The sequence below is a fragment of the Bufo gargarizans genome, chromosome 1 (genome assembly GCF_014858855.1).
Source record: "Bufo gargarizans isolate SCDJY-AF-19 chromosome 1, ASM1485885v1, whole genome shotgun sequence".
Classification (NCBI taxonomy): domain Eukaryota; kingdom Metazoa; phylum Chordata; class Amphibia; order Anura; family Bufonidae; genus Bufo; species Bufo gargarizans.
This window is the reverse complement of record NC_058080.1, coordinates 748357912-748430000: the sequence shown is the minus strand read 5'-3', so window position 1 is coordinate 748430000 and position 72089 is coordinate 748357912. Positions and strand designations below refer to the sequence as shown.

Genomic DNA, 72089 nt, shown 5'->3' with positions numbered 1-72089 from the left:
AGAAAAAAAGGCTTCAATTTGCTAGGGAGCATATAGATTGGACTCTGGAGCAATGGAAGAAGGTCATGTGGTCTGATAAGTCCAGATTTACCCTGTTCCAGAGTGATGGGCACATCAGGGTAAGAAGGGAGGCAGATGAAGTGATGCACCCATCATGCCTAGTGCAGTCTAGGTTCATCAACAGTATGTACTCCAAGAATTAGGTCAGCTGACTACCTGAACATACTGAATGACCAGGTTATTCTATGAATTGATTTTTTTCTTCCCTGATGGCACAGGCATATTCCAAGATGACAATGCCAGGATTCATCAGGCTCAAATTGTGAAAGAGTGGTTCAGTGAGCATGAGACATCATTTTCACATATGGATTGGCCACCACAGAGTCCAGACCTTAAACCCATTGAGATTCTTTGGGATGTGCTGGAGAAGGCTTTGCGCAGCAGTTAGATTCTACCATCATCAATTTATCAGCGAAATTGCAGAAGGCCTCTATGGTAAGGTGTGTCTTTTTGGTAATGACACAAAGATTTGTAACAGGGTTTATGTTCCTGGAGGGATACACCAAATGGAAAAGGACTTAGGAAAACTAGAGGAATTGTCAAAAATCTGGCAACTAAAATTTAATGTTGATAAGTGCAAGATAATGCACCTGGGATGTAAAAACCCAAGAGCAGAATATAAAATCAGTGATACAGTCCTAACCTCAGTATCTGAGGAAAGGGATTTAGGGATCATTATTCCAGAAGACTTAAAGGTAGGCAGACAATGTCATAGAGCAGCAGGAAATGCTAGCAGAATGCTGGGGTGTATAGGGAGAGGAATTACCAGTAGAAAGAGGGAGGTGCTCATGCCGCTCTACAGAGCACTAGTGAGACCTCATCTGGAGTATTGTGCTCAGTACTGGAGACCATATCTCCAGAAGGATATTGCTACTTTGGAGAGAGTTCAGAGAAGAGCTACTAAACTAGTACATGGATTGCAGGATAAAACTTACCAGGAAAGATTAAAGGACCTTAACATGTATAGCTTGGAAGAAAGACGAGACAGAGGGGATATGATAGAAACTGCTAAATACATAAAGGGAATCAACAAGGTAAAAGAGGAGAGCATATTTAAAGGAAGAAGAACTGCTACAAGAGGTTATAGTTTTAAATTAGAGGGGCAAAGGTTTAAAAGTAATATCAGGAAGTATTACTTTACTGAGAGAGCAGTGGATGCATGGAATAGCCTTCCTGCAGAAGTGGTATCTGCAAATACAGTGGAGGAGTTTAGGCATGTATGGGATAGGCATAAGGCCATCCTTCATATAAGATAGGGCGAGGGGCTATCCATAGTATTCAGTATATTGGGCAGACTAGATGGGCCAAATGGTTCTTATCTGCCGACACATTCTAAGTTTCTATATGATCTTGGTGAAAAATTGACGCAGCACTGGATGGAAATAAATCTTGTGACATTGCAGAAGCTTATGCGTGCCGTAATCAAAGCTAAAGGCGGTCCAACTAAATATTAGAGTGTGTGACCTTTTTTTTTTTTGGTGGCGGCTTTTTTTTGACAGGCAGTGTATATCTCATAAAGGAAACAGGTTCTTGGCAATAACCAAAGACAATTACCTTTCCCAACTGGTTCAGGACCCGACTAGAAGGACGGCCATACTGGACTTAGTATTAACCAATAGATCTGACAGAATAACAGACGTGCAGGTTGGGGGACACCTGGGAAATAGTGACCATAAAGTAATAACCTTCAAATTATCATTCAATAGAGCGTTTCTTCAGGGAGGAACAAAAATAGCAAACTTCAAAAAAGCTAAATTTAGCCAACTAAGAGAGGCCATAGGACTAACTAACTTGGACAAAGTCCTCAAAAATAAAAATACAGCCACAAAATGGGATCTTTTTAAAAGCATCCTAAAATCTAATTCTGAGAAGTACATATCTTATGGGAATAAAAGGTTAAGGAACAAGAAGAAACCAACGTGAATAAATAGAACTGTAAACAAGCAATAAATGACAACAAAAAAAGCATTTAAATCACTAAAATAGGAGGGTAGCGAGGAAGCACTGAAAAACTATAAGTAAAAAAATAAAATATGTAAAAAACAAATAAAAGCAGCCAAACTAGAGACCGAGAGATTAATTGCCAAAGAGAGCAAAACTAACCCTAAAATGTTCTTCAATTAGATAAATGGTAAAAAAGTATAAATCTGAAGGGGGGAGTTGCAGAGAGCGATGAGAAAGCAAAGCTATAAAATATTTTTTTCTCCACTGTATTCACTGAAGAAAATAAACTGTCAGATGACATGCAGAATGTAAAAGTAAATTCCCCATTAAAAGTGTCCTGTCTGACCCAGGAAGAAGTACAGCGACGTCTTAAAAAGATTAAAATAGACAAATCGCCAGGACCGGATGGCATACACCCCCGTATCCTAAGAGAATTAAGTAATGCCATGGCCAGATCCTTATTTCTGATATTCAAGGACTCTATACTGACAGGGAGTGTTCCACAGGATTGGCGCATAGCAAATGTGGTGCCAATATTCAAAAAAGGTACAAAAACAGCCGGGAAACTATAGGCCGGTAAGTTTAACATCCGTCGTTGGTAAACTGAATGTTTTCTAAGAGATGCTATCTTGGAGTATGTCAATGAAAATGAGAAAGTAACACCATGTCAGCATGGCTTCATGAGGAATCAGTCATGCCAAACTAATTTAATCAGTTCTTATGAGGAGGTAAGTTCTAGACTTAACAGCGGCGAATCAATGGATGTCGTATATCTGGACTTCTCCAAAACATTTGACACTGTACCACATAAAAGGTTAATATATGAAATGAGAATGCTCGGACTGGGGGAAATGTCTGTATGTGGGTAAGTAACTTGTGCATGGATAGAAAACCGAGGGTGGTTATTAACGGTACACACTCAGATTGGGTCACTGTCACTAGTGGGGTACCTCAGGGGTCAGTACTGGGCCCTATTCTCTTCAATATATTTGTTAATGATCTTGTAGAAGGCTTGCATAGTAAAATATCAATTTTTGCAGATTACACTAAAGTAATTGACACGGAAGAGGACAGTATACTGCTACAGAGGGATCTGGATAGACTGGAGGCTTGGGCAGATAAGTGGCAGATGAGGTTTAACACTGACAAATGTAAGGTTATGCACATGAAAGAAATAATGCAAGTCACCCGTACATACTAAATGGTAAAACACTGGATAACACTGACATGGAAAAGGATCTAGGAATTTTAATAAACAGCAAACTAAGCTGTAGAAACCAGTGTCAGGCAGGTGCTGCCAAGGCCAATAAGATAATGGGTTGCATCAAAAGGGGCATAGATGCCCGTGATGAGAACATAGTCCTACCACTTTACAAATCGCTAGTCAGACCACACATGGAAGACTGTGTACAGTTCTGGGCTCCTGTGAACAGGGCAGATATAGCAGAGCTGGAGAAGGTCCAGAGGAGGGCAACTAAAGTAATAACTGGAATGGGGAAACTACAGTACCCTGAAAGATTATCAAAATTAGGGTTATTCACTTTAGAAAAAAGACGACTGAGGGAAGATCTAATTACTATGTATAAATATATCAGGGGTCAGTACAGAGATCACTCCCATCATCTATTTACCCCTAGGACGGTGACTGTGACGAGGGGACATCCTCTGCGTCTGGAGGAAAGAAGGTTTGTACACAAACATAGAAGAGGATTCTTTACGGTAAGAGCAGTGAGACTATGGAGCTCTCTGCCTGAGGAGGTGGTGATGGTGAGTACAATAAAGGAATTCAAGAGGCGCCTGGATGTATTTCTGGAGTGTAATAATATTTATTATTATAGCGCCATACATTCCATAGCGCTCTACATATGATAAGCGGTGCACATACATAATACAGACAATTGCACTAATCATAAACAAGACGAGTTACAAACTGGTACAGAAGGAGAGAGGGCCCTGCCCGTGAGGGCTTACAATCTACATGGTATGGGAGAAGGACACAGTAGGTGCGGGTGAAGTTGGTCATGGCGGTATAGAGGCAGCAGGGTCACTGGTTGTAGGCTTGTCTGAAGAGGTGGGTTGTCAGGTTTCTTTTGAAGGATTCCACTGTAGGTGAGAGTCTGATATGTTGGGGGTAGCGAGTTCCAGAGAATGGGGGATGCGCGGGAGAAATCTTGGAGGCGATTGTGGGAAGAGGTGATGAGAGGAGAGAAGGAGGTCTTGTGAGGATCGGAGAGTCGTGTGGGGATGTATCGGGAAAGTAGCTCAGAGACTTTTCTGCCAGCACACAGTAGTAATGCCCACATTGAGCCCTTATCACAGTAGTTATAGCTAGATATGTGCCCAATTCAAAGGAAGTAAAAAAAAAAAAAAAAACAGTAAATATTCACCTGGTTCCTCTGATGATCACAGCTCAGCTGCTGGCGCTCCCCAGCAGGGAGGATGTACATCGTGCTGCTGTGTAGGAGGAGCAGAGGCTGATTCCCGGCCGGCACGCTGCCCCTACACACAGCAGCAGCGCCATGTGTGATAGTATCTGACAGCACCCTCAGCCATTCCAGGACCGCGGGACAGCCACTGAAATCCGGAACCATCCTGCCCGATCCGGGATGGTCGGGAGGTACACTGAAGGGGTGGGCTGTGATGTCCTCATTGAGAGAAGAAACTGAGGCCTTGATTTATCAGACCTTCACTCCAGAATTCTGGACTCAAAAGTAGGGTTTTTTGCGACTTTTTGCGTTTCTACAACACTCACTCCTGTTTTGTAATGTGGGTGTGGTCAGCTATGTTACTGAGCTTCACTCCAGCAGAACGGTGGACCAGGAAACTGGAGGAGCGTCTCCGGGCAGGAGAAGACGAGACGTCCGATGAACGTGGCCTGAGGTAAAGATAAATCCTCCCTTAGAGTTTCGTAAAGTAGTTCTGTGGATTGGTCATCAATGGTAAATATCACTTATATGCCATAAATACATGGAATAAAGCTTCTGTACTCACATTGTTATTTCTTTTGTACATGTCAGTATCACGTGTCCCAAAATACGTCATAAAAATACTGCAAAACCTCTCAGAATAATAGAAGCGGTCTGAGAACTGAAAGAGCGGGATCACTACTTCACACAGCACAGGAGCCCCGCCCCCTCAAGTCACATGACCATCACAACAAGTCCATCTACACATCTTATCCAATCCAGTACTGAGCCCCGCCCCCTGCACTGATCACATGACGGTGACATCACCCCCAGGTCCTTCTCTTCCTCTCCACTGCTGAGCTCCGCCCCCTGCACTGATCACATGACAGTGACGTCACCCCAGGTCCTTCAGCTCTGGCAGTGCAGCAGATACTGGGCAGGTCCTGGTCGGTAGTCAGGGCTCTTGTTCTCTCTGGTATCAGCCATTCCTCCAGCCTGCAGGTAAGATGAGCTGTGAGGAGACAGTGTGGTGGAGAGCTCAGACATGTCACCTCTGGAGATTCTCCTCCATTACACACAAGGAATCCTTCTCCACTCCTCAGCTTAGTATGATGGGGGGAGTAGTAGGGATAGTGGGGGTGTTATCATTTGGTGTTGGGGTGACAGAATCTGCTCCATGTGTTTGAGGATTTCACTGCCAGGAGCTTAGATACACACTGCACTGCCAGGAGCTTAGATACACACTGCACTGCCAGGAGCTTAGATACACACTGCGCTGTCAGGAGCTTAGATACACCCGGAGCTCAGGTTTTTCCCGTCAGTGCAGCTTTATGAGGGTCTGAGTTTTGCGGGATGAGTTGTACTTTTTCTCGGCCTCATTATCGGGGACATGGGACTCACTGATTAACCTTTATTCCCTTTTTTTTTGGAGATGTCCTGAAGAAAACCAGCAATACGACCCTCGTCCTGAATGACCACCAAGGATGGACAGGAAGGAGATCAGCAGAAAAATATTAGACCTCACCTTGGAGATCGTCTCCCTGCTGAGCGGAGAGGTAAACTTTTCTAGATTTCTCTCCTCTTTATTGTATTCTGTAACAAGTCAGACATCGGGAAGGAGAATCCATCATAGGAAGTGATAGGAAGAGTCCAGGGTCCTGTAGAACGGCCTCCAGACCTTCCAAGTGATGGAGACCCTGAAGATCAGCCCCCAGTATGGTGAGTGATGTATCATGTGACCAGTGACCAATAGTCATGTTGTAGGAGCCATGAGAAGGTAAGTAGGCACGTTGTACCAGGAGGAAAGGGCTGGAGGAGAGCACATGGCCCCTGAAGGGTTTATTCCCCAAGTGTCTCTCTCCATCCACAGGAGTACACAATAGTGAAGAAGACATCGGGGGACTGTGTGACTCCCATCATCCATCTCCAGGAGTCAGGAGGGCGGAGCAGGACCCCTCACCCCATCACAGAGCCTCACCCCCTGATACATGAGCAGAAGATCCTAGAACTTGCCCACAAGATGATGGAGCTGCTGACTGGAGAGGTGACACTGCTGGGAATGCTGGGAAATTCTCCAGTAACAGCACTGGAGGGGTCTGGGTGATGACGGTGTCATTGTGTTGTCAGGTTCCTATAAGGTGTCAGGATGTCACTGTCTATTTCTCCATGGAGGAGTGGGAGTATATAGAAGGACACAAGGATCTGTACAAGGAGGCCATGATGGAGGAGCACCAGCCTCTTATATCACAAGGTAAGAGCCGTCATGTGCAGTGTATACACGTGTGTGCAGTGACATGTAATGGAGGAGCACCAGCTGGCGAGGTTCATGCGGGGCCAACCCGCGGTTACTGATAGAGTTCAGACCTTTTATATTAAGGCCGGGTTCACACATGACCGATTAGCTGTGGATCAGCGTTGTTCAGTACCAGGAAAGTGGATGAGACTTCACAATTCTCACATACTGTGTAAAAAAAAAAACGCAGCGGAAACTGCCCTGTGGTCTGGTGTCAGGTTGTGCTGCAGATTTTACCCTTTTCTATGCAAAAAATGACACTACGTCTAATCCGCAGCTAATCGGTCACGTGTGAACTCGGCCTCAGTGAGATTACTCTTACCATATTTGAGAAATCGAATGAACTTAGCGGAGACTGGATGAGTCCGGCACCAGGAGGCAACCTGAATCCATGTATAGACTGGAGCATCCCAAAAACCTAGGCAGGGCTTTCAGGACGGTTTAATATTGATGACTTATGTTCAGGATAGGTCATCACTGTCTGCGAGGATCCGACACCCAGCACCCCCGACCATCAGCGATGTTTGAAGACAGCGCCGTCCATTGCATAGTGGCTGTGCTTGGTATTGCAGCTCAGCTCTATTCACTTCCATGGAACAGATCTGCGCCCAGGACCAATGAACGTGACGTCACAAGCTTAGGAAGAAGCCACAGGGCTTTCCAGAGTTCCACAGCCTCTTCAAACAGCTGATTGGTGGGGGTGGCGGTAGTTGGAACTCAACCAATCTTATCTGTCCCAAACTTGACCGAGATAATTATATAGGGAGAATACACAGCATTGGGACCACCAGGAATGGCAGATAATTCACCAGTTACACCATAAAAGGTGGAGAACATAATTCAGACCAAGTAATTGATGGTAGGTACAAGCAGATATCCCATAGAGATGAAGAGATATCGACGTGCCCCCCTCCTCCAACATGAGGTTCATCGGGGGCAGCTGTGATGACAACAGAGAGCATAGTATAGATAATGAAGTAATAGCAATATCTAGTCACTGTTCCCCGAGTAATCCTTGCTAACAAATAGCACATAGCAGTATAGAGACAGCAACCAGCTCACATGGTGGAGCATACAGCGCTGTATGCACGTGGATTTACAGCCTCAGACTTGAAAAAGAAATGTTGTTCTACTCCGAAACACATTGTCACGTATATGCAAATAAAAAGAATTGTCTCCAACCACTTGAGGTCGTGTTATTGCGCCAGGAGGTATCGAAAACAGTGGACCACCAATACCCCACACCCCTTTATTGTCATTCACTAGAGGTATGGGAGGCTGGAGATGACCAAGGTTTCTGCAGACTATAAGAAAATGGTGGGCAAAGGTAGGTCTCCCAATGGAGGAGGCAGAGCTTGAGGACCATCAGGAGTGATGTGCTGATAACCCACCTTGTTCCAGGCAGCAGTGACCAGCCTGTCTCTGGGTGCCTGTTGGCAGCTATAGGGCTGCTGCTCTAATAGTGAAGGATGGACGATCTGGCTGGAATCTGAAGACATCAGCGGTGAGGAGTCAGTGTCTTCCAGAGACAGCTGCTGTTGAGGAACATCCATGGGGTCTCTTTGAGGGGAAGCGTCAGTCGGAAGAGATGAGGGGGATTCTGGGGCCTAAGACTTGCTCTCTGAGGAGGCTGCGGGAGCAGATGTACCAGGAGGTAGATTCAAAACGAGTGCCATCTTGACAATGTGGTGGAGCTCTGAAGTAAAGAGCGCAGGAGACAGGTAGCACTTCACCAAATTCAGCTCAGTGGCAGTTATGTCTTAAGGAGGCTTCTGGTGCTTCTTGTTGCCCATCTCGGTTAGGCACAGTTGTACTTGTCCAACTAATGAATCTTCCTACAGAGGAAGATGGGGGTTTCGGTGATCTCGCAGATTCCTGTTCCTGTCCAGCAGGAAGGCGGTCTGTCATGGTCTCACAGAAAATATCCAGTAAATGTCTAAAGATATTTTTCTTTATTCCTCATAACAGCTTCTTAGGAGAAAGGAGACTTGGAGGGCGATACAGATGTAGAGCTTTCTCCACCACCTCAGTGCCTGGTGGAGAGGAGACTGGGGGTAGTTTTTTACTTCCTCCGTGTACTTTGTCTGACTGATTAAGGTCTTCACTGTGGGATCTCTTTCTAGAAATTTACCTTTATGAGCAGTAGTGTCATTGTGTCAGGAAGATGGCCTGACACCTTTCTGGTTGGTAGGGTGCTGCAGGACGCACCTAAAACACTCCAACTCCCTGCCCTGGGCCTGTGTAGAAGGAGCCATCAGCCCACTGCCTGCCATGTGCTCTCATACCCCAGAGGTTACTATCGGCCTGTGGTCTGCTAGATGCTGTGACCTAGAGACAGTTGGTGAGAAACACAGTATTATTTCCTCCTGATAACTAAACCTAGAAGTGAAGGAGCTGAGAGAAGTGTCTGATCTATAGACAGATCTACAGGAGGCCATGTATTCAGTCACTGTGTGCTTGTGTCTCCACAGATGGATCCAGGAGGAGAAATCCACCAGAGAGATGTCCCCGTCCTCTGTATTCCCAGGACTGTCCAGAGGAGAAGGTCCGAGAGAATCCTCAGGTAGATGGAGCTGAGCCCTATACACATCTACTGTATATAGGGGGGTCCTGCAGTCATAGAGGGGTCATAGATTGTGGGGGTCTCTTATGTGGATTTCCCACCTGTCTGCTGTATTGTACTGAATTGTTACAGATGAGAAATCAGGGGGAAGATCTGATTATTATTAAAGTGGAGGATGAAGAAGAGCGGATGATGGGCGATCCCCCGTGTAGGAGTGAGATGGAGGAGGACATTCCAGGAGAGGTCACCACAGGTATGGAATCATGAATGGAGAAAGTAACTTCAGATTCTGTCCTTGATGCCTTCAGGGCAGGAGGAGAATCTGATCATCAGCTGGAGATGTCCCCATCACATCATGAAGTGTTCCCCTTATCCAGCTGACGGTGATCTCTGATCAGATTCTTCTCTGATCCCGGATGTTCCTGCAGGACATGATGGTCAGTCACATCCACACACCCACTGGGGGTTATGCAGATGCACCTTTTGTGTCTGTGCTGTCATGATGAACTACATGTACGGCATTGTGCAGGAATTACATGCCGCCAGTGACCTACATGTACCTCATTTTGCATGTAAGGATAATTTTCTATGGACACCTTCAGGGCAATTTTTTTTCTTGATTTCATTTTACTCATTTTGAGCAAAACTATTTTTTTTCAGTTAGTCTTTATTAAAAATATTGAGCCGTTTTGTCACAAAGTATTAACTGTTTTACTAGCTGTGTGAATCATACTTTTTACTTTCACTTTGTGCCGGTCATCTAATAACCCTTATCTCTAAATTACTAAGAGGTCATAAACACATTGATTTAAGTAACATCAGTGAGACTAGAACTGAGCTATAATAAGTGTTCATTAGGTCACAGGTAAGGAGCCGTCAGCTGAGCTGCCTGACGGAACAGAGTGAAAATTCAAATCCTGCTACTAGAGAAACTCAAGGCTGCACAAAGACAATAGTTAAAAATTAGTAACTAAAACAAATTGAAAAAATGACTCTTGGGTCAAAATGACTACAATGCAACAATAAAAAAAAATTATCCACAAAGGTGTACATGGCCTTTAACCTCTTCCGGACACGGGGTCCTCATGTCCTGGTACTTAAGGACACAGGGCGTACCTGTCCCGTGACCCCCCCCCCCCCCCCCCGTGTCGGTGATGCTATTACAATAGAGGGGGGGGGGGGGGGCGCACACTGCCACCAATGCTATTATTACAAAAGAGGGAGGGAGGGGGGGCGGGGGCGCACACTGCCACCAATGCTATTATTACAATAGAGGGAGGGGGGGCGGGGGGGGCGCACACTGGCCACCAACGAGTTAACTACAGGGGAGGGAGGGAGGGAGGGGGGGGGGCCACTGGCCACCAATGAGTTAAAGACAGGGGGGGGGTCTGCCCCCTGCTGCCTGGCAGCACCTGCCAGGCAGCAGGGGGCAGTCATGTACACAGTTTTTTTGTATATTCTAACCTAGGGGGGGAGAGGGGAGGCCGCACACTGCCACCAATGTATTAAAACAATAGAGGGAGGAAGGGGGGGGGGGCGCACACTGCTACCAATGTTAATGCAATAGAGGGAGGGAGGGGGGGCCGCACACTGTGCCACCAATGCTATTATTACAATAGAGGGAGGGAGGAGGGGGGGGGGCGCACACTGTGCCACCAATGTTATCATTACAATAGAGGGAGGGAGGGGGGTCGCACTGGCCACCAATGAAATTTAAACTGGGGAGGGAGGGGGGTCTGCCCCCTGCTGCCTGGCAGCCCCGGATCTCTTATAGGGGGCTATGATAGCACAATTAACCCCTTCAGGTGCAGCACCTGAGGGGTTAATTGTACGGATCACGGCCCCCTGTAAGAGATCGGGTGCTGCCAGGCAGCAGGGGGCAGACATGTACACAGTTCGTTGTATATTCTAACTAGAAGCGTCCCCATCACCATGGGAACGCCTCTGTGTTAGAATATACTGTCGGATCTGAGTTTTCACGAATTGAAAACTCAGCTATGAAAAAGCTTTTATGCAGACGGATCTTCGGATCCGTCTGTATGAAAGTAACCTACGGCCACGGATCACGGACGCGGATGCCAATCTTGTGTGCATCCGTGTTCTTTCACGGACCCATTGACTTGAATGGGTCCGTGAACCGTTGTCCGTCAAAAAAATAGGACAGGTCATATTTTTTTGACGGACAGGATACACGGATCACGGCCTCGGCTGCAAAACGGTGCATTTTCTGATTTTTCCACGGACCCATTGAAAGTCAATGGGTCCGCGAAAAAAAACCCGGAAAACGGCACAACGGCCACGGATGCACACAACAGTCGTGTGCATGAGGCCTAAGGAGAAACTAAAACATGATTTTTTTTTGTTTCAAAAATGAAATCATTGTGTAAAACTTACATAAATGAAAAATTGTATACATATTAGGTATCGCCGCATCTGTAACAACCTGCTCTATAAAATTACCACATGATCTAACCTGTCAGATGAATGTTGTAAATAACAAAACAAAAAAAATCGTGCCAAAACAGCTATTTCTTGTTACCTTGCCTCACAAAAAGTGTAATCTAGAGCAACCAAAAATCATATGTACCCTAAACTAGTACCAACAAAACTTCCACCCTATCCCGTAGTTTATAAAATGGGGTCACTTTTTTGGAGTTTCTACTCTAGGGGGGCATCAGGGGGGCTTCAAATGGGACATGGTGTAAAAAAAAAAAAACAGTCCAGCAAAATCTGCCTTCCAAAAACCGTATGGCATTCCATTCCTTCTGCGCCCTACCATGTGCCCGTACAGCTGTTTACAACCACATATGGGGTGTTTCTGTAAACTACAGAATCAGGGCCATAAATATTGAGTTTGGTTTGGCTGTTAACCCTTGCTTTGTAACTGCAAAAAAAATATTAAAATGCAAAATCTGCCAAAAAAAGTGAAATTGTAAAAATTTTGAAATTGTATCTCTATTTTCCATTAATTCTTGTGGAACACCTAAAGAGTTAACGACGTTTGAAAAATCAGTTTTGAATACCTTGAGGGGTGTAGTTTCTAGAATGGGGTCATTTTTGGGCGGTTTCTATTATGTAAGCCTCGCAAAGTGACTTCAGACCTAAACTGGTCCTTAAAAAGTTTTTTTTTTTTAAATTTCTGAGAAATTTCAAGATTTACTTCTAAACTTCTAAGCCTTCTAACGTCCCCCAAAAATAAAATGTCATTCCCAAAATGATCCTAACATGAAGTAGACATATGGGGAATGTAAAGTAATAACTATTTTTGTAGGTATTACCATGTATAATAGAAGTAGAGAAATTGAAACTTGGAAATTTGCTAATTATTCTAAATTTTTGGCAAATTTGGTATTTTTTTTTATAAATAAAAATTAATTTTTTTGACTTAATTTTACCAGTGTCATGAAGTACAATATGTGACGAAAAAACAGTCTCAGAATGGCCTGGATAAGTCAAAGCGTTTTAAAGTTATCACCACTTAAAGTGACACTGGTCAGATTTGCAAAAAATGGTCTGGTCCTGAAGGTGAAATAAGGCTGTGTCCCTAAGGGGTTAAAAATAAATATATAACGGAGGATATAAAACTTCTACCTCACTTCAACTCCTGCCCTGTCGTGGACTGTAGCTCGCTGTAGTTCTGTACCTCTGGTCACTAAGGCCTCTTTCACACTTGCGTTGTCCGGATCCGGCGTGTACTCCACTTGCCGGAATTACACGCCGGATCCGGAAAAACGCAAGTGTACTGAAAGCATTTGAAGACGGATCCGTCTTCAAAATGCTTTCAGTGTTACTATGGCAGCCAGGACGCTATTAAAGTCCTGGTTGCCATAGTAGTAGCGGGGAGTGGTATACTTACCATCGGGGCGCTCCAGAGTGACGTCAGAGCGCCCCATGCGCATGGATGACGTGCCATGCGATCACGTCATCCATGCGCCTGGGGCGCCCTGACGTCACTCTGGAGCGCCCCGGGAGCCGCACGGACGGTAAGTATACTGCTCCCCCGCTCCCCGCTCCACTTTACCATGGCTGCCGGGACTTTAGCGTCCCGGCAGCCATGGTAACCACTCTAAAAAAGCTAGACGTCGGATCCGGCAATGCGCCAAAACGACGTTTAGCTTAAGGCCGGATCCGGATCAATGCCTTTTAATGGGCATTAATTCCGGATCCGGCCTTGCGGCAAGTCTTTAGTTTTTTTGGCCGGAGCAAAAAGCGCAGCATGCTGCGGTATTTTCTCGGGCCAAAAAACGTTCCGTTCCGGAACTGAAGACATCCTGATGCATCCTGAACGGATTTCTCTCCATTCAGAATGCATTAGGATAATCCTGATCAGGATTCTTCCGGCATAGAGCCCCGACGACGGAACTCTATGCCGGAAGAAAAGAACGCAGGCGTGAAAGAGCCCTAAGCTGTATGTATCCTGCTGGTATCTCACCGCAGCTCGTGACCTGTTGTCCTGTTCAAGGATGAAGACCTCTTCAACTGTGGCTCACTGCAGTGACGTACAACCCTCCTGCCCAAGTGTCTCACCAGACCCCTTCCAATGCAGGGTAAAACTTCCCAGGGTAACCGCACTTATATCTCCCCTCTAATAATGGCTGTAACAAGCTGCCTCCATCAGCAAACAACAGCTGTATGAAGCGCGGAACAGAGAGTATGTTCGTCCTCTCACATAGATCCTCCTCCCCATCAGCGCACACCTTTTTCATTCAGCTGGAAACATTTATTGCAGTTTCTGATTTATATTTTAAAGAAGTCTATAAACCTGAGATCTGGTGACGATCACGTTTTATTTCATTTTTGTGGTAAATCAGCAAAAAAACAAAACAGTTCTGGCATTTATTTATTTTTTTAAACTAGAAGTGAAGGAGCTCAGAGAAGAGTCTGATCTATAGACGGATCTACAGGAGGCCATGTATCCAGTCACTATGTGCTTGTGTCTCCACAGATGGATCCAGGAGGAGAAATCCACCAGAGAGATGTCCCCGTCCTCTGTATTCCCAGGACTGTCCAGAGGAGAAGGTCCCGGAGAATCCTCAGGTAGATGGAGCTGAGCCCTATACACATCTATATAGGGGGGTCCTGCAGTCATAGAGGGGTCATAGATTGTGGGGGTCTCTTATGTGGATCTGTTAGATTTACCACCTGTCTGCTGTATTGTACTGAATTGTTACAGATGACAAATCAGGGGGAAGATCTGACTGATATTAGAGTGGAGGATGAAGAAGAGAGGATGATGGGTGATCCCCCGTGTAAGAGTGAGGTGGAGGAGGACATTCCAGGAGATGTCACCACAGGTATGGAATCATGAATGGAGAAAGTGACCTCAGATTCTGTCCTTGGTGCCTTCAGGGCAGGAGGAGAATCTGATCTCCGGCTGCTGCGCTGCTCTGATTGGAGATGTCCTCATCGCATCATGAAGTGTTCCTCTTATCCAGCTGACGGCGATCTCTGATCAGATTCTTCTCTGATCCCGGCTTTTCCTGCAGGACATGACGATCAGTCACATCCAAACACACATTGGGGATTATGGGGGCACAGCTTTTGTGTCTGTGCTATCATGATGAACCACAGCTACACCATTGTACAGGAATTACATGCCGCCAGTTTTTCAATTGGTCTTTCATTTAAAAATATTTTTGACGTTTTGTCAGAAAGGGTTAACTGTTTGTCTAGCTGTGTGCATTATACTTTTCGCCACGCCTCCACAACCGCACCACCCGGAGGGTACCCCGCCTCCCCATGGACAGGAAACAACTAGGAGAGAAGCGCTTAAAAGCCTCCTCCCTCTTACCTTCTCCAGTTGTCTCCTGTCCCTTGGAAGACAGACGTGGATCAGCGCAGGGAAAAGAAGAAGCAGAAGCCTTCTTAATTGTTCGCCCCGGGAGGGCTTCTGTAGGAGGGGGATCACGGGGCTCCATGGTGGCCCTCCCTACCTCTTGGAATAAGTCAGGTGGATGCTGGCATCCCCGGGCTTCTAATGCTACCAGATTCGGCATCGGAAGCATGGGGCAGTAGATGGGGGGGGCATTCCCAGGGCCGGCGAACGCTCCGTTTGGCGTGGAGGAGCAGGCCGGCAGCGATGACATCAGACGCTGCACTTGACACGTGCACCTGGTGGCGGCCTCAGAGGAAAAAGGGAGAAGTCGGCGTTCCCAGCAGCATTCTATGCTGACGGATATCATGTCCCTGCAGCCGGAAAGTGATGCCCGCAAATCTGCTGACCCCTCTCGGCCTTCCAGCCCGGTAAGTCTCCTCTCTCTGGAGCCCTTTTTAATTTTTTTTATTTCTGACACAGGGTGTTCAGCTGGGGGTCTCTTTTTCTTGGTGTCGGTCTGCTATATATGGAAGTTCTTAAACTAAAAATGGCTAATTTTGCTCTATCCTAGGGCAAAGAGAGCTTAAAACCGGGTGGAGAACCGTCACAAAAGAGGAGATGCCCCTTATGTAAAAGAGTCCTTTTCCCCGGTTCCTCCCATAACGGCACTGACAAGAGGGTATCCGTGCCTCCTGGACAGGAAAGAACACTGGAGTTTCAGATTTAAAAGGCCTCCTCTCCTTACCTAAGCCGGTGTTGTTTCCTGTCCACAGACAGCTCGGACGCTCCTGCCAGTATGGTGAAGATTGCGCATGGCCCTGCTGTTTCCCCTGTATTGCAATTAGATGGCCACAAGAAAAGAGAAGGCGCTCATAGGTAACGGTGAACAAGATAATACCACTTACTCCTAACCAGGATGAGTAAAAGCTACTCACCTGGTTTGGTTGCACTGTGTACAGTGCAACTCTGGTGGAGGCAGGTTGAAAGTATTGAGGCTGTCTGGGTTGGTGCTGCCGGGTAGTGTCCAAATCGACCATGGGCGGGGGCCAAGCTGCCACTTTGGTACGTGTTAGGGTATATAAAAGGGGGCTAGTCTGTACTGGGTCCGTGCAGCAAGTGGATGGACACAAGGTGCAAATCACAACCCAATTTTGGATACAAATTTTTTTTTATTTATGGAAAGACACCGCGTTTCGGGTACACAGGATCCCTTTATCAAGTCTAAAAAAACACAAAGTTGATACAATAATATGAGTAATATGAATAATTAATAAGTTCTTAATGGTTGGAGGGGGATAGCTAAAGCTGTCTTCCAAGGTACAGGAAACAACTGGACGAGCCCCCTTTTATGTTTCCCCTGTATGGGAGGGCCGCTTCAGAGATCGGGGGCTCCGGGGATGTGGTGGCTCCCTTCCCCGATCTTCGGCATAAGCCCTTCAGTGGAAGACAACCCCGGGCTTCTTACCCCTTCTCCGGGGTTGTGGATCCGACATGACGGGCGTTCATACAGGCGGGGCCTTCTCCAGGGCAGGAGGAGGCCTGAGAGCGGAGATGATGTCAGGACGTAGCGTGCGTGCGCGTCGCTGCGTCCAGGGCACTCTGGGGGCTGGAATTTTTTAATATTCTGAGCGCTATGAGGAGGATAGTGTGTTCCCTGCATCCAGTATGTCGGCTCCTCAAGAGGATGCGGTCCGCAAGCCTGTAGATCCCGGTTTCAGCACCCTCAGCCCTGTAAGCCTCCTCTCCTGTATGCCTGTGTAGATAAGATTAGGGATGTGGAGCTCTCCTCTCTTTTACTCGTGCACTGAGGGGTGTCTGGTTGTGGAGGTTAAAATAGATATAAATTACTAGCCCCTTTTTTAGGGCAGAGAAACCTCCACTACCAGGACACAGAGCAGGAAGTCCTTTGTCTCAAAATTCTAAAAATCACTATGTGCAAAATGCACAGAGAAGATATTATCTGAAGAATCTCCCTTCTTTTCTAAACTCCACCATAATTTGAGAGGAAGTAAATGCGGCAGTGGAATCAAGGCTTACCTCCCTTATCTCCACAAGCTTTCACTTCTCAGAAATCCCAATTATACGAATTTGAGGATGAAGGGGAGATCCTTGATGACAGCTCTGTATCCTTGGAGAACTGCTACGGGAGACCGTTATTCCTTCCAGGAGAATCGCAGAGTCTTCTAAAAACAATCAATGCTACTATGGATATAGAATACCCTAAAGAAAGCCAGTTTGTACAGGATCAAATGTTCCAGGGTCTGGGGGAGAGAAGAAGACGAGTATTCCCAGTACATAATAGTATTAAGGATCTAATCTCTAGGGAAGGGAGAGATCCAGAAGAAAGAACCCCAGTTACAAGCTCTTTTAATAGGAAGTATCCTTTTGCGGATTCTGATGCGACTTTTTGGGATAAAACTCCCAGGATTGATGCACTGGTAGCCCGTATATCAAAGAAATCCTCCCTTCCGTTTGAGGATATGGGCTTACTACTTGACCCCATGGATAAAACATTTGAAAGCCTGCTTAAAAAAATCATGGGAAATCAATACTGCAATGCTTCGACCCAGTAAATCTTCCATCTGCACTAGGGCTGCAGCTAACGATTATTTGAATAATCGATTAGTTGCCGATTAATTTCTACGATTAATCGGGAAAAACGACAAAATTACAAAACAGAGAGGTTTATATGATCTTACTTGAAAAATTATGTTCAAAGGCCATATTAAAACAAATTGTGGACGACACTATTATGGGGGCTCTGTGGACGACACTATTATGGGGGCTCTGTGGACGACACTATTATGGGGGCTCTGTGGACGACACTATTATGGGGGCTCTGTGGACGACACTATTATGGGGGCTCTGTGGACGACACTATTATGGGGGCTCTGTGGACGACACTATTATGGGGGCTCTGTGGACGACACTATTATGGGGGGATCTGTGGACGACACTATTATGGGGGGATCTGTGGACGACACTATTATGGGGGGATCTGTGGACGACACTATTATGGGGGGATCTGTGGACGACACTATTATGGGGGGGATCTGTGGACGACACTATTATGGGGGGGATCTGTGGACGACACTATTATGGTGGGGATCTGTGGACGACACTATTATGGGTGAATCTGTGGACGACACTTATGGGGGATCTGTGGACGACAATTATGGGGGATCTGTGGACGACACTTATGGGGGATCTGTGGACGACACTTATGGGGGATCTGTGGACGACACTTATGGGGGATCTGTGGACGACACTTATGGGGGATCTGTGGACGACACTTATGGGGGATCTGTGGACGGCGCAGTTATGGAGAGGGGGATCTGTGTGTGGCGCTGTTATGGAGAGGGGGATATGTGCACTGTTATGGGCATAACAGTGCACAGATCCCTTTCCTCATAACTGTGCACAGATCCCCCTTCCCATAGCAGTGCCATAGACAGATCCCCCCTCCCCATAGCAGTGCCATAGACAGATCCCCCCTCCCCATAGCAGTGCCATAGACAGATCCTCCCCCCTCCCCATAGCAGTGCTATACACAGACCCCCCCTCCCCATAGCAGTGCCATAGACAGATCCTCCCCCCTCCCCATAACAGCCCCGGCCCCGATGCTTATAAGTCGGATTAATCACTGCATCTTTATTTTACCTTTTTACAATGACGCTCCTGTAACAGCCAGGCAGAGCGGACGGCGGCGCAACGTCGCTCACTCACGTGACGCACCTGCTCCGCCCACCTCATGAATGAAGGAGGCGGAGCAGGCGTGTCACGTGAGTGAGTGACGTTACGCCGCCGTCCGCTCTGCCTGGCTGTTACAGGAGCGTCATTGTAAAAAGGTAAAATAAAGATGCAGCGACCGCCCGCCCGCATAGCAACGAATCGGCGATTATTCGATAACTGGATTCGTCGACAACGAATCCAGTTATCGATTAATCGTTGCAGCCCTAATCTGCACGGCTAGATCTTTGTCGGTATGGCTAGGAAAATTAGAAGATCACCTGGCAGCTGGAACTCCTAGAGAGGAGATCTTAGCATCTATACCGAAGTTGAAACAGGCTACAAACTTTTTAGCCGACGCTTCAGCTGATTTAGTGAGGCTGTCCGCTACATCATCCGCCGCCGTCTCCAATGCTACAAGAAGAGCCAAAAGGATTCCCTACAGAGGATTTTTCCAGCAGAGGCAGTCCTTTCGAAACCAGAAAAACAGACAAAAAAAACGGTCCAGAAAAGGAAGAATTATTCAGGAAATTTGCAGTCCTCAAGAGGGAGAGGAAAAGGATTCCTTCTTAATCCTGACAAACCGACAAAATCTACTCAATGACGCCAAAAGCCCGGTTGGTGCAAGGTTAAAGACCTTTGCTCCACATTGGGAAAGAATAGGCACCTCCCCCTGGATTAAAAATCCCATCCAAGAAGGATTCAGCATAGAGTTCGATACCTGGCCAGTAGATTACTATGTGATCAACAAACCACTGCCTCAGAGAAATCTCTGGAGGCGGAAATATCCATTCTTCTCCAGAAACAAGTATTAATTCGGGTTCCAGACCACCAACAAAAAATGGGATTCTATTCTCCAATATTTCTAATCAAGAAACCAGAGGTTTCTTTCAGACTTATTGCAAATCTAAGGAAGTTGAACAGAAATAAAATTCAAGATGGAGACCATCAGGTCGACAGTAAACCTCCTTCCTCAGAATTGTTTTATGGTAACTATGGATCTACAAGATGCCTATTATCATGTGCTAATCCTCAAGAATCACCAGAAATATCTGAGATTTGCTGTCCATATAGGAACCAGCCTGTGTCATTTTCAATTTCAGGCCATTCCCTTTGGGCTATCCTCTGCTCCGAGGATTTTCTCAAAGATAATATCCGAAGTAACAGGTTACCTCATAATACCCTATCTGGACGACTTACTGATTGCAACCAAAACAGAAAACTAGCTGCTGTTTAATCTAGACCAAGTAAAGGAAGTCTTCCTTTCTTTAGGATGGATTGTAAATCACAAAAAATCTGATTTCGTCCCAAGTCAATGAAAGATCTTCCTAGGAGTTCTACTGGATTCATGTCTCCAGATGTCCTTCCTCCCAGAAGAGAAGCAGTTGACCATATGTCAGAAGATCTCTCAATTCTGCAAGTTAAAAGCTTCCAACATCAGAAACATCAGGACGGTTCTAGGGTACCTAGCATCCTCAATACCCGCAGTCAGATGGGCACAGAGCCATACAAGGGTTCTACAGTGCTTTCTTCTAGACTCCTGGGATGATACTCAAACCTCCTTAGAAAGGAAGGTAGGCCTTCCATGGAGAGTATTACCGTCCCTAGCTGTAACGCACCAAGTTGATTAGTTAGGATCTCAACTGCAGAGTCAATGGACATCAACTATTTACCACACTGCCTAAGTGCTGGCTGTGTGTTTTGCAGCTGCTCAATTTGAACCCCAGGCGGCTCTCTCAGTCTTAGGCGGAGAGGTTGGGGTTACCAAAATCATGTACCGCAATACACATAAACAGATTAATTAATGGGGAGGAAGATCTCCTCTTAGTTGCAAAGGTCAGGAGGTATCTTTATAGCAATTCCTCAGGAATATATATAACTGCAATATCAGCTCTCACCACCGGGTGGCAACAACTCTTCAGATTAGTATGTAACTGCAATATCAACTCTCACCACTGTGTGGCAGCAATTCTTCAGATTAGTATGTAACTGCAATATCGACTCTCACCACTGTGTGGCATCAATTCTTCAGATTAGTTTGTAACTGCAATATCAACTCTCACCACTGTGTGGCAGCAATTCTTCAGATTAGTATGTAACTTCCACATAACCAGCGGAGCCTGTTAGCAGGCATGTACTTGCGATTTAGGAGTCCTCCAAGAGGAAGGCAGCAGTGTGGAAGTCCGTAGCAGATGGTGGTGAATCCTCCAAGAGGAAGGCAGCAGTGTGGAAGTCCGTAGCAGATGGTGGTGAGTCCTCCCTGAGCTGCAGGGTTCCAGACCCGCATCAACGATTCTGTCCTCTTGTGCAAATGGAGCTGACAGGGTGCGCACTCCATTAGTGGAACACCCTGTATAGCCCCTGACTCCTATTTATTGGCCAGAGCGTGAGTGGGCGGCGCCTTTAGACAGCCCAGCGGCAGGTGTGTTCCATCACAGTACCCCCCCCCCCCTAAGGGGACCCCTCCGGGGTACCCCAATAGGGGAGGGTCGGTCGGGGAACCTCCGGTGGAACAACTTTTGGAGCCTGGGAGCATGAACGTCTTGCACATCTTCCCAAGAGTCATCCTGGAAGCCATACCCCTTCCATCTAACGAGGTACTGGATCCTCCCCCGTCTTCTCCTGGAATCGAGGAGCTGTTCGACTTCAAATTCCTCTTCACCTTGGACGTCTATCGGGGGCGAGGGGCGAGGATCCCGTGATGGGAACGGGCTAGGTCTAAACGGCTTCAACAGTGACACATGGAATGTGGGATGTACCTGTAGTCGAGGGGGAAGGGTGAGTCTCACCGTGTTGGGGTTGATAACCCTTTCAATCGGAAAGGAACCCAAGAATTGTTTTCCCAATTTCTTGGAAGGTACCCCCAACCGAAGGTTTCTCGTCGACAGCCATACCGAGTCCCCGACCTGGTAGGAAGGATTTCCTCTTCTGCGGCGGTCGTAGTAGGTCTTTTGTCTTTCCTTTGCCCGTTGGAGGTTGTCTTTCAGCGTCTTGAGGGTAGTTTGCAGAGTAGTTAGATAATCGTCTGTGGCTGGAACATTTGTGGGAAGACTGGTTTGAGGAAAAGACCTGGGATGGAATCCATAATTAGCAAAAAATGGACTATGTAAAGTGGAGGAATTCATGGAATTGTTATAGGCGAATTCGGCGAGGGGAAGTAGGCCTTCCCAGTCATCTTGGAGAAATGAGCAGTGACATCTGAGGAACTGTTCCAGGCACTGATTCACCCTTTTTGTCTGCCCGTTCGTTTGGGGGTGATAGGCGCTAGACATCCTGTGGTCAATTTGGAGTCTGGAACAGAGCGCTCTCCAGAATTTGGATATAAATTGCGAACCCCTGTCTGATGTGACCTGGCAAGGAACTCCATGTAACTTTATGATATTGGACAGGAAGGCCTCGGCTGTTTCCCTGGATGAGGGTAACTTTTTGAGGGCCACGAAGTGTGCCATCTTAGTCAGCATATCTACTACCACCATGATGGTGTTGTTTCCTCTGGAAAGGGGGAGTTCTACGATGAAGTCCATCGAAACCCATTCCCAGGGTCTGTTGGCGATGGGAAGACTCATTAGTAGACCATATGGTCGATTCCTGTCACTTTTGCATGAGGCACAGGTCTCGCAGGTGGAAATGTATACCTCAATCTTTTTGGACATTTTTGGCCACCAGAAGTTCCTGCGTATCAAGTTTATGGTTTTGGCTATGCCAGGGTGCCCCGCGAGGGGTAAGTCATGGCAGAGTTTGATCACCTGGGTGGTGAGGGAGGGTGGTATGTACAGTTGGTTATCCTTGTAGAGGAAACCTTGTTGGTTCTGTAGAAGACCTGGGGGTGTGTTGGCATGGTCCATATTCAAAGCATCCTTAAGCTGGGTTTCCAACCCGACAGTGGCGAGGACGAGTTTCTTAGGTGGTATGATCCATGTGGGGGCTGTGTCCGCAGCGCAAAATTCAGCTAGGCGTGATAGGGCGTCGGCCTTCCCATTTTTTGAGCCTGGTCGGTATGTAATTTGAAAATTGAATCTGTCAAAAAAGAAACTCCACCGTACTTGACGGCTTGACAGTGTTTTACTGGTTTTCAGATACTGTAAGTTACGGTGATCCGTGTATATTGTGATGGGGTGTGTTGAACCTTCAAGTAAATGCCTCCAGTTTTCCAGAGAACATTTTATGGCGAGAAGTTCCTTTTCCCCTATGGGGTAGTTAAGTTCGGCGTTATTTAGCGTCCGGGAGTAGAACCCGATATGATGTAACGGGGATGAGAAGGAGCTTCGCTGGGACAGGACCGCTCCTATGGCTGCCTGGGAAGCGTCTACTTCCAGCACGTAATGATGGTTCGGATTCGGAAGGGTCAGTATCGGTGCCGTAGTAAATCTGTTCTTTAGTAAATCAAACGCTGATTGTGCCTCGATGGACCAAACAAATTTAGTGTTGACACTAGTTAACCGGGTTAGCGGTTTAGTGGTAGCGGAGAAATCCTTGATAAATTTCCTATAGAAGTTTGAGAACCCCAGGAATCGCTGAAGGGCTTTCCTGGAGGTCGGGATCGGCCAGTTTTGAATGCAAGTGATCTTTGAGTGATCCATCTGGATACCCTGAGGAGAGATTATGTATCCGAGGAACGGAAGGGAAGTAGTCTCAAATATACATTTTTCCGGTTTGACGTATAAGCGATGAGCGCTTAATCGTGCAAGTACCCAACGGACATGTCTCCGGTGGTCGTATAAGGTGTCGGAGTACACTAGTATATCATCTAGATAGATGATTACGCATACGTCCAGTAGGTCCCTAAAAATGTAATTTATAAAGTTTTGGAATGTGGCAGGAGCGTTGCACAATCCGAAGGGCATCACAGTATACTCGAAGAGTCCGTACCGGGTGCGGAAAGCTGTCTTCCATTCGTCGCCCTTCCTGATCCTAATCAAGTTGTATGCACCTCTTAGGTCCAACTTGGTGTAGATTGTGGATGTTTGAAGTCTTTCTATGAGTTCGGATATTAGCGGCAGGGGGTACCGATTTTTGATTGTTACTTTGTTCAACGCTCTGTAATCGATGATGGGCCTTAGGCTTGAATCTTTGTTTCTTACGAAGAACATCCCTGCGGCTGCCGGGGAGGTTGAAGGCCGAATGAAACCCTTCCGTAAGTTTTCTTCCAGGTACTGTTTAAGGTGAACAAGTTCTGGTTGTGCCAAGGGGTAGATTCTTCCTGTGGGTATCTCACTGCCCGGCAACAAGTCAATGGGGCAATCGTACGATCTATGGGGCGGAAGGGATTCCGCCTTCTTTGCACAAAATACCTCCGCAAACTCTGCGTATTGGGTGGGGACCTGATTCACTCCCACATGCATGAGGGTCTTGAGAGGGAAGCAGGTCTCCACGCAGTAGGGCGAGGTAAACCCAACTCTCCCCTGTTCCCACAGGATGGCCGGCTGATGTAACCGCAGCCATGGCAACCCTAAAATCACGGGGAACAAAGGAGAGTGTATGATATCAAAGGATAAGAATTCTGTGTGGTTATTTTCGCATGTCACCAGGAGGGGTTGAGTCTGACTGTGGACAAGTCTAGAAGTGGTACCGTCAATGAAACTCACGGATATCGGAACGTTTTTTCTCGTGTGGGGAATTTTATTTTGCTCAGATGCATATCGATAAAATTCCCACAAGCTCCCGTGTCCACCATGGCTTCAACGATAATTCGGTTTTGGTCCCACTGTAAGGTGAGAGACGTGTAGATGTAAGCACCTGTGCTATTATTCCTATTGCCTAAGGTACAAGACGTCAACCTCTTACCTTCGTGTTTCTTTCGTATGAGGGGACATCCATCAACTGTATGGTCGGCAGACGCACAGTATAAACAGAGGTTGAGGTTACGTCTCCTGGCTTTCTCCCTCTCAGTCAGAGGACCCCGAATCGCCCCGATCTCCATCATCTCTGCTGCAGGACCCGGACTGGACTGTCTCGGGGTGGGTATGAACCCTGAGAGTCTCTCGGCCCTGCGTTCCCTCAAACGTCTGTCAATGGTGGTAGCCTTACGCATCAAGGCGTCAAGAGTATGTGGTAACTCTCCTCGGGCTAATTCGTCCTTCAGGGCCTCAGAGAGACCGAGACGAAACTGATTCCTAAGAGTGAGATCATTCCATTCAGTCTCTCGGGCCCAACGAGTGTATTCCACAATGAAGTCTTCTACGGGTCGTCTTCCTTGCTTTAGACTGCGGATGGCGGTCTCTGCGGTCAGCTGTTTGCTATGGTCCTCGTAGAGGAGGGCCATTGTTTCAAGGAACAGGGGAAAGGAATCCAGGACTGGGTCTTCTTTTTCTAAATATGTATTGGCCCATGCTCTGGGCTCCCCCCTGAGGTACGAGATCATTGTAAGTACTTTTGTTCTGTCTGTTGGATAGGTCCGGGGCTGTAATTCAAACATTAGTTTGCACGCATTTAGGAAATCACGGAACTGCTTCCGGTCTCCCGAGAATATTTCAGGTGGGCTGACCTTGGGTTCTGGTCCATCTCGGGGGTGACCCGTGCCGTGAGTGATGAGTTCCTGTAGGGTCTGATTTTCCAACTGGAGGGTTTGTACGGTCTCATTGAGGGTCCCCACTCTCTCTGTGAGGGCGACCAGGTGTCCAGCGAGCTCTGCTGGATCCATTACGGTTCCACTAATATGTAACGCACCAAGTTGATTAGTTAGGATCTCAACTGCAGAGTCAATGGACATCAACTATTTACCACACTGCCTAAGTGCTGGCTGTGTGTTTTGCGGCTGCTCAATTTGAACCCCAGGCGGCTCTCTCAGTCTTAGGCGGAGAGGTTGGGGTTACCAAAATCATGTACCGCAATACACATAAACAGATTAATTAATGGGGAGGAAGATCTCCTCTTAGTTGCAAAGGTCAGGAGGTATCTTTATAGCAATTCCTCAGGAATATATATAACTGCAATATCAGCTCTCACCACCGGGTGGCAACAACTCTTCAGATTAGTATGTAACTGCAATATCAACTCTCAACACTGTGTGGCAGCAATTCTTCAGATTAGTATGTAACTTCCACATAACCAGCGGAGCCTGTTAGCAGGCATGTACTTGCGATTTAGGAGTCCTCCAAGAGGAAGGCAGCAGTGTGGAAGTCCGTAGCAGATGGTGGTGAATCCTCCAAGAGGAAGGCAGCAGTGTGGAAGTCCGTAGCAGATGGTGGTGAGTCCTCCCTGAGCTGCAGGGTTCCAGACCCGCATCAACGATTCTGTCCTCTTGTGCAAATGGAGCTGACAGGGTGCGCACTCCATTAGTGGAACACCCTGTACAGCCCCTGACTCCTATTTATTGGCCAGAGCGTGAGTGGGCGGCGCCTTTAGACAGCCCAGCGGCAGGTGTGTTCCATCACACTAGCCTGGTGGAGAATAAGAAAAAATTTGCAGACTGGTGGAGTTAGGAAAATCTGTTAGTAGTCACTACAGATGCCAGCAGCAGAGGCTGTGGTGGTCATGCGGCAGACCTGATGGTTCAGGGAGTTTGAGCAGGCAGAAGATAAGAAAAAGAGATTGGGCCTTGAATCCCAAAGTATTTCAATTGATTACACCAAAGTGGGGCGTTTCGATCCTGGACTTATTTGCAAATCGAAGCAACAGGAAGGTACAAAAATTCTGTTCTCTGTCCCCACAGGACCAGCCAGAGTTTGTAGATGTCCTATCTCACCCTTGGCCAAAGGGGCTGCTATATGCGCCCCCCTCCCCTTCAGATTAATTCAGAGGACCCTAATGAAGATAGTGGAAGAACTGGCTCAGGTAATCATGATCGCTCCTTATTGGCCATGAAGAGCCTGGTTTTCCCCGCTTCTCAGCCTGCCGGGAGGGGAATACTGTACTGCCAGATTTTTTCCAGGGTCCGATCCATCACCCCAGAGTCTCTCAACTCGGATTGATGGCTTGCAGATTGAACACTTAGCTTTAAGGGGGAAGGGCCTCTTGGATCCAGTAATCTCTACTATTCTAAAGGGTAGGAAAGCCGTGACATCAAAGATTTATCTTAGGACCTGGAAACCCTTCCTTGCCTTTACAAAGAACAGGAACTGTCAGGAATCCCCACAAAATCTGCCCATTATTTTGGATTTCCTACAGTCAGGGTTGAACAAGGGTCTCAAACCCTCTAGCATCATAGTGCAGATATCGACCTTGAGTATTTTTCTGGATGCAAAATTGGCAGAACAACCTTTAGTCAAGCAATTTTTTAAAGGGGCTGTCAGAATCTCACCAACTGTACGCGCTACCATTCCAACATCGGACTTGAATTTAGTTCTTACAGTCTTAATGGAGTCACCATTCGAACCCATTGATAGCATCTCCATACAACTTTTATTACTCAAGACCGCCTTTCTTCTAGCCATAACAACTGCTAGAAGAGTGGGTGAAATCCAGGCATTCTCTTGTCGTCCACCGTATCTAAAAATTTTAGATGATCGCATAATTCTTAAGCATTGCCCAGCGTTCCTTCTATAAGAAGTTTAAAAATTCCATTGTAATCTGGAAGTTGTTCTGCCGTCCTTCTGTGATTCTCCGACCACGGACCAAGAGAGGAAGTTCCACAATCTGGATGTAAGACGGTGCCTGCTATGTTATCTGGAGAGAACAAATCAGTTCAGACAGTCAGACGACCCCATTATCCAGTTCCAGTGTCCAAATAAGAGTCTCGTAGCCAGGAAGCCTATGTTCGCTCGGTGGATAAGAGACGCTATATCTCTTTGTTATACCAACAGGAATCTTGTTCCCCCCAACAGGACTCAAGGTCCACTCGACTCGGGCAACGTCAGCCTCCTTGATATTTTAGCCTTGATCCCGATTCTTAAACACGCATCAAATTTTCTAGCAGGCGCTTCTGTGGATGTCGTGAAACAAATAAAACTTTGGTGAAGCCTGGAAAAACATTCATGCATCTCCTTGGGTGTTATCAGTGATCAGATTAGAATCAGGTCTCCAGTTAGAATTCTTAAAAATCCCTCCCAGGAGATATTGGGTAAACAGAAGATTGAAAGGAGAGGATCAGAGAGTAATCGATCTCCAGATCTCTCTACTCATCCAGAAAGGAACTATAGTTACAGTCCCGTTTCAGGAAAGAACAGAGGGATTCTATTTCCCAATATTTTTGGTGACAAAAACAAATGGTACCTTCAGGGCAATTATCAATCTAAAGACCCTCAACAAGTACATTGTATACAAAAGGTTTAAGATGGAAACTGTGAGGTCCACAATAAATTTAACAAAGAACTGTTTATGGCAACAATAGATTTAACCGACGCATACTATCATATATCCCCATCCACAAAAAATACCAGAAGTATTTAAGAATAGCAGTATGGTTTCAGGATTCCTTTCAGCATTTTCAGTTCCAGGTTCTACCATTTGGCCTGAGTTTAGCTCCAAGAGTCTTCACAAAAGTAATGGCAGAGATTTCGGGATTTCTTCAACAATAACAAATACTGTTACTACCATACTTGGACGACCTCCTAAAAGCAGCCCCAACAGAAGAAGCTCTATACGTTCATCTGCAGCTTGTAATAGACTCCTTATCAAACCTGGGCTGAATACTCAATGTTCAAAAATCAAACTTAATTCCTGCCCAGGAAAGCGTGTTTTTTGGAATTTTCCTAAATTCCCGCCTCATGTCGTCCTTCCTTCCAATGGAGAAGCAGGTCTCCCTGAATCGAGTGTGAAGGAATTTTGTGGGACAGAAAGGGTATCTTTCAGACACATCATGACCATCCTAGGCCTTATGACCAACTCTATTCCAGCAGTCAAGTGGGCTCAAGCTCATACAAGAATGTTACAAGCGTTCCTATTGAGAACATGGGACAGAAGACAATGATCCTTAAACAAAAAGGCGAGAGTCCCGTCTGTGTTAAAGCTATCTCTGAAGTGGTGGTGCAATCTCAGGAATCTGTCTAAAGGTGTTGTCACGGCCTCGCCGGTTGCCAGTGGCAACGTGTGGTGGTCTGCATGTGTGTGCTTTTTCTCCCCTTCTCCTGGTTCCTCCTCTGTCTGGTGCTGGAGGGGTTAACTACCTTGCTGGGTGTGGTCACTAGGTGCTTCTTATACCTGTGGCTTTAGGCCAGGAGTCAGTTGTACTCAAGCCTCTGTGTGTTTTTATGGGTTCCAGTTTGCCTTTGTGTGGTCTTCTGTTGTGCCGTCCAGCAGCTGCGGCAAGTAAAATACCATGCCTTCCTTGGTTCTTGGTTCAGTGGTTATCCCCGCCACTGGATACTTACCTGCCGTTCCACTTGGCTTCCTTTCCTTGCTGTTAGGCCTGCAGAGACTCCTGCTCTTCCGTGTCTTGGAAGAACAGGTCGTCTCTCCCCTGCTCCTATGTGAGGGATTATCAGGGCGACTCAGGGTCCTAGGTATCCTGGGTATGAGGAGTCCTACCATCCAGGTCTGCTCATAGGGTGAGGAGTTAGGGCTGTTTCACACGAGTGGATACCGTGCGTGGCATCCGCTCCGTGAAAGAGTGCCAAGACCCGATGCAGACTGCAGATTTCGTAGTAAAGAGGTCACAGAGAGGCACGGAGCATTATCAATCATGTTAATGCTCCGTGCCTCTGCAGTCTGCATCGGGTCTTGGCACTCTTTCATGGAGCGGATGCCACGCACGGCATCCGCTCGTGTGAAACAGCCCTTAGTGCGAGGATTAGGGAGGCTTTTGGAGGTGACCTGATCCTGGCCTATCTGCGTCCCCGCTAACCTAATATCGTAAGGTGGGGAATGGTGTCAGGCGCAGCAGATTATAATTACAACAGACGCCAGCAGATTGGGCTGGGGAGCGCATCTGAAAGATTCGGTAGCCCTTCAAACATGCGGGAGCTCTGTGCAGTTTTGGCTGGCCCTAAAGGCCTTGTCCCAGAAAATTTAAGCAAGACGTAACAATCTTGTCAAACAACACAACGGTCTCATATATCAACAAACGGGGGGACAAGAAGTCGTTCTCTGGTGACAATGTCGCAAAAGATATTCTTGTGGGCCGAACAAAACCTGAAATCTCTAACCGCAATTCACATAAATGGGAAAGAAAATCTACTGGCAGATTTTCTGAGCCGAGAGAGATTAAAAGGAGAATGGAGCCTGAATCAGTCAATCTTCAACACCATCTGTGTAAAATGGGGAGTCCCAGTGGTGGATCTTTTGCTTCCAGAAAGAACAAGAAGGTAAAGGATTTCTTCTCTCTCTCATTACGAGATCATCCACGTCAGGTAGACGCTCTAGCAAGACCATGGCCTCGAGGCCTATTGTATGCCTTCCTCCCCCCCCCTCTCTAATTCCCAGGGTGCTCATAAAGGCTATAGAGGAACAGGCCACGATTATTTTGATGCCACCCTTTTGACGGAAAAGAGCTTGGTTCCCCATCCTCAGGAACCTAGCAGGAGAGAATTTCTGGACCCTACCTTCCCGACCAGATCTTCTGTCCCAAGGTCCAGTATTTCACCTAACTGTGCCTCATCCTTGCTTAACGGCCTGGATGTTGAACAGGCCATCTTGAAGGAAAAAGGTCTGTCTGACGCTGTAATCACTACCCCGATGCACAGCAGGAAGCCAGTAACCTCAAAGATCTATCTAAGATCCTGGAAAACCTTTCTTACAGTAAAAGACATCTGGGATTCATCCATGCCTCCTGATGTCAACCCGGTGTCTTACAGTACCTGGAATCCATGAAGTCCTTCAGGAAGTCGGAACAGTTATTAATTCAATACTGGGGAGGAAACCAAGGAAAGTTCGCTAGCAAGACTTCCATTGCACGCTTGATCAAATCTTGCATCATCATGTGCTATAAGTTAAAGGATATTCCTCCTCCAGTGGTCTTGACAGCTCATTTCACTTGGGTGGTGTCCACCTCCTGGACGGAGGGGGCTTTCGGCTTCAGGCCTCTTTCACACGACCGTTTCTTTTCTTCTGTTTACAGGCCGTTTTTTGCGTTCCGTATACGGAACCATTCATTTCAATGGTTCTGCAAAAAAAAACGGAATGTACTCCGTTTCCGTTTTTCCATTCTGTTGAAAGATAGAACATGTCCTATTATTGCCCACAAATCGCGTTCCATGGCTCCATTCAAGTCAATGGGTCTGAAAAAAAAAAACGGAAAACATACGAAAATGCATCCGTATGTCTTCCGTAACCGTTCCATTTTTGCGGAACCATCTATTGAAAATGTTATGCCCAGCCCAATTTTTTTCTATGTAATTACTGTATACTGTATATGCCATACGGAAAAACAGAACTACAACGGAAACAAAAAAACAGAGCAACGGATCTGTGAAAAACGGCCCGCAAAATACAGAAAAAGCCATATGGTCATGTGAAAGAGGCCTCATTGGAAGAAATTTGTCGTGCAGCTACCTGGTCCCTCGACCTTTTTCAGACACTACAGACTTGATGTATTTTCTAACAGAGATTTCTGTTGAGTTTGATGTTTTGACTATATATATATCCAGTTGTTTCTTTTGGTTTGGTCAATCATTTCTGACATTGATATAGTAAATATCTTAATAAATTTTGTTCTGACATCTATATTTGAGTTCTAGGTTATTAACTGGAGAAGGTAATAATGATGAGGCTTTTAGGCGCTCTAAATTACTAAAAGGTCATAAACTTATTTAAGCCCACATTCCTATCAGTAAGATGAAAACTGAGCTATAATGAGCGTTTATAAGGTCAGAGATAAGGATAATTCAGATCCTGTTACTAGAGAAACTCAAGGCTGCACAAAGACAGTGGTTCAACATTTTTAATGAAAACAAATTGAAAAAATGATTAACTCAAAATGACTACAATGCAAAAATATAAAATTTCCCACAAAGGTGTACATGGCCTTTAATAATAAATATATAGTAGAGGATATACAACTTCAACCTCACTTCAACTCCAACCCGGTCATTGACTGTAGCTCGCTGTAGTTCTGTACCTCTGCTCACTAAGCTGTATGTATCCTGCTGGTATCTCACCGCAGCTCGTGACCTGTTGTCCTGTTCAAGGATGAAGACCTCTTCAACTGTGGCTCACTGCAGTGACGTACAACCCTCCTGCCCAAGTGTCTCACCAGACCCCTTCCAATGCAGGGTAAAACTTCCTTGGGTAACCGCATGTATATCTCCCCACTAAAAAAGGCCGTAACAGGCTGCCTCCATCAGCAAACAACAGCTGTAGGAAGCGCGGAACAGAGAGTATGTTCGTCCTCTCACAGATCCTCCTCCCCATCAGCGCACACCTTTTTCAATCAGCTGGAAACATTTATTGCAGTTTCTGATTGATATTGTAAAGAAGTCTATAAACCTGAGATTGGGTGACTATCAAATTTTATTTCATTTTCGTGGCAAATCAGCAAAAAAACAAAACAAATTCTGGCTTTTTTTTTTTTTTTTACTAGAAGTGAAGAAGCTGAGACGAGTCTGATCTACAGACAGATCTACAGGAGGCCATGTATTCAGTCACTGTGTGCTTGTGTCTCCACAGATGGATCCAGGAGGAGAAATCCACCAGAGAGATGTCCCCGTCCTCTGTATTCCCAGGACTGTCCAGAGGAGAAGGTCCCAGAGAATCCTCAGGTAGATGGAGCTGAGCCCTATACACATCTATATAGGGGGGTCCTGCAGTCATAGAGGGGTCATAGATTGTTGGGGTCTCTTATGTGGATCTGTTAGATTTCCCACCTGTCTGCTGTATTGTACTGAATTGTTACAGATGACAAATCGGGGGGAAGATCTGACTGATATTAAAGTGGAGGATAAAGACGAGAAGATGATGTTCGATTCCCCGTGTGGGAGTGAGGAGGAGGAGGACATTCCAGGAGATGTCACCACAGGTATGGAATCGTGAATGGAGAAGGTGACCTCAGATTCTGTCCTTGGTGCCCTCAGGGCAGGAGGAGAATCTGATGATTTGTAGATGTCCCCATCCCATCATGAAGTGTTCCCCTTATCCAGATGACAGTGATCTCTGATCAGATTCTTCTCTGATCCCGGCTGTTCCTGCAGGACATGACGGTCAGTCACATCCACACACCCACTGGGGATTATAAGGGCACAGCTTTTGTATCTGTGCTACTATACAGACGTGGACAAAATTGTTGGTACCCTTTGGTCAATGAAAGAAAAAGTCACAATGGTCACAGAAATAACTTTAATCTGACAAAAGTAATAATAAATTAAAATTCTATAAATGTTAACCAATGAAAGTCAGACATTGTTTTTCAACCATGCTTCAACAGAATTATGTAAAAAAATAAACTCATGAAACAGGCATGGACAAAAATGATGGTACCCCTAGAAAACACAGAACATAATGTGACCAAAGGGACATGTTAATTCAAGGTGTGTCCACTAATTAGCATCACAGGTGTCTACAACCTTGTAATCAGCCATTGGGCCTATATATATGGCTCCAGGTAATCACTGTGTTGTTTGGTGATATGGTGTGTACCACACTCGACATGGACCAGAGGAAGCAAAGGAAAGAGCTGTCTCAAGAGATCAGAAAGAAAATTATAGACAAGCATGTTAAAGGTAAAGGCTATAAGACCATCTCCAAGCAACTAGATGTTCCTGTGAGTACAGTTGCACATATTATTCATAAGTTTAAGATCCATGGGACTGTAGCCAACCTCCCTGGACGTGGCCGCAGGAGGAAAATTGATGACAAATCTAAGAGACGGATAATCCGAATGGTAACAAAAGAGCCTAGAAAGACTTCTAAAGAGATTCAAGGTGAACTTCATGCTCAAGGAACATCAGTGTCAGATCGCACCATCCGTCGTTGTTTGAGCCAAAGTGGACTACATGGGAGACGACCAAGGAGGACACCATTGTTGAAAACGAATCATAAAAAAGCAAGACTGGAATATGCCAAACTACATGTTGACAAGCCACAAAGCTTCTGGGAGAATGTCCTGTGGACAGATGAGACAAAAATCGAAGTTTTTGCCAAGGCACATCAGCTGTATGTTCACAGACGAAAAAATGAAGCATATCAAGAAAAGAACACTGTCCCTACTGTGAAACATGGAGGAGGCTCTGTTATGTTCTGGGGCTGCTTTGCTGCGTCTGGCACAGGGTGTCTTGAATCTGTGCAGGGTACAATGAAATCTCAAGACTATCAAGGAATTCTAGAGAGAAATGTACTAGCCAGTGTCAGAAAGCTTGGTCTCAGTCGCAGGTCATGGGTCTTGCAACAGGACAATGACCCAAAACACACCGCTAAAAACACCCAAGAATGGCTAAGAGGAAAAAATTGGACTATTCTAAAGTGGCCTTCTATGAGCCCTGACCTCAATCCTATTGAGCATCTTTGGAAGGAGCTGAAACATGCAGTCTGGAAAAGGCACCCTTCAAACCGGACACAACTGGAGCAGTTTGCTCATGAGGAGTGGGCCAAAATACCTGCTGAGAGGTGCAGATGTCTCATTGACAGTTACAGGAAGCGTTTGATTGCAGTGATTGCCTCAAAAGGTTGCGCAACAAAATATTAAGTTAGGGGTACCATCATTTTTGTCCATGCCTGTTTCATGAGTTTATTTTTTTACATAATTCTGTTGAAGCATGGTTGAAAAACAATGTCTGACTTTCATTGGTTAACATTTATAGAATTTTAATTTATTATTACTTTTGTCAGATTAAAGTTATTTCTGTGACCATTGTGACTTTTTCTTTCATTGACCAAAGGGTACCAACAATTTTGTCCACGTCTGTATGTACGCCATTGTGCAGTAATTACATGCCGCCAGTGACCTATATGTACCTCATTGTGCAGGAAAGGGTTAAGAACATGTAAGGATAATTTGCTATGTACACTTTTGGGGGCAATTTTTTTTTTCTTGATTGCATTTTATTAATTTTGAATAATAAATATTTTTTTCAATTGGCCTTTATTAAAAATATTGAGCCATTCTATCACAAAGGGTTAACTGTGTAGTTGTGTGCATCATACTTTCACTTTGTGCCGGTCATCTAATAACCCTTACCTCTAAATTACTCTTTTTTTATTAATCAGTTATATCTCCCCTCTAATAATGGCCGTAACAGGCTGCCTCCATCAGCAAACAGTTGTAGGAATCGCGGAACAGAGAGTATGTTCGTCCGCTCACATAGATCCTCCTCCCCATCAGCGCACACCTTTTTCATTCAGCTGGAAACATTTTATTACAGATTCTGATTTTATATCCGAAAGATCCGAGATTTGATGACTATCGCGTTTTATTTCATTTTTGTGACAAATCGGCAAAAACACCAAATTTTATTTCATTTTTTACGGTGAATGATGTGAGAACTGTGTAGTGCGGGTCATTACAGACACGGCAATAATAAATATGTGGAGGAGATTTTGTTTTAGCAATTTTTTTCCACTGAAAAGCTCTTTTTTTTTAACCCACCGAAAGAGAAGACGTCATCGGCGCAGGCGCACTGAGGGAGTGCTGAGGAGGCGAGCCTCCTCATCTCAGAGCGCCTGCGCCGAATGAACAGAGGCGCGCGATTTTTGAAATGCTGACAGGGCCGGCCGGAGGAGGAGATCGCGGCTGGCCCTGTCAATCAACACGACGAGGGGGCGGTTTTTTGCGGCGGCTACCAGCAAGTAGACGCCCTACTTGCTGGTAGAGACCTGATTTACATATTATAAAAGTTCGTTTTTATAAGAAACTGCTGAAGGAAAGTAAGTAACACCATTATATTTTCATATATCGCAGTATAAGGAATTTAACTAGCCCCAAAAAAAAAAATATGACTTTAGTGGGGTGACAGAAGCCCTTTAAGGACTTTGCAAATCTGACCAGTGTCACTTTAAGTGCAGATAACTTTAAAACGCTTTGACTTATCCAGGCCATTCTGAGATAGTTTTTTCGTCACATATTGTACTTCATGACACTGGTAAAATGAAGTCAAGAAAATTAATTTTTATTTATAAAAAAAATACCAAATTTACCCAAAATTTTTTGAAAATTGAAAATTTCCAAGTTTCAATTTCTCTACTTCTATAATACATAGTAATACCTCCAAAAATAGTTATTAATTTACATTCCCCATATGTCTACTTCATGTTTGGATCATTTTGGGAATGATATTTTATTTTTTGGGGATGTTACAAGGCTTAGAAGTTTAGAAGCAAATCTTGAAATTTTTCAGAAATTTTCAAAAACCCAATTTTTAGGGACAAGTTCAGGTCTGAAATCACTTTGCGGGACTTACATAATAGAAACCACCCCAAAATGACCCTATTCTATAAACTACAACCCTTAAGGTATTCAAAACTAATTTTACAAACTTTGTTAACCCTTTAGATGTTCCACAAGAATCAATGGAAAATAGAGATACAATTTCAAAATTTCAAATTTCCATTTTAATAATTTTTTTCCAGTTACAAAGCAAGGGTTAACAGCTAAATCAAACTCAATATTTATGGCCCTGATTCTGTAGTTTACAGAAACACCCCATATGTGGTCGTAAACCGCTGTACGGGCACACGGCAGGGCGCAGAAGGAAAGGCATGCCATACGGTTTTTGGAAGGCAGGTTTTGCTGGACTGTTTTTTTTTTACACCATGTCCCATTTGAAGCCCCCCTGATGCACCCCTAGAGTAGAAACTCCATAAAAGTGACCCCATCTAAGAAACAACGGGATAGGGTGGCAGTATTGTTGGTACTAGTTTAGGGTACACCGTTTTTATTTTTTGTTATTTACAACATTCGTCTGACAGGTTAGATCATGTGGTATTTTTATAGACCAGGTTGTCTCGGACGCGGCGATACCTAATATGTATACTTTTTTTTTTTTTTTTATGTAAGTTTTACACAATGATTTCATTTTTGAAGCAAAAAAGAATCATGTTTTAGTGTTTCCATAGTCTGACAGTCATAATTTTTTCAGTTTTTGGGCGATTACCTTGGGTAGGGTATGATTTTTGCGGGATGAGATGACTGTTTTTTTGGCACTATTTTGAGGTGCGTGTGACTTTTTGATCGCTTGCTATTACACTTTTTGTGATGTAAGGTGACAATTTTTTATTTAGAACAGTTTTTATTTATTATTTTTTACGGTGTTCATCTGAGGGGTTAGGTCATGTGATATTTTTATAGAGCTGGTCGATACGGACGCGGCGATACCTAATATGTATACTTTTTATTTATTTATGTAAGTTTTACACAATAACAGCTTTTTTAAAACAAAAAAAATAGTTTTAGTGTCTCCATATTCTGAGCCATAGTTTTTTTATGTTTTGGGCGATTGTCTCAGGTAGGGGCTCATTTTTTGTGGGATGAAGTGACTGTTAGATTGGTACTATTTTGGTGGGCAAACGCCTTTTTGATCGCTTGCTGTTGTACTTTTTGTGATGTAAGGTGACAAAACAAAAATGGTTTATTTAGCACAGGTTTTTTTTTCTTAGTTTTTTACGGTGTTCATCTGAGGGGTTAGGTCATGTGATATGTTTATAGAGCCGGTCGATACGGACACGGCGATACCTAATATGTATCCTTTTTTCCCCCCTATTTTTTACAATTTTTTTTTTTTTACTTTATTTGGGGAAAATGACGTTTTTATTTTTACTTTAAACTTTAAATTTTTTGGGGGGGAAACTTTATTTTTTCAACTTTTCTTTTACTTTATTTTTTGTCCCATTTTGGGACTTCAACTTTTGGGGGTCTAATCCCTTTTACAATGCATTCCAATACTTCTGTATTGGAATGCATTGGCTGTATGAGTAATACACCGTGTATTACTCGTACAGCTTCCGGCCTGTGAGATCCAGGGGGCTGGATCTCACAGGCTCGTCACCGGAAGGCAGCGCTGATGCCTAAGGAAGGCATCGCGCTGCCTTCCATGCCATCTGGTCCCCCCTAGCCGCATGGGGACCCGATGGCACCGCCGATCGCCGCCGCAAACCTCAGGTAAAGCCGCAAACCGCAGGTCTGAATTGCGATCGCCGATGCAGGGGGGGTCACATGACACCCCCGGCGTTGTGACAGGATGCCCGCTGAATGATTTCAGCGGACATCCTGTTCCGATTAACCCCCGCCGTGCCGCAATGTAGTTTTAAAGTTAGGACGTACCGGTACGTCATGGGTCCTTAACTCGGCAAACATGGCGTACCGGTACGACCTAAGTCATTAAGGGGTTATTAGAAAAAATAATTATATTTTTTTAAATTGGAGATTTTGTTATTTGCTAACTTTTTTTAAACCATTTACTAGACACACAAGAGGACTTTCAGACGATCTTTTGATTCTTTCTACAATACTGTATATTGCATAGTTTATGCAGTGTGATGTATTATACTGTTATACTGCCAGTCACCGCATGCTGCGCCAGAGAGACGCAGCCTGCTAGGTGTACACTGCAGGCATGTCCGGGGCATCCATTAGGCTCCAGGCTGCCATGCTAATAGATCAGCATACCGCAATCTCAGGGTGTTGCTGAGAGACAGAGGAAGCTCCCTGCCTCTAAACCACTTTGCTGTGCTTGTTATTGACTGCAGCATCTAAGGGGTTAAGTGGCCCAGATCACTGCTTCTGCTGGTTCGGGCCATTAGAGCAGTAGTCCCCACTCTCGGCTGTCAAACCAGTGCAATGCATAGACTAGGCCGCCATAAGAAGCTTAGTATAAGGCCCCTTAGAGACCACTGTAAAGCGGTGTATTGGTGGTCACTAAGGTGTTAAAGCGATCCCCAGCTGATGTTAACAGATTGCAGGGGTGGTTGCCAGACATGGTCGGGCTTTACAGATTTTTGAATTTTTTATCAAGTTTTGGTTTTCTGTGTGTAGTAAAAATCATGACTGGATGTAAGTCTGAATCCTGAGGAAGTTCTAGAACGCTTTATGAGGCTTGAATCGCATGTGCAGTTTTTTTATTTTTTGTCAAAGCCAGGAATGGATTCAGAACAAATTAATTTTACCTCTTCCTGCTAGAACCACATCCAGCCTAATAGGAATGTTATATGTTTGTCTTTTCTATAGTTTTGGAAAAAATAGAAAAATGCTATTTTTTTAAATCTTAACAGAAAATCCCAATAAGAATTCTGATGAAAACTTCATGTTATCACTAATTGATAAAGCAGAAAATGAAGATATAATTCAGCGCTCTTCTGGAGGAAACCTAATTACCCTTAATGGACTTCTAGGACATTACAGTACAGATCTGTCATACAATCCCTTGACTCATGAAAAACCTTCTCCTGTCCAATCACAGATTGTTACCACAAGTACAGGTCAGAAAGAGGTTGAAAGTTTTCAGCGTTGTAAAGAATTCACAAAAACAATCCTTCTTTCTACACGCAGAGGAATTCCCAGAGGAGGAGAGCAGAAATCATTCCCCTGTTTAGAATGTGGAAAGTGCTTCAAATATAAATCCCATCTTGTTAGACATGAGAGACTTCACACAGGAGAGAAGCCGTATTCATGTTCAGAATGTGGGAAGGGCTTTAAAATGAAATCATATCTTGCTATACATGAGAGACTTCACACAGGAGAGAAGCCATATGCATGTTCAGAATGTGAGAAATGTTTTACAGAAAAATCAACTCTCGTTATACATGAGAGGTTTCACACAGGGGAGAGGCCATATTCCTGTCCAGAATGTGGAAAGTGCTTTATAAATAAATCAAATCTTGTTAGACATGAGAGAACTCACACAGGAGAGAAGCCATATTCATGTTCAGAATGTGGGAGACGGTTTACAGAGAAGTCAACTCTTGTTGTACATGAGAGAATTCACACGGGAGAGAGGCCATATGTGTGTTCACAATGTGGGAGACGTTTTACACAAAGATCAGATCTTGTTAAACATGAGAGATGTCACTGAGAAGAGAAGCTGTATTCTTATCCAGAAGGTGAGAAATGTTTTACACAAATCAGATAATGTTACACATGGGTGAATCCATACAGACGGGAAGTTGTATTGATGTTCAGAATGTGGGAAATGTTTTACAAAGAAATCACATCTTGTTACACAGAAGAGAAGCTGTATTCACGTTCAGAATGTAGAAAGTGCTTTTCAAATAAATCAAATCATTATACATTTAGGGGTCATTATTTCAGAAGACTTAAAGGTAGGCAGACAATGTCATAGAGCAGAAGGAGATGCTAGCAGAACGCTTGGGTGTATAGGGAGAGGCATTACCAGTAGAAAGAGGGAGGTGCTCATGCTGCTCTACAGAGCACTAGTGAGACCTCATCTGGAGTATTGTGCTCAGTACTGGAGACCATATCTCCAGAAGGATATTGATACTTTGGAGAGAGTTCAGAGAAGAGCTACTAAACTGGTACATGGATTGCAGGATAAAACTTACCAGGAAAGATTAAAGGACCTTAACATGTATAGCTTGGAAGAAAGACGAGACAGAGGGGATATGATAGAAACTGCTAAATACATAAAGGGAATCAACAAGGTAAAAGAGGAGAGAATATTTAAAAGAAGAAGAACTGCTACAAGAGGACACAGTTTTAAATTAGAGGGGCAAAGGTTTAATAGTAATGTCAGGAAGTATTACTTTACTGAGAGAGTAGTGGATGCATGGAATAGCCTTCCTGCAGAAGTGGTAGCTGCAAATACAGTGGAGGAGGTTAAGCATGCATGGGATAGGCATAAGGCCATCCTTCATATAAGATAGGGCCAGGGGCTATCCATAGTACTTAGTATATTGGGCAGACTAGATGGGCCAAATGGTTCTTATCTGCCGACACATTCTATGTTTCTATGAGAGATGTCACAAAGGAGAGGAAACATTTTAACAAATCAGGTTATTTATGGATCTTAAACAGCTAAAAAGTTTTTTATTTTTGTTTTTGATCTCCCAAATGACCAAATTGAGGTCACCGGTGACCAGGATCCATGGAGGAAACGTAGTGTGGATATAGGGAAGAGAAGAAGAGCCTTGTTTACTTCCATAGCAGTGAAGATGAACTGTCCCCATGAACCTTGCTCCTTATCACTGTATTCACACCTCCACCCACACTGCGGGAGAGTCCAGAGTGACATGGGGAGAAGTAACGACGCTCCATTGAATAGTTTTATAACATAAGTGGACATATTAATATTTCATTTTTATTCTGTTTTCAAAGATAAAATAAAATCTTCTATTTGCTCCACGACAGCGTCACCATTGTCACTGACAGACATTGTCTTTTTGGCTCATATATTTTCTCCTAGCGCTGTGACCTTCATTGCTCCTACAGAGTAATCCTCCTGTGTGGAGACAGTGATATTAGTGGCATGATGACTACATCACTGATTTATCTGAACAAGTGATCTTCATTTGGTAGGAACCCCATATGTACATTCCTGAGGTTTAATGGTAAACCTACTTAGATACTGGAGCTGAGGGATATATCGGGGGTGTGAAGTTTCTGAAGGAGGGAGGGCGTTTAAAATGTTGCTGTGTGGCCCAGTCAGGTGTAATTATGTCCCTGCTCCATACACTGGACAATTCTTGAACACTTAATTTGATGGGAGCATCATCAGACCGTGTTATACCATGTTTAGATCTCAACTTTTGGGGACACAAGCTTATTCATTAAATTAGATTCGACATTGGTATATATTTGATGAGGGCAGGAAAAAAAGTAAAGTCCCTTTCAATAGGATGCCGTATGCACCAGGCATCATATAAATGATGGTCAGACATCAAAGAAAAAAAGGCGGTAGGTTCAGCGTAAAATGGTTTTGAGGTGGAGTCCGTAGAAGGCCACATAGTAGTATTAAATTACTGTAAGGTTCTAAACATTCCCTACAAACTCTAGCATTTAAGAGAGCAAAGAAAAGGAATCTGAGGTTTATTTGCAGCGTAAAGTGATAACAAAGTAGAAGAAACATTGTTAATAGAGATGAGCGAATCGACTTCACAAAAAAAATTGTTCTAATACTGTACAGAGATCCTTCTCTGCATAGTATTAGAATGTATGGGCTCCAATGAGCCGAAGTTATATCTTTCTGAAGTTGCGCGAGACTTCGTATAATAACTTTGGTAATTAATCATTACAGTAAAAAAACTTGGAACCGAACTCTGGTTCAGTTCCGAAGAAATAACTTTGGCTGATCGGAGCCCATGCTTTCTAATACTGTACGGGGGACAAATTTTTTAGCGATGCGACTTCAGATATGCCATCCAAATTTGATTCGCTCATCTCTAATTGTTAATCAGACACAATAAAATAATATACCTACCACCATCATCTGTTTGGTTAAGGAGAGCGCTACAGTATTTCATATGGCAATAGCCACACCACATTTCTTTGTGAATGCGGGGGTGGAAAATATGTAGGGGTCTTTTGTTTTTCAACCTAGGGAGATCAGTTTCAAGTAATTGTGCCTCCTATATACATAAAATATCAGCATTTAGTGATTTTGCCACACCGCTGAGGGCGTGAATGGGGAATTCAGACACTTAACATTAATGGATACAACTTTAAATACCATAACAGAAAGATAGTAAAGGATAGTATACCAAACTAATTAGTGCATGCATGTCCGATAACAGTAAGCATGGGTAGTGCTGATAAAAAGGGCACAGTAGGCAATAAAACAATTATAAATGAGAAAAAAATAAATCCCATGGAAGGGGTAATGTGGACAGGTGATACAGTCCAAAAATGTGGAGAAAGCAGATAAAACTGCCTGTATTCTGGGGACATTCAATAGCTAACAGACTAATCAGAAGACTTGGCAGAATCAAGAGTACACAACTCAATAAAGTGAGTAATAAACATCATCATAATGAAGGGAACCAAAGTTCAACACCTAGTGTGACGAATACCACAACTCGTGCCCAGTTGACGTCGCCTACATCGAGCTCACGAGACACGGTATGGTCACGGGTTACCAAAAGCTTGACGTTACGCCCTCCAGAGGAGCAGATAAGGTCAGCTTCGTACAGTTTACACATACACCTCCTGTCCACGCGGGCACAGAGAGGCAACAAGCTGAAAAGAGCCTTTTCACTGCCACAGTAAATACAGCGCTGTCTCAGCCCGGGTATCTGCCACCAGCTTCTCGTTTGATATAAGCCCAGTCCGCTAACGGGATTATATAGGTTGAGAAACCAACCTGTGGTAGCTTATAACTAAGCCGAAACACGGACGTGGGGATTCGTGATCAAGATACAAGATTAAATTATATATTTAATCGCCTTGAGGGCACACTAGATATAACACAATATACACAGAAAATATAGTGGTCTAAGGTTACAAATACAGAGGCTATACAGTACAGACCAAAAGTTTGGACACACCTTCTCATTCAAAGAGTTTTCTTTATTTTCATGACTATGAAAATTGTAGATTCACACTGAAGGCATTAAAACTATGAATTAACACATGTGGAATTATATACATAACAAAAAAGTGTGAAACAACTGAAAATATGTCATATTCTAGGTTCTTCAAAGTAGCCACCTTTTGCTTTGATTACTGCTTTGCACACTCTTGGCATTCTCTTGATGAGCTTCAAGAGGTAGTCACCTGAAATGGTCTTCCAACAGTCTTTAAGGAGTTCCCAGAGATGCTTAGCACTTGTTGGCCCTTTTGCCTTCACTCTGCGGTCCAGCTCACCCCAAACCATCTCGATTGGGTTCAGGTCCGGTGACTGTGGAGGCCAGGTCATCTGGCGCAGCACCCCATCACTCTCCTTCATGGTCAAATAGCCCTTACACAGCCTGGAGGTGTGTTTGGGGTCATTGTCCTGTTGAAAAATAAATGATGGTCCAACTAAACGCAAACCGGATGGAATAGTATGCCGCTGCAAGATGCTGTGGTAGCCATGCTGGTTCAGTATGCCTTCAATTTTGAATAAATCCCCAACAGTGTCACCAGCAAAGCACCATCACACCTCCTCCTCCATGCTTCACGGTGGGAACCAGGCATGTAGAGTCCATCCGTTCACCTTTTCTGCGTCGCACAAAGACACGGTGGTTGGAACCAAAGATCTCAAATTTGGACTCATTAGACCAAAGCACAGATTTCCACTGGTCTAATGTATATTCCTTGTGTTCTTTAGCCCAAACAAGTCTCTTCTTCTTGTTGCCTGTCCTTAGCAGTGGTTTCCTAGCAGATATTCCACTATGAAGGCCTGATTCACACAGTCTCCTCTTAACAGTTGTTCTAGAGATGTGTCTGCTGCTAGAACTCTGTGTGGCATTGACCTGGTCTCTAATCTGAGCTGCTGTTAACCTGCGATTTCTGAGGCTGGTGACTCGGATGAACTTATCCTCCGCAGCAGAGGTGACTCTTGGTCTTCCTTTCCTGGGGCGGTCCGCATGTGAGCCAGTTTCTTTGTAGCGCTTGATGGTTTTTGTGACTGCACTTGGGGACATTTTCAAAGTTTTCCCAATTTTTTGGACTGACTGACCTTCATTTCTTAAAGTAATGATGGCCACTCGTTTTTCTTTACTTAGCTGCTTTTTTCTTGCCATAATACTAAGTCTATTCAGTAGGACTATCAGCTGTGTATCCACCTGACTTCACAACGCAACTGATGGTCCCAACCCCATTTATAAGGCAAGAAATCCCTTATTAAACCTGACAGGGCACACCTGTGAAGTGAAAACCATTTCAGGTGACTACCTCTTGAAGCTCATCAAGAGAATGCCAAGAGTGTGCAAAGCAGTAATCAAAGCAAAAGGTGGCTACTTTGAAGAACCTGGAATATGACATATTTTCAGTTGTTTCCGACTTTTTTGTTATGTATATAATTCCACATGTGTTAATTCATAGTTTTGATGCCTTCAGTGTGAATCTACAATTTTCATAGTCATGAAAATAAAGAAAACTCTTTGAATGAGAAGGTGTTAAGCAGAGCGAAAGTCAGTTACCGGGTAAGATGAAAGTTCCTTTGCTGTATTCAAATTGAGGGCAGCGATGTCAACTGGTTTCCAGGTCTCTCCAAACACATTTGCACGATGTGACCTCCTTTCAGAAAAAGACGCCGCCCGCTGCCTTGCATGGGCTTATGACCTGTAGCAGGCCGCTCCCCTCCCACGCCTATGGGTAGAGTCCGCCCCTCCTACTCTGTTGCTGGCAGCAAATGACCCATATAACCCTATAGGGCTCATTGCCCCAGACCAGAATGTAGCAGGAAGATGGTTCCAGGCCCAATTGATCCGCATGGGTTCCGGCTACAACTAGAGTCCAAGCATGGTACCGTTATTTGGTTTCTGCGGGGAGATGTGTATATCTCCCTTCCCTGGCATCCCACCCTAAAACAAAAAAACATGGGCATGTTCATTGTGGCCACCGGGACACAAATATGTATCTGGTTTGCTCCTGCGATAATTCCTTATGAAATGTAAATGCCACCATGTCTGGGAGGTATCATTGATCCTGGCAAGGGATGATACCTCCTGCTGGGGATTTTCCTGCAGGATCCGTGCCGTCTGAATGGAGGTGTGAAATGTAATCAAATGTGGCCTGCTAGGAGTTTCCTGCTATCTGGCTGCGGCCGGCTTTGAAGCAGGGCCCCCCTGTGGAGCTTGATTTTCTCTGCCATCTTTCAGCAAATAATTGCTGACAGTAAATATTACTTCATATTCCTGACACCTAGTATCCCGAGGGAGAGAACTTTTTTGCTGTCCTCTGCAGCGATGAGATGTCACTCCTAGTAAAAGACGTTTAGCTTCATTATTGGTAAAGATTATCATGCAATATTTTTGTGTTGGTATTTAACTGCCTGTGTCGGGCCAAGCTGGCTGCTTATAAATCGGAAAAACAAATGTCCAGCAAGGTTCTGTCAAAATCGTTTTCTTTGATATATAAAAAAGTGGATGTGAGTAATAACATCTCCAGGTACAGTATTCAATAGGGTTTTAGCCTTGGGTTGCCTGTGCGCTGTCAATCAGTAGGTCAGTTGCCGTGACCTGAGGTAATAAACAAGCAAAAACATCTGTCAGAAAGTCTCTCAGATCATCAGGTTTGACCATCTCTGTGATGCCTCTGACGTGCAGGTTATTTTCTGTAGGACGGACCTCCGCGTCTGCAGTTTTTGCTTTCCGAGCAGCTATTTCATCTTTTACAGAGTTTTCAAAATCCACAATTTCATTGTGACCAGAAGTAATTTCAGCCATTTTACTCTCTGTATGAGAGGTTCTGTTCCCTAACGAGGCAGTGTCTTACTGTAGTTGATTAATTGTAGATAGTAAGTCCCTTTGCAAGGTAACTTTTAAATCATTTAGCAAAGCACACATGGATTCAGAGATAGGAATATTCCCGTGATCTCCTGTCATGCAGAAGACAGGGAGGTAGTTGTATGTACCAGAGGCAGCGGCACAGACACTCATTTGGCGCTATGATGGGAGCTCTTCCCAGCTGTAGTAACATGATGTTCTGCAAGATTGGTAGAAGCAGCTGCAGAGGAGATCAGTGCTGGGATTGTTGAGGGAGATGCAAGACGAGTTTGTAGCACACTCATCACTGCTGGGGACGTGGAGCCGATGAGTGCCAGAAGATCTTTGTGCTCCGATGCATGGAGGGGGCATATAGATGGGCAAAATGCAAATATAGTGGAGTATATATCTCTGTTCCCTAGTGACATGCAGGACCACAGAACACAAACACTTGGAGATTATAAATGCTGTTCAGTACTACTAATTACCCCTTTCTTGCTCGTATTATTGGGGGACACAGGACCGTGGGGTATAGCTGCTACTGCCACTAGGAGGCGACACTAGGCTGAAAAGTGTTAGCTCCTCCTCTGCCGGCTATACCCCCTCCAGCCAGGAGAGAGCATATCAGTTTTTAGCTTAGTGTCGTAGGAGGCAGACCTCCCTGCTTGCAGGGCGGCTTCCTTTTGTTATTTTTTCTTTTTTGTTTTGTCTTTTTCACTTTTTAGATAGGGGAAACAGGGGTGAGTAATCGGGATTGGGTGAGTATTCACCTGCACCCCCCCTCAGCCCCCTCATTCGGGACGCGTACTTCTACACTTTAGGTCACTTTAGTTCCTGACTAGGGCCACAGGGATGCCATTTCTTGGGGATGCCACACTTTTACAGTCTCTGGATTCTTCCCGGGCCACAGGGTGAGCACCCGCGGCCGGTATGCGCAAATGGGCGCCTCCCGCACACCGCTCCGGGTCCCTCCGTTCTCCGGCCGACAGGAAGTGCCTCCCGTTTGGCCGCGCGCCGCAAATTTAGGCCCCGGCTTCAGAGGAGTGTAGGCCGCAACTGAGTGCCTCCCACAGTGACACAAGGGGGGGAGCTAGGATACCTGCCATGGCTCATAAGACTCAACAGGATCGCGGCTACCCACGCAGACTCAGCTTCACCCTGCAGCCTTATTCTTCAGGAAGCACAGGTCCTGGTGTTCTCTGCATGCTGGTAGGACAGTTACCTTCCCTCTCCAGCCTTGAGACCAGTAGTGTCCAGCCATGTCAAAACCCACAAGTGACCCCCGCATGCCAACAGCCGCCACTTATTATGCATGTGTTAAATGCAAAATTAAGTTCCCTCTCGGCCAACTGGACTCTGTATGCTCCGCATGCTGTGCGCCCACACAGGTTCTGCCCCCCAGCCTACGCAGCCGCAGGAACGCCATGACCATGTGGAACTGGACTGGGCCTGTGCCTTATCTCGGGCAGTGGAGGACCTCTCTAAAATGTCCTAATCCACCCTCTCTCTCATGGGTTGTTTGTTTGATAAATCTCCACCTGCGCAGTCCGTGCCCTCTTCAGGAGAGCGCCTTAGGGGCAGACCTTCGCACAAACGGCCCAGAGCAGGATGTTATTTCTCCTCTGATCCCCTAGCATCTCCTCCCCCATGGGTCATGCTCGGACGCACCCTCCCTCCCAGGGGAAGTTCTGTCCGATGGGGAGATTGGTGACTCGGATATGGATCCGGAACAATCTTCCAAGGTTGCTTCCATTCTGGACAGCTTAGTTTCTGATGTCCGTGACACCTTCCAGGTGCATGATGACTCCCCTTCCATGAGTCACCAGGGAGTGTCTTTTCTCCATTCCAGGCAAACTCCTAAAGCCTTCCCCTTGCATGACAACTTTTCGGTTGTCATTGCCAAGGCGTGGGACCATCCAGATCGTCGCTTTACCACGTCAAGCGGCTTGATCTGCTTTATCCGGTAGCGCACCTCGCCATACACACCACCATTCCGGTGGCCGATGGCTCAGCCCTTCAGGATCCCGTGGATTGCCGTATGAAGTTTTGGGCAAAGTCCATTTTCGCGGCAAGTGGCTTAGCGCTTTGGCCCATTTTTGCTTGCGCTTAGGTGGCTAAGGCAGTCTCGGAGTGGGCACTTCGGTTAAACCAAGACTTGGTGGCAGACCTCCCGCTAACTGAGCTCCAGTCCTTGGCTCTGCAGATCTCACAGGCGGGGAAGTACCTCTGTGAGGCTTACTTAGACGTGGGTGCACTTGTTGCCCGCTCATCTGCTCTCGCGGTAACCTTGAGGCGCGAACTCTGGCTTAAGGTTTGGGCAGCAGACTCTTCGTCAAAGTGTTCCCTTACCAGCCTTCCTTTTGCCGACTCCTGATTATTCGGGGCCCGGCTAAATGAAATGATCTCCGAGGCTACGGTCGGTAAAAGTACCCACCTCCCACAGGGCAAATCCAGACGCACGTTTCGCGCTAAGCAGACAACTGCCCGGGCCCAGTCCTTTCACTGCTTCTCTGGCGTGCGTCTGGGAGCAGGACCCTCCCAGAGCCTCCACGCAGGACCAGCGGAAGAAGCCATTCTTCAGGCCTCAACCAGCCTGGCGCCCGCGGGCACAGCCTGCCCGTCCCTCGACCGGCAAGCAATCCTCTGCATAAAGACGCGCCCCCCACCCTCTCGGGTGGGGGGTCGTCTACTCCTTTTTCAGAAAGTGGGGCAGGCCCACATCTCAGACGTGTGGGCGCTCAAAATAGTAACCTCTGGTTACAAGATCGAGTTTGTGTCCCATCCTCCACACGTTTCTTTCCCTCACGTATCCAGGTCGGGCTATCACCTTTTTTTCAGGCAATTCAAACTCTCCTCGCGCGGGAGGGTGATCTCCCCGTTCCTTTGACGGAACAATTCACGGGTTTTTATTGAAACCTGTTTGTCGTCCCCAAGAAAGAAGGATCAGTTCACCCGATGCTGGACCTTAAGTTGCTGAATCCGTTCCTCCGGGTTCAACACTTCAGAATGGAATCCTTTCGCTCCGTGATTGCTTCACTGGACCCAGGCGAATTCCTCTCTTCAATAGACATTCGGGACGCGTACTTACACGTCCCTATTGCCCCGGTGCATCAACACTTTCTCTGCTATGCAGTGGGGCTACCAGTTCGTAGCCCTTCCCTTTGGCTTGGTGACGGAACCGCGAGTCTTCACGAAAGTACTCGCTCCTCTCCTGGCAGTTCTTTGTACCAGGGGCATCACCTTGATTCCTTATCTGGACGATATCTTGGTCAAAGCAGCGACCTTCGATCAGAACGAGGACAGTCTGCGTATCATTTTGGATACCCTGGCGCGGTTCGGTTGGCTGGTGAACTTCCAGAAGTCTTCCTTACGCCCCGCCAGATGGATCACTTTTCTAGGCACGATCTCCGACACGGTCGCAGCGTTGGTGCGCCTCCCTCTGGACAAGCGGCTAGCCCTTCGTCGGTCAGTCCGCCTTCTCCTACGGCGCAGGTACCCTTCAATTCGATTTTGCATAAAGGTTTTATGTGCAATGGTCACTTCCTTCGAGGTGGTTCCGTTTGCACAATTTCACACTTGCTCACTTCAGCTGACAATTTTGTCGTCGTGGGACAAGTCGCCGGATTCCCTGGACCGTCACATCGACCTGCCTCCAGGGGTGCGTTCGGCACTCAGGTGGTGGCTTTCGACCCCAACCTTGGAGTCGAGGAAATCCTTTCTCCCGGTCTCATGGACGGTCGTCACCACCGACGCCAGTCTTCAGGGTTGGGGTGGAGCCAGACAGTCCAAGGTGTATGGTCTCAGTCGGAGTCCAAACTGCCCATCAACATTATGAAACTCCGGGCCATTCATCTGTCCCTTCTACATTGGGCCCCTCTCCTGAAGGGCCAGCCGATCTGGGTACAGTCAGACAATGCCACGACAGTGGCTTACATCAATCACCAAGGAAGAACCCGCAGTCAAGCGGTAATAGCGGAGTCGGCCAAAATCCTGTGGTGGGCAGAGACCCATGTTCCAGCTCTTTCGGCGGTCTACATTCCGGGAGTGGAGAATTGGACGGCAGATTTTCTGTCGGACAACGGTGGACCTGGGGGAGTGGTCTCTGCACCCGGAGGTGTTCTAAGAAATCTGTCTCCGGTGGCGTCAACCGGAGGTGGACCCGGCTCAACCACAAACTTCCCGCCTTCTCTCGAACAAGAGATCCCAGGGCATGCCCCGTAGACGCGCTGGTGGCACCATGGGATGGGTTCTCCCTGGTGTATGTGTTCCCGCCTCTTCCTCTCCTGCCTCGAGTCTTACGCAGAATCAGGATGGAGGGCATCCAGATGATCCTTATCGCTCCGGATTGGCCCCGTCACGTGTGGTACACAGAAATCGTCCGTCTTCTAGGAGACACGCCGTGGCCCCTTCCGCTCTGACACGATCTTCTCTCTCAGGCTCCTGTCTTCCACCAGTGTTTAGAGTCGCTACGCTTGACACGTGGCTGTTGAAACCGCTCTTCTGAAGCAGTGAGATTTCCGAGACAGGGTCATCCACACCATAAAGCCAGGAAACCAGCGTCATGCAGGATTTATTACAGAACTTGGAGGTCTTTTTTGCATTTCTGTGTGGAACATAACCTCCCCCCGCTACGTTTCTCCTTTCCCACCATCCTTTCATTTCTGCAATCGGGTCTGGATTTGGGTCTTGCCCTTAGTTCCTTGAAGGGGCAGATGTCAACGCTGTAAAAAAAATTCCAGCGTCCTCTGGCATTACAGGCTCCAGTTAAGACCTTCCTACAAGGGGTGGATCACACTGTACCTCCTTATCATCCCCCCCCCTTGCCTTCTTAAGTCTTGAACCTAGTTTCTGGGTTCCCTCCAATCGGCTCCATTATAGCCTTCAAACACAGTTCCCCTCCGTATTCTCTCCTATAAGGTTGCATTCCTGGTGGCTATCACTTCCATCAGGCGCGTTTTGGAGTTGGCAGCTCTTTCCTGTAAGGAACCTTTCCTTATTCTGCACCAAGATAAGGCGGTGCTCCGACCTATACCTTCTTTTCAGCCGAAGGTAGTCTCTGCCTTCCATGTCACCGAAGGCATTGTTCTTCTTTCTTTCTGCCCTTCTCCTTCACATCCTAGGGAGCGGGCTCTCCATCAGCTGGATGAGGTTAGGGCTCTCAGGATTTACTTAACCGTCTTGAGCACTTTCCACCATACAGACTCTCTGTTCGTTATTCCAGAAGGTCCTCGCAAAGGTTTTGGCGGCCTCCAAGGTGACAATTGCCAGGTGGATTCGTTTGGCAATTGCTGAGGCATGGTGCCGCCTATCACAGCCCACTCGACCAGGGCAGTGGGCGAGTCTTGGGCTTGCTTCTACTAGGCTTCAGCTTCACAGATGTGCAAGGCAGCGACTTGGTTGTCCTTGCACACGTTCACCAAGTTTTACAGGTGCATACTTTTGCATCAGCGGATGCAGTTTTCCATGGGGGTGTGTTCTTCCCGCCCCGTGGACTGTTTGGGAACGTCCTTATGGTCCTGTGTCCCCAATGATATGAGCGAGAAAACAAGATTTTTGTGGACTCACCCGTAAAATCTATTTCTCGCTTAGTTCATTGGGGGACACATCTCCCACCCATTGTTTTCCATTATTGCCGCAGGTGCTAGCGGTTTGTTTGTTGGTGGGGTCCTCAGTCTGGTTTGGCCCTTCCGGCATTAGTTATGTTCTGGTTTATTTCATGTATGTTTTTTTTTCTCCTACTCCTTGGGCACAAAGTGATATGCTCTCTCCTGGCTGGAGGGGGTATAGCTGGCAGAGGAGGAGGAGCTAACACTTTTCAGCCTAGTGTTAGCTCCTAGTGGCAGCAGCAGCTATACCCCACAGTCCTGTGTCCCCCAATGAACTAAGCGAGAAAGAGATAAAAAATCTTGTTTTCTCTGATCTCTGAATATTTCATATACCAAAGTGCAAACAACAGAAAAGCCAGAATAAATCATGCAAATCCTTCCCAGTAAAGAACTACTACTCACCTCAGATTTTCAGAGCACAGATCTATAGTCTTCATTATACAAGAGCTTCTCACACTCTATTAAGACACACACAACATGTAAAGCAGATGTAACAGTAAGAATTACATAGTTACTACAACAACAAAAAAGGTATAAGTCCATCAAGTTCAACCAAGGGATAGGTGGGGACATGAACCCCAGAAGGAAGTGAGAGTCAGATTTCTACACATTTTTATAAGCATTAATGTCATTTACTTTTAAAAAACCATCTAAACCCTTTTTAAAACTGTCCACTGTTCCTGCTGTGAACACGTCCTGAGGAAGTCTATTCCACAGATTCACAGTTCTTACAGTAAAGAAGCTTTTCTTGTCTTTTAAGGGTATTTTACATGGAAGTTTTTCACCGTATTTTTTGTATGGCCCATTTATATTTTTGTATAGGTTGATCATTAGACGTCTCTGCTCAAAACTAAATAAATTAATTATTTTAATCTTTCCTGATAATGAGGACCCTCCATGCCCCTTATCAGTTTAGTTGCTCTCCTTTGTACTTTTTCCGACTCCAGGACATCCTTTCTATGGGCTGGTGCCCAGAACTGAACTGCATATTCCAGATGAGGCCACACCAACTCTTTTTAGAGTGGTAATATTACATCCCTGCCCCTGCGACTCCATGCCTCGTTTAATCTACACTGACGAGCAAAAGGGTAAAAATGTTTTGAACTTTCGACTTACAATCTGTTCTCGCATTCCCTAATAGCTCAGTGTGTTATTAGGTTGATGAAGAAGAAGATTTCCCAAGAAAAGAAAAAAAGCATCATCCAGCTCATCGATATCCGTATCTTGGGCAAGAAAATTGCCAAACTGCATCATGTGAGCACCATGACAGTTGGAAGAATACAAAATGAAGTTCGTCCATGTATTCCAAAGCAAAGAGGTGGACATCCAGGCAAAATATCGACATCAACAAGTTCGCTCATCACAAGATCTATCAGTTCTGATGTGACAAACGGCAGTGGAGGAGGCTCGTATGCTTCATAATAGTGAGATAACAGACATCCATGCAAGCATTGTGCGATGATCATTACACAATCTGTCTGGAATGGTGGCCCCCAAAAAAGGTGAAGAAGCCTCAACTTTACTATCGTCAAAAAAAGCGTTGGCTCGAGTTTGTACAAAACTATGGACAGTAGATGATTTGAAACGGGTGATTTGAAGCAATGAGTGGAAAGTTGAGAGACTGGGCTCTGATAGGTGCAAATGGATCTGGAAGAAACATGATAAAAGGGGCTAATGGATCAAGAAATTTAAGGATCTGTCAGGTTTGGTGGAGGAAGCCTGACGATATGGGGTTGTTTCACAGCCAAAGGCATTGGACACTTGACCAGGATCGATGGTGGTTGCTATGCTAAGCTATATGTGAGTATCCTACAACCCTAACCCTAAGTTCTTTGGGTATGAAAAGGACGACCTGAATCATATGTCAAGTTTGGCGAAGAAATGGTTCAACGACAATAAAGTAGAGGTGCTGGATTAGCCCCCACAGTCCCCAGACCTCAACCCAATCCAACACTTGTGGGTAGAGTTGAAGAAAAAGCATTGTATTCGTACCCAAGTGAGTCGACCAGTATGCACCAACATTGGGAACATGTAGAAGAGACCTGGGAGAAGATTTTGGTCAAGACATGTTTGAATCTGATTGAGAGCATGCCCCAAAGGATTCAGGCTGTGCTGAAAGCCAAAGTTGGATTTACAAAATACTAGCAAATTATAAACATTAAAATGTAAAATTTTAGGTGCAAACAGTAACAATGAAGTTACATGAGAAGAATCTGCAGAACTAATCATATGCTAAATAGTTGCAAGTTCAATTTATGTATAGCTAAGATGATTGTCTATAAAATTATAGTAGTCTCGCGTTCGAATCTGTAGTGGATGGTCAGATATGGAGCCTGAAAGTCAAAAGTTCAAAACATTGTTACCCTTTTGCTCATCCGTGTACATCCACAGCATCCCCTCTGTCCAGACTTCTACTCACCTCCTCATAAAAATAAATCAGGATAGTCTGACAACTTCTGTCCTTAGTTAACCCTAGCTAGTTATCATGATATTAACAGTCACATACTCCTGTATATAGTTCCTTCATGCTCTGATGCTCTCCTATTTTTTACACTGCTTTCTGCCTAGCAGTGTTTTCGGCGACATCACCGGCACTAATGAGCGGGCTTTAGCGTTGCCCTGGCCATTTTATAGGCTAAAGCCCGCCCATTAGTGACATCACTGGGCTCACTGCTAGGCAGAAGCCTCCAAATAGCTTACCCATGGAGAGCCCAGTACGTCACCGGATCTCCTGAAAAAGCCTTTGCACAGGGCAAAGGAGAGCATCGGAGCATGAAATGCACCGATGCTCATATCAGAGAGCCTGGGTGAAAACAGGGATATGTCCGGGATCAGCTCTGAATCCGGACAACCCCTTTAAGCTTACTGGTCTATAATTACCTGTGGAGGACCTAGAGCCCTTTTTGAATATGGGCACCACATTTGCTTTGTGCCAGTCACTTGGCATTGTACCAGTACCTAGAGAATCTCAAAAAATTATGAACAGGGGCACTGAACTGAGTTCTTTGAGAATTCTTGGGTGTAATCCATCTGGACCTGGAGCCTTGTTCACATTGATCTTGTTTAACTTAGCTTGGACCATATGTACAGTTATCCAGTTGAGTATATTACTGAATGTACTAACAGCCTGGCACCACCGATATCAGCTCCTTTCTCTTCTCTTGTATATACTGAGCTAAAATAAACATTCAGTAATTCTGCCTTCCCTTATGTTCAGTGACCCCCCCCCCCTCCTTTTTTCCATGTTTCAGGAGAGCTACCTGCTCTAGCCTTGTTTTTTTTAGCATTTATGTATCTAAGGATTTTTGTGTGCAGGGTAGGTCAGAACATACTGTGCATAACCAATCAGTGCCTGCCACGTCATGACTCTTCCCTGCAAAGCCTGACGATTCTGAGGGCAAAGACAAACCGTAAAAATATCACCAGCCTGGCGGCAATCAGCCCCGCCCTGTAAGAACATGATGACAACAGGTGAAATCGCTGTGGCAGCCCAAGTTTCTGTGCGCTCCTGACCTCCATGTAATTGGCAAGACTACAATGTGTATATATATTTAAAATATAATGATAATGGTAATAAACATAGATAAATATATTATATGTATCTCAAACTGCCCCATATATTGTGAGGCCTTGATATGGCATCAACTTGCAAATAAAGTGCGGAGGTGCCATGATAAACTAATTAAAAGTGCTATAATAACCGTACCACATTATATAATAAATACATAATCTTAGTGTAATAAAAGCATGATTCTGTGAAATTAATCCATTAAATTCATTATCCATAAACTACAATTTAAAAATGACAATTCATATGAAGTTTTCTCAATGCCAAATCAATCTAGCGGATATGAAAATCCATAAATACAAACACAAGGTGCCATGGTGCTAAATGCATCATAATCCCACTACTCATACCCCAAAAAAGGGGTATGAGGGGTTGGCTCTTCCTTTGTCTATGAGAACTGTTTGTTATTTTTAATTAAAATAATTTACTAAAATCATGTTTTTAATGGGGAAAGTAAAAAAGCTCATGGTATTTTAGTATTTTTGTCTGGCTATTTTATGTTTATTGTACTATATCCTTTCATTCACACTGTACTGTAAAAAGGGTTAATGTACAGCCAGATAATACTGAGAGACTTTGGGACTTTCTACCTATGCAAAATTTTGGAGGGGACAAGACAGGCACACTGACCTTTTGACTGTTTGGTTTAGCTCTGTAGTTACGGTCTAAAGACTTGTTTGTGTCTGGAAAAACTGCTTAGTCATTCCCATAGACTTGCATCAAAACTCTATACCAGTTATTGAAAGACAGAAATTGCAACAGTGTTTCTGTTTGGGTTGTGTTTCTCCACTCCATTCCTCCCACTAGAATGTACTAGCTCAGCTAGAAACTATATATAAGGAGAGCAGTCAGAGCTCCTAGTATTTTGCAGTTAGGGACCAGTGCTTGGAGGGGGAGACTCCTGCCAGTGTGCCTGAGTGACCAGAATAAGATGCTGAGATGGGGATGCTGATCCACAGACCGAGGCCAGGGAGCCAGCCGGAAAATTGCGCAACAATCTCTAAGCCACCAACCTTTGGCCAGGGTACCAGCCTTCTGAGAGAGATAGAGGGACAGCTAGCTCAGGTCTTTCTTCAGCATAGAACCTTCTTTTACCAGGGAGGAGACTGGAGAAGCCAGCTCAGGTATGTATACTCGTACATGCGCTACGTACATACACACTGTACTTCATAAACACACATGCACTACATATATACACACAACAGACAGGTACACACATGCAGCCCACATGGGAAAGCTGATAGGAGAATGGGAGTTGTAGTGGTTTAAGGTGGCTGTCCTCGCTCCAGCGCTCCCTGGGGCCATGCAGTGAATGGAGGGGCATAACTCTTCTTACCCTTGTGGTACATTCTGGTTCTGTGGCTCCTGGTTCTTCCAGGTGGTAGTGGAGGTGCCTTTGGCGTAAGTGGTTTTCGGGGTGCAAGGCAGATGGCAGTGCAATGCAGGGATAAGGCCAGTTGTAGTGAAACAACTCCACTCGATAAAGAAGAGAAGCAACTGCAGCTTGGATTTGTGATCACCACCCCTAATGGGGCGTGATACTCTTTTGAGTCCCTGGACAGTAAAAGCTGCAGTGCTTTCTTTATGAACTATCGCAACAACTCCACTGTACTTTACTGACGCAGTTTAGTAGACAGTTCACACAGGCACGGAACAAAGTTAGCACAGTCTTTATAGTTGACATATGCAGGTTCACAAGGCTGTATATGGGGTGCAGTGGGCAAAGTAGGGTTCCCTCTGAGTCTCTTTCCTATAATCTGCACAATCTTCCCCAAATTGACCAAGGGATAAAACTTTCTCTTACTATATTGGTTTCACCAAAGCATCCTCAGGGGAGTACAGTGATCCAACAGATGGCCAGTCTATTCTTTAAGAATGATGGTGAACTTAAAGCTTATCGCCTTAACCAACATGCAGGGAAGTCTACAGCCACAAATTTAGTATTACTTTCTCTGATAGGTTTTCTGCACTTTCCATGGTATGGCCGCTATACTTTCTATAGAATCTAGTAACTCTTTACCTCAGGGGCTGGCACATATGCTGTCACTTCGCTGCTTTTATTTCAATGAGGGCAAGAGGTTTCCTTGTTCAGCTCGGCTCCTTGCTACTCACACACACTTCCTCTAGCCAAGACTGACGCTTTCTTGAAGAGGAAGGGGTGGTACCAGCCAACACCTAGTGACAGTAACTAGGAACCTTCAGCTCTCATCATATACAGCCTTTGGGACACAATGTACAAATTATTATCTATGTTTAAATTACAGTGACATTAACCCCTTGCAGTGGAACACTGCACACATATACACTCCATACAAACACACAACAGAAAGGTGCACACATACACTCCATACATACACACAACAGACAGATATACACACACTGTGCTACATAGATACAATAGACAGGTACACACACACTACATACATACACACAACAGGTAGGTACACATGCACATACACTACATACATCCAAACAACAGGCATGCATACCCCTGACAGTCCCAGAATTCAGTGGCTGTCCGGTGATCTCGGAATGTCTGATGTATGTCCTGCTCTCAGATGTCTCAGTTGACTGTAATAGTGAATCAGTCATCTGCTCCCCGCTTCACCATTCCTCACATCTGCCGGCGCTCCACACTGCTGGGCTGTATAGGAGAAGCGGTGCAGACCTGGGAATCAGCCTCTGCTCCTCCTACACAGCAAGCATGATGTGGGACCGTATCCTGCTGCTGCTGGGAAGCGCAGGGTGATCTGTGATGATCATTGGAGGAACTAAGTGAGTATTATGGGTAGGTCCACATCAAGTTTTTGCCATCTGTTTTGAGGAGACCTTATTGACAGTAGGAGAAAAACTTACAGTGAGCGTCCTAAAAGAAAACCCAATTTAGAAATAAAAGTGGGAACAAAAAAAGTGTGATTTGAATTTTGAAATGAATTGCGGCCACAGATCTCACACAGCAGACCTACAGAGGGTGATGCCTACCATCAGATACAGAGGAGTTCAGCCTGGCCCAAAAAGGTTTTGGGCATGAAAACTAGAATCAAATTGGGCAAACAGACACTTTTCATTGATTTGAATAAATAAATGCTGTTCTTAAGGGGTTAATAAGGGGTTAAATGAATTTGTACTCCAAGAGTAGGGTTGAGCGAACCCGAACTGTAAAGTACGGGTTCGTACTGAACTTTAGGATTTTTGGACCCCGAACCCGAACATTTTAGTAAAAGTTCGGGTTCTGTGTTCGGCGCTTTCTTGGCGCTTTTTGAAAGGCTGCAGAGCAGCCAATCAACAAGCGTTTAACTGTCTGACCTTAGAAGCCATCACAGCCATGCCTACTAATGGCATGGCTGTGATTGGCCAGTGCAGCATTTGACCCAGTCTCTATATAAGCTGGAGTCACGTAGCGCTGCACGTCACTCTGCTGTTACTAGTGTAGGGAGAGGCTGCTGCTGGTGATTTCAGGGAGAGAATAGGAGAGAATCTTTGTTTAGAACTTGAATCTAACTCAGCGATCTACATACATTTAGTTGTGTGGGTGCAGGGCACAATCTTTTTACCCTGCCCTGAGCCCAGTGACCGAAAAAAAATACTTTTATCCGTCTGTTAGTTAGGTGGGCGGCGGCGGCCATTTTATGCAAGCTCAGTGCACCAGCACTGCATCTGAGCTTTTGTGACATTGAAATCCAAGCTTGAAAAACTGCACTAATAATCTGGTTTTAAAAAATCACCCTTTTTTAACAATACCCTACATCTGGTGCATTTGTAGAATTAGTCAGTGTGCAATTTAAGCTAGAAATACAGCCATAATTTTCTGGGTTTTTAAAAACACACTTTTTTGCCAAAATACACAATTTTACAGCCCTTGCATCATCAGCATGTGTGAAATTCAAGGGTTATATACAGATTTCATATTCTTTTACTAAAAAAACACACTTTTTTGGCAATATACAACATCTGGATTAGTCAGTGTGCAATTTAAGCTAGAAATAAAGCCATACTTTTCTGGGTTTTTAAAAACACCCTTTTTTGGCAAAATCCACTATTTTACAGATCTGCATGTGTGAAATTCAAGTTTAACATATACAGCTTTCATATTCTGTTACTAAAAAAACACACTTTTTTTTGCAAAATACAACATCTGGATTAGTCAGTGTGCAATTTAAGCTAGAAATACAGCCATAGTTTTTAAAAACACCCTTTTTTGTGCAAAATACACAATTTTTCTGGCCTTGCAGCATCAAGACATTTGAAATTCCAATACCTAGCCCTGCCCCAGAAGTGGAAGAGATTCTGTGCACCGATGCCCAACCACTTATGTTTCAAGATGAGTACATGGGAGGACCATCGCAGCACGTCTCGGATGATGATGAAACACAGGTGCCAACTGCTGGGGCTTTCGAAAGTTAGCAGACCGACAAGGAGGGCAGGGGTGAAGACTGGGTGGAAGATGATGTTGAGGACGACTAGGTCCTCGACCCCCACATGGAATCAAGGTCATGCGAGTGACCTATGTAGTTTGGAGGAAGAGGCGGTGGTCGCACAGAGCCACCAGCACAGCAGAAGAGGGAGCAGGGTGCAAAAGCGGAGCGGCCGTCCCCTAGACAGTACGCCTGCTACTGCCCACCGCAGCAAGGGACCGAGCACACCAAAGCTAGCTCCAAGGAGTTCCCTGTGTGGCAGTTCTTCAGACAATGTGCTGACGACAAGACACGAGTGGTTTGCACGCTGTGCAATCAGAGCCTAAAGCGAGGCATAAACATTCTCAACCTGAAAACAACCTGCATGACCAGGCATTTAAGTGCAAAGCACGAGCTGCAGTGGAGTAGACACCTCAAAAACAAAGAAAGGTCTCTGGCTCCTCCTGCTTCCTCTTCTGCTGCAGTCTCGGCCTCTTCATCCACCTCTGGAGTGACAGTGCCACCTGCCACCCCGCAGAGGATCTGCCAGCAACACCACCACCTGGGTCACCAAGCAGATCCACAATGTCCCACGGAAGCGTTCAGCTCTCCATCTCCCAAACACTAGAGAGGAAGAGGAAGTACCCCCCCTACCCACCCACGATCCCTGGCCCTGAATGCCAGCATTTCTAAATTACTGGCCTTTGAAATGCTGTCATTCCGTCTGGTAGAGACAGAGAGTTTTAAAGACCTTATGGCGGTGGCTGTCCCACAGTACGTCGTGCCCAGCCGCCACTACTTTTCCAGGCGACCCATCCCTTCCCTGCACAACCAAGTAGGGGACTAAATCAGGTGTGCACTGCGCAACCCTATCTGTGGCAAGGTGCACCTCACTATGGATACGTGGACCAGTAAGCACGGTCAGGGACGTTATATCTCTCTAACAGCACACTGGGTAAATGCAGTGGCGGCTGGGTCTGAGGCGGATAGCAGTTTGGCGCATGTCCTTCCACGACCGAGGATTGCAGGGCGCTTCAGTTTGCCTCCTGTTGCTTCCTCCTCCTACTCCACTTCCTCATCCTCTACCGGCTCCTCATCCGGTCAGCGTAACACCTTCACCACCAACTTCAGCACAGCCAGAGGTAAACAACAGCAGGCAGTTTTAAAACTTATCTGTTTGTAGGACAAACCCCACACCGCGCAGGAGCTGTGGACAGGCCTTGAACAACAGACCGATGAGTGGTTTGTGCCGGTGAGCCTCAAGCCCGACCTGGTGGTGTGCGATAATGGGCGAAATCTCGTAGCACCTCTGGGACTAAACGGTTTGATGCACATCCCTTGCTTGGCGCATGTGCTGAATTTGGTGGTGCAGAGATTCCTTAAAAATTACCCCAATATGTCAGAGCTGCTGCAGAAAGTGTGGGCCGTCTGTGCGCGCTTTCGGCGTTCTCACCCTGCTGCTGCTCGCCTGTCAGCGCTGCAGCGTAACTTTGGCCTTCCCGCTCACCGCCGCATATGCGACGTGCCCACAAGGTGGAACTCCACCTTGCACATGCTGGACAGACTGTGCGAGCAGCAGCAGGCGATAGTGGAGTTTCAGCTGCAGCACGCACGGGAGAGTCGCTCGGCAGAACAGCACCACTTCACCACCAATGACTGGGCCTCCATGCGAGACTTCTGTTCCTTGTTGCGCTGTGGCGATGATGGAATAGGATGTGGCACAGGAGTGGCACCCAGACCAGCACATGGCCATCACTGGTGCGTGGCTGGGGGGATACAGAGGACACAGACGATACACCTCCCACAGAGGACAGCTTTTCGTTGCTTCTGGGCAGCTTGGCACACAAGAGCGATTACATGCTGCAGTGTCTCTGCAACGACCACCGAGTTGCCCACATTCTAACTTGTGCTGATTACTGGGTGGCCACGCTACTGGATCCCCGTTACAAGGACAACGTACAGTCCTTAATTCTCTCACTGGAGCGTGATCGTAAGATGCGCAAGTACAAGCGCACGCTGGTTGACGCGCCGCTGGTGGCATTCCCACCTGGCAGCGAGGGCACAGTGGAAGCACAAGGTGAAGGCAGAGGAAGAGGTCGCCAACGCAGCTGGGGCACCGCCAGCACCTCAGAAGGCAGGGTTAGCATGGCTGAAATATGGAAAAGCTTTGTCAGCACTCCACAACAACCAGCACCACCAGCTGATATGGGACGTCTTAGCAGGAGGCAGCATTTCACCAACATGGTGGAGCATTATGTGTGCACACGTCTACACGTACTGAATGATGGGTCTGCCCCCTTCAACTTCTGGGTCTCCAAATTGGGCACATGGCCTGAGCTTGCCCTTTACACCTTGGAGGTGCTGGCCTGCCCTGCAGCCAGTGTATTGTCTGAACGTGTGTTTAGCACGGCAGGGGGCGTCATTACAGACAAGCGCAGCCGCCTGTCCACAACTAATGTGGACAAGCTCACTTTCATTAAAATTAACTAGGCATGGATCCCACAAGACTTGTCCGTACCTTGTACACAATAGACATGTACACCGGCACTAACCAGCCATTGTTATACTACAGTGCAATTGCTCATTCTTGTATTTTGGATATTTCACACTCTTTTGGAGTGTACCCTAATTTAAAAAAATAATAATAATTAAAACAAAAAAACTGTGTTGGCTACCTCGTCCTCCTCCACCGCCGCTTCCATCTACACTGCTACGTCCACCGCCTCCTCAAACTCCTACTCCATATTGAACTCCACCTCATAAATCTTTTTTCTTTTTTTATGTAACATAGTAACATAGTAACATAGTACATAAGGCCGAAAAAAGACATCTGTCCATCCAGTTCGGCCTGTCATCCTGCAAGTTGATCCAGAGGAAGGCAAAAAAAAACCCTGTGAGGTAGAAGCCAATTTTCCTCACTTTAGGGGAATAAAAATTCCTTCCCGACTCCAATCAGGCAATGAGAATAAATCCCTGGATCAGCGACCCCTCTCTAGTAGCTATAGCCTGTAATATTATTACGCTCCAGAAATACATCCAGGCCCCTCCTGAATTCCTTTATTGTACTCACTATCACCACCTCCTCAGGCAGAGAGCTCCATAGTCTCACTGCTCTTACCGTAAAGAATCCTCTTCTATGTTTGTGTACAAACCTTCTTTCCTCCAGACGCAGAGGATGTCCCCTCGTCACAGTCACAGTCCTGGGGATAAATAGCTGATGGGATAGATCTCTGTACTGACCCCTGATATATTTATACATATTAATTAGATCTCCTCTCAGTCGTCTTTTTTCTAAAGTAAATAACCCTAATTTTGATCATCTTTCAGGGTACTGTAGTTGCCCCATTCCAGTTATTACTTTAGTTGCCCTCCTCTGGACCCTCTTCAGCTCTGCTATGTCTGCCCTGTTCACAGGAGCCCAGAACTGTACACAGTCCTCCATGTGTGGTCTGACTAATGATGTGTAAAGTGGTAGGACTATGTTCTTATCACGGGAATCTATGCCCCTTCTGATGCAACCCATTATCTTGTTGGCCTTGGCAGCAGCTGCCTGACACTGTTTTTTTGCAGCTTAGTTTGCTGTTTATTAAAATTCCTAGATCTTTTTCCATGTCAGTGTTACCGAGTGTTTTACCATTTAATAAGTACGGGTGACTTGCATTATTCCTTCCCATGTGCATAACTTTACATTTGTCAGTGTTAAACCTCATCTGCCACTTATCTGCCCAAGCCTCCAATCTATCTAGATCTCTCTGTAGCAGTATACTGTCCTCTGTAGTATATATACAGTATACGGTCCTCTGTAGTATATATACAGTATACTGTCCTCTTCCGTGTTAATTACTTTACACAGTTTAGTGTCATCTGCGAAAATTGATATTTTGCTATGCAAGCCTTCTACAAGATCATTAATAAATATATTGAAGATAATAGGGCCCAATACTGACCCCTGAGGTACCCCACTAGTGACAGTGACCCAATCTGAGTGTGTACCGTTAATAACCACCCTCTGTTTTCTATCACTGAGCCAGTTACTTACCCACTTACAGACGTTTTCTCCCAGGCCGAGCATTCTCATTTTATATACTAACCTTTTATGTGGTACAGTGTCAAATGCTTTGGAGAAGTCCAGATACACGACATCCATTGATTCGCCGCTGTCAAGTCTAGAACTTACCTCCTCATAGAAACTGATTAAATTTGTTTGACATGACCGATCCCTCATGAAGCCATGCTGATATGGCGTTATTTGCTTATTTCTGTTGAGATGCTCTAATATAGCATCTCTCAGAAAACCTTCAAACAGTTTACCCACAACAGATGTTAAACTTACCGACCTATAGTTTCCAGGCTCTGTTTTTGGACCCTTTTTGAATATTGGCACCACATTTGCCATGCGCCAATCCTGTGGGACATTCCCTGTCAATATAGAATCTGCAAATATCAGAAATAAGGGTCTGGCTATGACATTACTTAATTCCCTTAGGATACGGGGGTGTATGCCATCCGGTCCTGGCGATTTGTCTATTTTAATCTTTTTAAGTCGCTGTTGTACTTCTTCCTGGGTCAGACAGGACACTTTTAATGGGGAATTTATTTTTGCATTCGGCATGTCATCTGACAGTTTATTTTCCTCAGTGAATACATTGGAGAAAAAAATATTTAACAGCTTTGCTTTCTCCTCGTCGCTCTCTGCGACTCCCCCCTCATTACTCTTTAATGGGCCGACACCTTCAGATTTATACTTTTTAACATTTATATAATTGAAGAACATTTTAGGGTTAGTTTTACTCTCTTTGGCAATTAATCTCTCGGTCTCTAGTTTGGCCGCTTTTATTTGTTTTTTACATGTTCTATTTTTTTCCTTATAGTTTTTCAGTGCTTCCGTGCTACCCTCCTGTTTTAGTGTTTTATATGCTTTCTTTTTGTCATTTATTGCTTTCTTTACAGTTCTGTTTATCCACATTGGTTTCTTTTTGTTCCTTAACCTTTTATTCCCATACGGTATGTACCTCTCACAATGAGATTTTAGGATGCTTTTAAAGATATCCCATTTTGTGGCTGTATTTTTATTTTTGAGGACTTTGTCCCAGTTAGTTAGGCCTATGGCCTCTCTTAGTTGGCTAAATTTAGCTTTTTTGAAGTTTGGTATTTTTGTTCCTCCCTGTAGAAACGCTCTTTTGAATGATAATTGGAAGTTTATTACTTTGTGGTCACTATTTCCCAGGTGTCCCCCAACCTGCACGTCTGTTGTTCTGTCAGGCCTATTGGTTAATACTAAGTCCAGTATGGCCGTCCCTCTAGTCGGGTCCTGAACCAGTTGGGAGAGGTAATTGTCTTTGGTTATCGCCAAGAACCTGTTTCCTTTATGAGATGTACAGGTTTCAGTTTCCCAGTCTATATCTGGGTAGTTGAAGTCCCCCATAATAACCCCCTCATTATGATTTGCCGCCTAGTCTATCTCGTTTAGTAGTAGATTTTCTGTGGACTCTGGTATATTAGGTGGTTTATAGTAAACTCCTATTAGTAATTTATTATTGTTTTTAGCGCCATGTATCTCTACCCACAGTGACTCCACATGTTCATGTCCCTCACTTATATCTTCCCGGAGTGTGGGCTTTAGACATAAAATGTATTTTATTTTGTGTCATTTCACTAATTTGTCTGTTACATTTTCGGTTGAAATTCAAAATTTTTTGGGTGTGATGTACCACTGCTATACCTAGTAGACAGGCAGAAAAAAAAATATGTATTTGTCTGTTACATTTTCAGTTGAAATTCACAAATTTTTGGATGTAATATACCCCTCCTCTACCTAGTTGACAGCTTAATAAATTTCAATCATTTTTCTTTTACCTTTTTGGGGTGACAATAAACAATTTTTTTCTGTCATAGACCCCTGCTCTACCAAGTAGACTTCTGTAATTTTTCTGTTACATTCTTGGTTTGACATTTTACTATTTTGGACGTGAATAAACCCCTGCTCTGCATAGGTGACAGGGAACAAAATTTCTGAAATTCTTCATTAATTGATGCACGCCACCTCCTTTCATTCAATGCTTAAACTTTAAAAAGTTGTCCCACATTTATGCTTTAATACTTTGTCCCATATTTCTGCTCTATCATTTTTTATTTTAAACAATTAATTCTCCCTTGGATGTGGTCTCCCTTTCTCACGCTCCCTCTCCAGCGTGGAACCCCGATAACCGTGATCAACATGGTAGGCTCAGAAAAGAACATCGAAAGTTGATAGAGAAGATATCCAAATGGATGGTGGACGTCACAGGGAGAAGTTATCTAGAGTCAACAAAGCGGCAGCAGGGCCTCTCCTGGCTAACGTTTACAAATCAAAAATACCCCAGTGACATTCCCTATAATTTTTTATTAATCATTTCAATAACAGGGCATCTTAAGAGTCCTGTATTGTTATTTATCGTCACTACCTCCCCGATTCGGGAGTGGGTAATTGCCGCGCGCCCCCTCCTTAACTTGGAAGCTTATGCTTCAATACTTTGTCCCACATTTCTGCTCAAATACATTTAATTTCATCCATTGACCTCCCTTGCATGTGGTATCCTTTTCTCAGGCTCCCTCTCCGGCCTGGAACCCTGATTCCCCGCCACCCGTGATCACCATGGAAGGTGCATAAAAGAACACCGAAAGTTGATATGTAACATCCCAGAGTTATGTTACAAAACTCTTTTACCCCGCTACAACCTGTTAAGTTTGTCTGCATTGTCATCCTGTGTAATTTAACATCACATCCTTACTAATGTGCATTGGAATCCTTGTTAAATATACTTTGCTGTAATTTTCATGTTCAGCAGCAGGTGGCAGCAAAGTGTTACCAGGGACTTAGTGTCAGTTTAGTATTGCTGAGCTAGAATAGTTCATTCCAGTTTAGCTCCCCCTCTGTGAGGAGGTGTGGAATGTTCCCACATCCTGCCTCATGGGCGGAGAAGGAAGTTCAGTTAGTGTGCCAGCCACCCCTGCTTGGGGAAGGCTGAGCTGGTAGGAGCTCCCAGTTCTAGGGATCCCAAACCAGAATCTTGTCTTGGCTGAGACAAAAGATCATCATTCCCAGTCTGAGCCCTTCAGCCTCAGCTGGTGGAAAGCAAGCAGCCACCTCCAGAACTCCAGGAAGAACCATACCCTGTAAGCACAACTGTGAGTACCGTCCAGAGACCAGGAGAAGCCAAATTCCTCCTCAGCTAGTCAGTCCCCAATACAGCAGAAGATAGCGCAGAAGATATAAATTCCTGCCACATTACAGAGCCAGACGACTTATCCTGCAGAGAGCTTCAGGCACATGATAGAAGCAGAAGATAGATTCCTGCCACACATTGCCAATACCTGCTGGGACCCAAGACTATTGCTGTATCTTTTTTGGATGAAAGCTGCATTAAGTAAAGACAAGTTTGAATTTTATTCCAAGTCTGGATCTCAATTATTGCTACCAAGTTCCTCAATTACTCCTACTAGCAACACACTCATTTTATTGCAAGTGAGCCAGGATCCAGGAGTCCAGCCGTACCAAGGTAGGAGACACCGTTGACACTATATCTACTACTATACAGAGACATTACACCACTCTGGCATTCCTAACCTGGTACGTGAGTTACAACACATTAAAGGGCCCTGTGTTAGTACCCTGCGCACCTGCAATTGGCGTCACAAACAAAAACTATTAACTATCATTTACACCTGACCCTGCCATTGCATATTTTGGCGTCAGAGTGCATACCCCAATCCGGCTTACTGCATATAGAGCAGATATCAAATTGGATCGTGAACATCACGGGGACGTGCAACATGGTGGGGCAGTAAGTGTGCACACGCCTACACGAACTGACTGACAGGGGTCAGCCCCTGCAACTTCTGGGTCTCCAAATTGGGCACATGGCCTGAGCTTGCCCTTTACCCCTTGGAGGTGCTGGTGTATTGTCTGAACGTGTGTTTAGCACGACTGGAGGGGGTTATCGCAGGTTATATTTCCCAATGTTTTGGGGTGTACCCTAATTTAAATTTTTTTTAAATAAATTTAAAACCAAAAAGCAGTGTATGCTACCTCCTCCTCCACTGCCGCTTCCACCTATACCGCCACATCCACCGCCTCCTCAACCTCCTACTCCATATGGACCTCGTCCTCCTAGATCAAGATAATTATTCTTTATTTTTACGTATTTTATGTTATTTAAAGTCATTTCCCTATCCACATTTGTTTGCAGAGCACTTGCCATGCTCTTAACCACATTTTGATGCCATTTGCAGCCCTCTAGCCCTTTCCATGACATTTTAGTGCTCAAAAGTTTGGGTCCCCATTGACTTCAATGGGGTTCGGGGTCAAGTTCGGGTCCCGAACTCGAACTTTTTTGTGAAGGTCGGCCGAACCTGTCGAACCCGAACATCCAGGTGTCCGCTCAACTCTATCCAAGAGTCCTCTATGACTATGTGGTAGACATCTGTAGACTCCAAGAGTCCTCTCTGACTATGTGGTAGACAGCTTTAGACCCCAAGTGTCCTCTATGGCTATGTGCTAGAGAGCTGTAGACCCCAAGAGATCCTCTATGATTCTGTGCTAGAGAGCTGTAGACCCCAAGAGCCCTCTATGATTATGTGCTAGACAGCTGGAGACCCCAATAGTCCTCTATGGCTATGTGCTAGAAAGCTGGAGACTCCAAGAGTCCTCTATAGCTATGTGGAAGACAGCGCTAGACTCCAAGAGACCTTTATGACTATGTGGTAGACAGCTTTAGACCCCAAGAGTCCTCTATGACTATGTGCTAGACAGCTTTACACTCCAAGAGTCCTCTATGGCTATGTGCTAGACATCTGTAGACTCCAATAGTCCTCTATTACTATTTGCTAGACAGCTATAGACTGCAGGAGTCCTCTATGGCTATGTGCTAGACAGCTGTAGACCCCAAGAGTTCTCTATGGCTATGTGCTAGACAGCTGTAGACCCCAAGAGTCCTCTATGACTATTTTCTAGACAGCTATAGACTCCAAGAGTCCTCTATGACTATGTGGTAGACATCTGTAGACCCCAAGAGTCCTCTATGACTATGTGCTAGACATCTGTAGACTCCAATAGTCCTCTATGACTATTTGCTAGACAGCTATAGACTGCAGGAGTCCTCTATGGCTATGTGCTAGACAGCTGTAGACCCCAAGAGTTCTCTATGGCTATGTGCTAGACAGCTGTAGACCCCAAGAGTCCTCTATGACTATTTTCTAGACAGCTATAGACTCCAAGAGTCCTCTATGACTATGTGGTAGACATCTGTAGACCCCAAGAGTCCTCTATGACTATGTGCTAGACATCTGTAGACTCCAATAGTCCTCTATGACTATTTGCTAGACAGCTATAGACTGCAAGTGTCCTCTATGGCTATTTGCTAGACAGCTGTAGACCCCAAGAGTCCTCTATGACTATGTGCTAGACAGCTGTAGACCCCAAGAGTCCTCTATGGCTATGTGCTAGACAGCTGTAGACCCCAAGAGTCCTCTATGGCTATGTGCTAGACAGCTGTAGACCCCAAGAGTCCTCTATGACTATGTGCTAGACAGCTATAGACTCCAAGAGTCCTCTATGGCTATGTGCTAGAGAGCTGTAGACCCCAATAGTCCTCTATGGCTATGTGCTAGACAGCTGGAGACTCCAAGAGTCCTCTATAGCTATGTGCAAGACAGCTCTAGACTCCAAGAGACCTCTATGACTATGTAGTAGACAGCTTTAGACCCCAAGAGTCCTCTATGACTATGTGCTAGACAGCTTTACACTCCAAGAGTTCGCTATGGCTATGTGCTAGACATCTGTAGACTCCAATAGTCCTCTATGACTATTTGCTAGACAGCTTTAGACTCCAAGAGTCCTCTATGGCTATGTGCTAGACATCTGTAGACTCCAATAGTCCTCTATTACTATTTGCTAGACAGCTATAGACTGCAGGAGTCCTCTATGGCTATGTGCTAGACAGCTGTAGACCCCAAGAGTTCTCTATGGCTATGTGCTAGACAGCTGTAGACCCCAAGAGTCCTCTATGACTATTTTCTAGACAGCTATAGACTCCAAGAGACCTCTATGACTATGTAGTAGACAGCTTTAGACCCCAAGAGTCCTCTATGACTATGTGCTAGACAGCTTTACACTCCAAGAGTTCGCTATGGCTATGTGCTAGACATCTGTAGACTCCAATAGTCCTCTATGACTATTTGCTAGACAGCTTTAGACTCCAAGAGTCCTCTATGGCTATGTGATAGACATCTGTAGACTCCAATAGTCCTCTATTACTATTTGCTAGACAGCTATAGACTGCAGGAGTCCTCTATGGCTATGTGCTAGACAGCTGTAGACCCCAAGAGTTCTCTATGGCTATGTGCTAGACAGCTGTAGACCCCAAGAGTCCTCTATGACTATTTTCTAGACAGCTATAGACTGCAAGAGTCCTCTATGGCTATGTGCTAGATAGCTGTAGACCCCAAGAGTCCTCTATAGATATGCAGCCTTCTCAATAACTTTTCCCAAAAAGGGAAGGTTGGAGGCCGGTCTGTAGTTGCTCAGAATATCCGGATCTTGGGATGGTTTCTTGAGTAGTGGCCTGATGATCGATTCTTTCAGACAGGTATGAAACTTCCCTGCTTGCAAGGAGCAGTTGACTATCTTATGGAATGCTGGCATGAACAGATCAGGGCATGTCAACATGAACTGTGTGGGGCCAGGGTTCAGGTCACAGGTAGTCTAGTGAAGGTTTAGAAGGATGTTTGAGATGGATTCTTTGGTAATTAGGTAATAAGTCAGACCATGGCAGTAGGTTGTTGTGGCATTCATTATGAGGCTCTGCATAGATTTTCGGTGTTGTAGATTTGATAGCAGACCAAATAGATGAGACTTTGTCAGGGCAAATTTCTCACATCGGTCCTTAGAGGATGTGATGTTGGGATTCCGGCACGATGGATTGCATAGACTGTCAACTATGTGGAATAGCTCGGCTGGTTTGTTGGCTGCTTTTGCTATTTCCTGTGATAGAAAAGAGGACTTTTTCTTGTTGATCATTGGCTGATAATTCTTTTCTATGACTATGTGTTAGACAGCTGTAGACCCCAAGAGTGCTCTACAGCTATGTGCTAGACAGCTAGAGACTTCCCATGTACAGAGTTCATAATGTCTCCTGAGACTCCAGACTACGGATCCGTACTTGACTTCTTCACTTCCTTCTCTAACTTGAAGCCAGGCTCTCAATGAACAACATCTTTGACCCCCTACAATCTGGCTTCAAGAAGCACCACAGCTGTGAAACAGCTCTTGTCCAGATTTGCAATGACCTGCTCATGGCCAGAGACAGAGGAGAGTGTTCCATCCTGGTACTGCTTGATCTCTCAGCGGCTTTTGATATAATTCATCATGAAATCTTGCTCAACAGACTGCAAGAGTACTGTGGCATTGATGGTTGAGTCCTCCAATGATTCTCCTCCTTCCTGGCTGGCAGAACTGAAAGGGTAGCCTTTCTGCTTTTCCAAGTGCTGATTTTATAAGTGCATTGGAGATATTCAGGAGATACTCAGGAGGTAATGTGGAGGTGGATACAATCTAAACAAGTAAGATTTGTTTGTTTAAAATCTGTCCCCTCTTTACAATGGCAGACCTGGTTCTGTGCAGGAATTGTTGTGCTTTTATTTCAGGTTCCACTCTTCAGAGGTTTGGATACTGTCTGATCTGTAGACAGCTCTCTGTAATGCAGCAGGAAATTGCCTATTTGAAATATGAGATTTGTAAATTAACCATTAAACAAACTCAGGCTGAGAACATTTCAATGTCACTGCCACAGAGGCCCCCTAGAAATGGAAGATGGGTTACTGCAGGTTCTGGTAGACTGAGAGTTGTGGATAGAAGACATGTTCCACAGTCTGTGGCTCTCCATAAATCATTTGCAGCACTTTCAGAGTGCAAGAGCAACATGGAGGATGTCTCAAGCACAGTGGGTGAGAAACAATCATCTACCATGCCTAAAGTATGCAAGACTGCAGCCAAAGACAAGAAGGAGAAGGTGAGGATGGATAGTAAGCAGCTGTTGGTGGGCAATTCCATCATAAGAGGTGTGAAGTTTTAGGAGAATGGTGTTGTGAGATGTCTCCCTGGTGCTACCACTAGCAGGGATAGACGACGGATCCTTAATATTGTCAGTAGGGATGAGCGAACTCGAACTGTATAGTTAGGGTTCGTACCGAATTTTGGGTAAAAGTCCGGGTTCGGTGTTCGTCGCTTTCTTGGCGCTTTTGTGACGCTTTCTTGGCGCTTTTTGAAAGGCTGCAAAGCAGCCAATCAACAAGCGTCATACTACTTGCCCCAAGAGGCCGTCACAGCCATGCCTACTATTGGCATGGCTGTGATTGGCCAGAGCACCATGTGACCCAGCCTCTATTTAAGCTGGAGTCACATAGCGCCGCCCGTCACTCTGCTCTGATTAGCGTAGGGAGAGGTTGCGGCTGCGACAGTAGGGCGAGATTAGGCAGATTAACTCCTCCAAAGGACTTGATTATTGATCGATCTGCAGCTGTGGGTCATTGAGCTGCTGATACTCAATTGCTCACTGTTTTTAGGCTGCCCAGACCGTTT

The 72089-nt window shown here is 45.3% G+C and overlaps 1 protein-coding gene and 1 long non-coding RNA gene across 2 annotated transcripts; both read left to right on the top strand.

Moving 5' to 3' along the window:
• The first annotated feature begins 5356 nt into the window (after positions 1-5356).
• On the top strand, positions 5357-6321 carry LOC122925076. The gene is made up of 3 exons (XR_006387510.1): positions 5357-5411; positions 5842-5965; positions 6280-6321. It is a non-coding gene; the product is annotated as an uncharacterized LOC122925076 (long non-coding RNA).
• A 7928-nt stretch (positions 6322-14249) lies between these two features.
• LOC122925065 (zinc finger protein 567-like) lies at positions 14250-39920 on the top strand. Its single transcript, XM_044276597.1, has 3 exons — positions 14250-14302; positions 32517-32637; positions 38817-39920. The coding sequence occupies exons 2-3, from the start codon at positions 32517-32519 to the stop codon at positions 39614-39616; spliced, it is 921 nt and encodes a 306-aa protein (XP_044132532.1). The 5' UTR covers positions 14250-14302; the 3' UTR covers positions 39617-39920.
• The last annotated feature ends 32169 nt before the right edge of the window (positions 39921-72089 follow it).

Excerpts from the sequence above, each read along its gene's own strand:
- LOC122925065 (XM_044276597.1), top strand. The coding sequence starts at position 32,517 with ATGACAAATCGGGGGGAAGATCTGACTGATATTAAAGTGGAGGATAAA. Across the intron at positions 32,638-38,816 it reads TCCAGGAGATGTCACCACAG|AAAATCCCAATAAGAATTCT; the intron begins GTATGGAATCGT and ends AAATCTTAACAG.